Genomic DNA, 55583 nt, shown 5'->3' with positions numbered 1-55583 from the left:
CATTATATTTTCTGGTATGTGGTTGTCGCCATTCGAGAACTTTTCTGCACCAACGGTCATCGTTTTGTGCCCCGCGGGCGGGCCCACTTAAGTAAGTGGCAATTTTGCGGATTATGCCGGTGACTTTGCTACTCCTACGGATCTTATTTCTGATTCGATCACGTTTCCTAAGCTGCTCCAAGCATAGCACATTAGGCAGGGTACTCACCTGCCATGTAGCACGTAACGTAGCATGTAACGTAACCAACCTTCAAGTGAGTACGGCTCGTCCACGGTCATCGCGTATCTGGCTACGAGCTCCTGAATCCTAATGGCGAGCTGCCTTTGTGCTCGCAGTGATACCGCCACTCGGCGAGTCGCTACAATCTCCCTGCGAACCACGCGCGAGCAGCTCGCAGCGGGCTCGTGCCTATGTACTCACTTGACACATTATCTGATACATTACACGCTACACGGCTAGATGAGTATGATGAGTAGATGTAAGCCCTGCTTTACATCGTCCTGTAGGTGACCTTATAAATCCATAGTAAGACCACGTCTTCCTCTTAAAAGTAGTTTTAAAACTGTCCTTATTCCCAGGTCGCACGGTGTGGAGTTCCTCGAAGCCGTGGCGGCCCTCGACATCAACGCTGTCGAACGTTCCCGCCGTGCCTTTTGGCGCCGCCTGCCTGTGCCGTCTCCGCGCAAGCTCATGACACGCCGTGACGTAGCAGCCTGGTTACACTCGGCTGATCTAAAGCTGTATCAACAATGCGTCGAGTTCTTGCTGCCTGATGTACTGCGCCCTATCCCGCCGCAGCTTACTCAGGTATTATAGTACCTATGACGTAGCTCATGGCGCGTCGTGACGTAGCAGCCTGGCTGCACTCGGCCGATCTGAAGCTGTATTAACAGTGCGTGGAGTTCCTGCTGCCTGATGTACTGCGCCCTATCCCGCCGCAACTTACTCAGGTATGAATCGTAGCAGTGGAGAAAAACGCCGTATTGTTTCTACACTGAAATATGACGTAGCTCATGACGCGCCGTGACGTAGCCGCTTCGCTGCGCTCTGAAGCTGTATCAACAGTGCGTGGAGTTCTTGCTGCCTGATGTACTGCGCCCTATCCCGCCACAGCTTACTCAGGTATTATAGTACCTATGACGTAGCTCATGGCGCGTCGTGACGTAGCAGCCTGGCTGCACTCGGCCGGTCTGAAGCTGTATTAACAGTGCGTGAAGTTCTTGTTGCCTGATGTACTGCGCCCTATCCCGCCGCAGCTTACTCAGGTATGATTCGTAGCAGTGGAGAAAAAACCCTTATTGCGCTACACTGAACTATGGCGTAGCTCATGACACGCCGTGACGTAGCAGCCTGGCTGCACTCGGCTGATCTGAAGCTGTATCAACAATGCGTGGAGTTCTTGCTGCCTGATGTACTGCGCCCTATCCCGCCGCAGCTTACTTAGGTATGATTCGTAGCAGTAGAGAAAACATTCGTATTGCGTTAACTGAACTATGACGTAGCTCATGACGTGGCAGCTTGGTTGCACTCGGCCGATCTGAAGCTGTATCAGCAGTGCGTAGAGTTCCTGCTGCCTGATGTGCTGCGCCCTATCCCGCCGCAGCTTACTCAGGTATTATAGTGACTATGACGTAGCTCATGACGCGCCGTGACGTAGCCGCCTGGCTGCACTCGGCTGACCTGAAGCTGTTTCAACAAGGCGTGGAGTTCTTGCTGCCTGATGTACTGCGCCCTATCCCGCCGCAGCTTACTTAGGTATTATAGTAACTATGACGTAACATGACACGCCGTGACGTAGCCGCCTGGCTGCACTCGGCTGACCTGAAGCTGTTTCAACAAGGCGTGGAGTTCTTGCTGCCTGATGTACTGCGCCCTATCCCGCCGCAGCTTACTTAGGTATTATAGTAACTATGACGTAACATGACACGCCGTGACGTAGCCGCCTGGCTGCACTAGCTGATCTGAAGCTGTATCAACAGTGCGTGGAGTCTAGCGCCCTATCCCGCCGCAACTTACTCAGGTATGATTCGTAGCAGAGGAGAAACATCCCTTATTGCGCTACACTGAAATATGACGTAGCTCATGGCACGCCGTGACGTAGCCGCTTCGCTGCGCTCGGCTGATCTGAAGCTGTATCAACAATGCGTGGAGTTCTTACTGCCTGACGTGCTGCGCCCTATCCCGCCGCAGCTTACTCAGGTATGATGATTCGTAGTTTTTTTGTAGGAGTGAAGAGACAGTATTGCCCTACACCGAACTACGACGTAGCTCATGACATGTCGTGACGTAGCTGCGTAGCCGCTTGGCTGCACTCGGCTGATCTGAAGCTGTATCAACAGTGCGTGGAGTTCTTGCTGCCTGATGTACTGCGCCCTATCCCGCCGCAACTTTGAAGCCACGATAGCCGAACGGTGAAGGGGTCGGACTGGCCGACTCGTGATCCGGGGAACGCGGGTTCGGTCCCCGCCGCCGCTCGACTATTGTGGTGAGCTCACTCGTGACACAAGCATATTTAGCTTAGTACGAGGGGCTAAAAAAAAAAACTTACTCAGGTATGATTCGTAGCAGTGGAGAAAAAACCCTTATTGCGCTACATGAAGTATGGCGTAGCTCATGACATGCCGTGACGTAGCCGCTTGGTTGCACTTGGCAGATCTGAAGCTGTATCAACAATGCGTGGAGTTCCTGCTGCCTGATGTACTGCGCCCTATCCCGCCGCAACTTACTCAGGTATAATGATTCATCATCATCATCATCATTTCAGCCACAGGACGTCCACTGCTGAACATAGGCCTCCCCCAATGACTTCCACATCGCACGGTTGGTAGCGGCCTGCATCCAGCGCCTTCCCGCTACCTTTATCAGGTCATCGGTCCACCTTGTGGGTGGACGTCCCACGCTGCGTTTTCCGGTACGTGGCCTCCATTCCAGAACCTTGCTGCCCCATCGGCCGTCAGTTCTGCGTACTATGTGCCCAGCCCACTGCCACTACAGCTTGCTGATCCGTCGGGCTATGTCAGCGACTTTAGTTCGTTTACGGATCTCCTATAATGTATAATGATTCATGGCAGTGAAATTGCACTACACTGAACTACGACGTAGCTCATGACACGCCGTGACGTAGCAGCCTGGCTGCACTAGCTGATCTGAAGCTGTACCAACAGTGCGTGGAGTCTAGTGTACTGCGCCCTATCCCGCCGCAGCTTACTCAGGTATGATTCGTAGCAGAGGAGAAACATCCCTTATTGCGCTGCACTGAAATATGACGTAGCTCATTACACGCCGTGACGCAGCCGCTTCGCTGCGCTCGGCTGATCTGAAGCTGTATCAACAATGCGTGGAGTTCTTACTGCCTGACGTGCTGCGCCCTATTCCGCCACAGCTTACTCAGGTATGATTCGTAGCAGTGGAGAAACAAGCCATATTGTTTCTACACTGAAATATGACGTAGCTCATGACACGCCGTGACGTAGCCGCTTGGCTGCACTCGGCCGATCTGAAGCTGTATCAACAGTGCGTGGAGTTCTTGCTGCCTGATGTGCTGCGCCCTATCCCACCGCAGCTTACTCAGGTATAATGATTCATGGCAGTGAAATTGCACTACACTGAACTACGACGTATCAAATGTATCTCATGACACGCCGTGACGTAGCCGCCTGGCTGCACTCGGCTGATTTGAAGCTGTATCAACAGTGCGTGGAGTTCCTGCTGCCTGACGTACTGCGCCCTATCCCACCGCAGCTTACTCAGGTATTATTCGTAGCAGTGAAATTGCACTACACTGAACTACGACGTATCCCATGACACGCCGTGACGTAGCCGCTTCGCTGCGCTCGGCCGATCTGAAGCTGTATCAACAGTGCGTGGAGTTCCTGCTGCCTGATGTACTGCGCCCTATCCCGCCGCAGCTTACTCAGGTACTATAGTAACTATGACGTAGCTTATGACACGCCGAGATGTAGCAGCCTGGCTGCAAAATCAAAATCAAAAACCAAAATCAAAAATCTAAATCTGAAGCTACAGTGCGTAGAGTTCTTGCTGCCTGATGTACTGCGCCCAACTGACTCAGGTATATTTCGTAGCAGAGAATAATATGTAACCTTATTTTTGCTAGGCTGAGCTACGATGTGACTATTTACAATAACAACTCGTGCTAAAAAGGTTCGTAGCAGTGACTGTCCAGGTATTTGTTACGACGTAGCAGTGGCCGAAGTCGTAGCTATCGAAGTAAGTGTATTGCCGGGAGTTTTTGCCTGGCAAAATTTTAACTAAATGGATAAGCTAATAACAGAACAGTGTGGTTTCAAGTACTACGGGTGATATCGCTACGTTTTAAGTCCGTAGCTGCTATGTGCTACGTCGTAGCAGTGGCTTAAGTCGTAGCCTATGTCGTAGCACTGCCTTAAGAGTAGGCGCACACCGTTGATTTTTCATCGGCCAATAGTTTAGTCGGGCAGTTGATCAGTATGGGCATGTATGGGAGTGCGCACACTACGCCGATTCGATTTGGCCGATTCTTCATACAAATTAAAATCGGGCACAACTATCGGCCAACTAAAAATCAACGGTGTGCACCTACTCTAATACGTAACACTTTGTTTTTCAGTACTCTTGTATTATATTGTAGTGAGGCGGGTCGTTACATTCCCTCTAATATGGTCGAGTGAAGCGATGGCTGGTTCACTCGTCATGTCTGTGAACAGGCGCTGATTTCGGGGACTGGTCAATCCAAGTTATTCCAATTTATGTATGCGAGTCATTTCTACTAGTATTTAAGTATGTTATCTGTAAGTTTAGATATTAGCACGTCACTACCTTGTTTAATATACCACGCAATTTTGTATACCCATCATACACTATACAAGAATGCATGGTAAATTCAGTGAACTGCTCCTGAATCGAATTTACCTACTACTGCTATTACTATTTATTTATATTAACCGGCAGACAGTGGTGACTGAGTTTGTTGCGGCGCTTCTTCTCAGCACTTGCCAAATGTTGGTCTCGAAGCGCTGGTAGGGTAAAAAGATTATGAGACATGTAGAGGCTCCTTAAGAGCAAAATGACGATTTGTAAGAACTATTTATTAGTCTAAACAAATAAAGAAATTTTGACTTTGACTTTGACTTTATTAACCATCGTATTGCACACAGGCCATCCGCAACTTCGCCAAAGGCCTGGAAGCGGCGCTGGCAGCCGGCGGGTCAGACGCGCCGGCGCCGGCGGGCCGAGCGCACGCCGCCGCCGCCGCCGCGCTGGCCGCCGCGCTGCGCCGGTACACGTCGCTCAACCATCTGGCTCAGGCCGCGCGCGCCGTGCTCACTAACCACAACCAGATACAGCAGGTACGGTGATCGCAAATGTGCAGGCCATCCGCAACTTCGCCAAGGGCCTCGAAGCGGCGCTAGCCCGCTACACGTCGCTCAACCATCTGGCGCAGGCCGCGCGCGCCGTGCTCACCAACCACAACCAGATACAGCAGGTACGGTGATCGCAAGTGTGCAGGCCATCCGCAACTTCGCCAAGGGCCTCGAAGCGGCGCTAGCGGCCGGCGGGTCAGACGCGCTGCGCCGCTACACGTCGCTCAACCATCTGGCTCAGGCCGCGCGCGCCGTGCTCACCAACCACAACCAGATACAGCAGGTACGGTGATCGCAAATGTGCAGGCCATCCGCAACTTCGCCAAGGGCCTCGAAGCGGCGCTAGCGGCCGGCGGGTCAGACGCGCTGCGCCGCTACACGTCGCTCAACCATCTGGCTCAGGCCGCGCGCGCCGTGCTCACCAACCACAACCAGATACAGCAGGTACGGTGATCGCAAATGTGCAGGCCATCCGCAACTTCGCCAAGGGCCTCGAAGCGGCGCTAGCGGCCGGCGGGTCAGACGCGCTGCGCCGCTACACGTCGCTCAACCATCTGGCTCAGGCCGCGCGCGCCGTGCTCACCAACCACAACCAGATACAGCAGGTACGGTGATCGCAAATGTGCAGGCCATCCGCAACTTCGCCAAGGGCCTCGAAGCGGCGCTAGCGGCCGGCGGGTCAGACGCGCTGCGCCGCTACACGTCGCTCAACCATCTGGCTCAGGCCGCGCGCGCCGTGCTCACCAACCACAACCAGATACAGCAGGTACGGTGATCGCAAATGTGCGGGCCATCCGCAACTTCGCCAAGGGCCTCGAAGCGGCGCTACGCCGCTACACGTCGCTCAACCATCTGGCGCAGGCCGCGCGCGCCGTGCTCACCAACCACAACCAGATACAACAGGTACGGCTTAGGCTATGTTTAGGCAAAATTTTGTCTAGACATCGTAGTGCCCCGCTGAAAATCAGTTTCGAGACAAGTCCTGGCGCGGTCTTGATGTATGCTGAGCGGGTGCCTTTTTGTCAGAGGGGCACAAGTAGCTATCTGTCCATTTGTGTATCTCTTTCATTATGTATCTATGTATTTCCTGCTTATATGTCTTTCTTTCAAATAAAAACTATTCTATTCTATTAGTATTTACATACAACCGAGCGCGCGTTAACGTGCGTCAGCGAGCGTTGACAGCTATGTAACGTCTGTTGACTGTTCAGATGAGCGCACGCTTCCATCGCAATAGGCGAATAGCTTCTTCCACGTCCATTTTCTATGAATAGGTTTTAGGACCCTGTGCGTCCACATGCACTGTGAGACTTCATAGTGATATTTGTGAATATGTACCTACAGTAAGTAGGCGACTTTATTTCAAAGAATCATGATTAATAAGGCGACTTTATTTCAAAAGAATCATGTCATCGATTTGTACTTTTTATGAGTTTCGATAATATGTCGAAGCCGAAGACTCGTCGGCGGGTTGATGGATTAATTGTGTAGACTGCATTAATTACTTACATAAAGAACTTAAAAAACGACGATTGACAGTCAATAAGGCTGTTTTTAGTGTCATACGGATTTGCTATAATAGAATTGTTTTTAGGCCTTCGGTCTAGTTAAAATTGCATGCTATTAAGAACTCACTGAATGTTCCTTTGTTAATATTGTTCGTTTGTTGGCAGATGCTGGCGGACCTGAACCGTGTGGACTTCCGCGTGGTGCGCGAGCAGGCGGCCTGGGCCTGCTCCCGCGCCAGCGCCGCCGCCGCGCACCGCCTCGAGCAGGACTTCAAGGTACGACACATGTAGTACACTGCCGCGTGGTGCGCGAGCAGGCGGCCTGGGCCTGCTCCCGCGCCAGCGCCGCCGCCGCGCACCGCCTCGAGCAGGACTTCAAGGTACGACACATGTAGTACACTGCCGCGTGGTGCGCGAGCAGGCGGCCTGGGCCTGCTCCCGCGCCAGCGCCGCCGCCGCGCACCGCCTCGAGCAGGACTTCAAGGTACGACACATGTAGTACACTGCCGCGTGGTGCGCGAGCAGGCGGCCTGGGCCTGCTCCCGCGCCAGCGCCGCCGCCGCGCACCGCCTCGAGCAGGACTTCAAGGTACGACACATGTAGTACACTGCCGCGTGGTGCGCGAGCAGGCGGCCTGGGCCTGCTCCCGCGCCAGCGCCGCCGCCGCGCACCGCCTCGAGCAGGACTTCAAGGTACGACACATGTAGTACACTGCCGCGTGGTGCGCGAGCAGGCGGCCTGGGCCTGCTCCCGCGCCAGCGCCGCCGCCGCGCACCGCCTCGAGCAGGACTTCAAGGTACGACACATGTAGTACACTGCCGCGTGGTGCGCGAGCAGGCGGCCTGGGCCTGCTCCCGCGCCAGCGCCGCCGCCGCGCACCGCCTCGAGCAGGACTTCAAGGTACGACACATGTAGTACACTGCCGCGTGGTGCGCGAGCAGGCGGCCTGGGCCTGCTCCCGCGCCAGCGCCGCCGCCGCGCACCGCCTCGAGCAGGACTTCAAGGTACGACACATGTAGTACACTGCCGCGTGGTGCGCGAGCAGGCGGCCTGGGCCTGCTCCCGCGCCAGCGCCGCCGCCGCGCACCGCCTCGAGCAGGACTTCAAGGTACGACACATGTAGTACACTGCCGCGTGGTGCGCGAGCAGGCGGCCTGGGCCTGCTCCCGCGCCAGCGCCGCCGCCGCGCACCGCCTCGAGCAGGACTTCAAGGTACGACACATGTAGTACACTGCCGCGTGGTGCGCGAGCAGGCGGCCTGGGCCTGCTCCCGCGCCAGCGCCGCCGCCGCGCACCGCCTCGAGCAGGACTTCAAGGTACGACACATGTAGTACACTGCCGCGTGGTGCGCGAGCAGGCGGCCTGGGCCTGCTCCCGCGCCAGCGCCGCCGCCGCGCACCGCCTCGAGCAGGACTTCAAGGTACGACACATGTAGTACACTGCCGCGTGGTGCGCGAGCAGGCGGCCTGGGCCTGCTCCCGCGCCAGCGCCGCCGCCGCGCACCGCCTCGAGCAGGACTTCAAGGTACGACACATGTAGTACACTGCCGCGTGGTGCGCGAGCAGGCGGCCTGGGCCTGCTCCCGCGCCAGCGCCGCCGCCGCGCACCGCCTCGAGCAGGACTTCAAGGTACGACACATGTAGTACACTGCCGCGTGGTGCGCGAGCAGGCGGCCTGGGCCTGCTCCCGCGCCAGCGCCGCCGCCGCGCACCGCCTCGAGCAGGACTTCAAGGTACGACACATGTAGTACACTGCCGCGTGGTGCGCGAGCAGGCGGCCTGGGCCTGCTCCCGCGCCAGCGCCGCCGCCGCGCACCGCCTCGAGCAGGACTTCAAGGTACGACACATGTAGTACACTGCCGCGTGGTGCGCGAGCAGGCGGCCTGGGCCTGCTCCCGCGCCAGCGCCGCCGCCGCGCACCGCCTCGAGCAGGACTTCAAGGTACGACACATGTAGTACACTGCCGCGTGGTGCGCGAGCAGGCGGCCTGGGCCTGCTCCCGCGCCAGCGCCGCCGCCGCGCACCGCCTCGAGCAGGACTTCAAGGTACGACACATGTAGTACACTGCCGCGTGGTGCGCGAGCAGGCGGCCTGGGCCTGCTCCCGCGCCAGCGCCGCCGCCGCGCACCGCCTCGAGCAGGACTTCAAGGTACGACACATGTACAGGGTGTTAGGTAAATGGGTATACGAGCCGACACTAGCCCATGTTAACATCTACTATATAAAAATAAGTCGGGTTTTCCTCCCTGACGCTATAACTCCAGAGCGCACGAACCGATTTCCACGGTTTTGCATTCGTTGGAAAGGTCTCGGGCTCCGTGAGGTTTATAGCAAAGAAAATTCGGGAAAAGGGGGTAAAACAGGATCCACGCGTACGAAGTCGCGGGCGGCCGCTATGGTCATATAAATGGTATGGTGAAGTCAGAAATTTGATATCATCATTTTAATTTTTGTAATTTTCATACAAAATAAAATTTATAAAATTCGATTTGTGACTTCACCATACCATTTATATGGCCATGTTAACATGGGCTAGTGTCGGCTCATATACCCATTTACCTAACACCCTGTATACTTCAAAGTACGATACTACTATGTATACTACAGCTCAGGGAGCTACGGAAATCAAGTTTCTGATCCTAAAAAGCCTACAGTGCTCTACGCTACGCGTCCAAAAACGCCTTCAGGGATAGGATGTTGTCGTTCAGGAATATTCGCCGCTTGAATTCGCTTTCGCTACTATTTTGTGCAAGCGAGGGATTTCTCGGAGCAGCATTAACACTGCTGAAGGTGAGGTCAATCAAATCAGAAATGAGAAGATCGCAGGAGAACCAAAGTAACTGACATAGCCCGCAGAATTGCTAAAATCAAGTGGCAGTGGGCGGTGCATATTAGCTCGCAGAGCCGATGGCCGGTGGGGCAGAAAAGTTCTTCCATTGCGACCACGGGCCGAAAGAAATAGTGTGGGCAGGCCCCCCACTAGGTGGACCGAAGATTTGGTTTAGGTCGCGGGGAGTGCTTGCTAGAATGCGGACGGCGCAGGATCAGCACTTGCCAAATGTTTGTCTCGAAGCGCTGGTAGGGTAAAAAGATTATGAGACATGTAAAGGCTCCTTAAGAGCAAAATACTTGACGATTTGTAAGTACTATTTAGGGGAGAGTTCGGTATATTGTACCGCCGGGTAAATTGTACCACCCTCATATTTCGTAAAGTATTTATTGAATGTCTGTAATTGCAACACTCAGCGATACACAACTAAATTCAATTAATATCGGCCATGTGGTTTTTGCTGTGACAACGAACACGTGTGTTTTATTTTGAAAAGTATTTTTTCATTGTTTTCAAGTAACTTTTGACAATGCATGTTTAGTATGTAATTTTGTTAAATTTAATCACAGGGTGTTTCTAATATATTATTTAAAAGCGTAAATTAGCGTGGATTACAATTATTTGAAACATTTTTCTNTCCGGCAGCAGGCTGGAGTGAACTGGATGCGTGTGGCCAGGGACAGAAAACGGTGGAGGGTTGAAGAGGAGGCCTATGTTCGAAGGCGAACCCAAAGGCTGACATAGATAGATAGATAGAAATATCCTTGGACATTTTACACTGCGCTTCTAGTCCCAAACTAAGCAAAGCTTGTACTATGGGTACTAGACAACGGATATAAACATACTTAAATACTTTTTTTTTGTAAATACATAGATATTATACATAGAAACACGCCCAGTCCAATACAAACAAATATGTTCATGCACACAAATGTTTGTACTGTGCGGGAATCGAACCCGCAGCCTCCGGAATAGTAGTCCGCTTCGAACCACTACACCAAACGGCCGATATGTACAAATTAAACTTTTAAATTTTGCTCTGTACCTATAATGAAAATTACAGAAGAGCTATCAATGAGGCATCAAATGGGCACCTAAATGGGCATGGATACATACAGAATACCGCTACATTTCTTACTTTATAGTAAACAAAGTTTTCATGCTGCTGTGTTACTACAGTTTGTTCCGACTGAGTTGGCTGTTCTCTTCGCTCGGGATTCAGGCGAGATTGATCGCGCACTAGCGCTACCGGCTGGCTGATTGACGGCTAAACCCTCCACTACTCACTCCAGGGTCTAGGAAACCGCGTGTCTGTGTACCTGTCATGTGGTCTTAGGCATACGTCTGTTAGCATTCTACATTCTACGTCATGGCTACGCTACAAACAAATACAAACATACAGTGTTTTTTGAATGCGAAATTATTCTAGTTAACTTCTAAGTAAATTCATGTTTTATTTTTTATGAGAATATTATTAATTTATATTGCACAAATTACTTATAGGTAGTCTTGTAAGCTCTAAAAGTTAATATTACGCTTGTGTTAGGAGGGTTCACAACAATTTTTCAGCGAACGACGGGGCTCAAACTAGGTACTCTGGAGGACTCTGTCACCGATAGATAAATAGATAGATTCGTTTATTTGCAAACACTTTAACACACATTATGTATAGTTGCAAAAAGACAAAACAGCAGGAGACAAAGATAATAAGCACGTTTAATGAAACAAAATTAGCATTTAAAATAGTTCCCTGCGTCAGAGTGATGTGTGTCGCAGCGATGCAAAAAGCAAAGAGCTCAGTGTAAATACTGCCATCAAAGGGGCAGAACACCGATTTGACACAGTTCACAGTTGGGCTATTGTCGGCTCAAGTAAATTAGTTAATAATGTGATTAGTTTAACCGATAAAGTACTGGCACCTTCTCTTTTCGGATGTTCAAAATTAAAAACAAAAAACAACTATAACATAAGAATCCATCTGATTAAGGAAGTTTTGGCGGTAAGGCATAATTAGGTCATTGTGTTCTCCTGTCGAAACGAAATAATTGCGGTCCCCAAGCGCTTATTAGGGACTGGTGGAATCATGACACTTTTGCTGACGAAATAGAAAAAGATTCAGTAAGAGCAACACCTTACGAATTACGAAAATCGTCATGTCAAGTTAAATACAGCATCCCAAATAAAGGGGTCAATTTGTGTCAAAAATGTATACAGGGTGGAAACGATAAAGTGATCTCACTCGATTATTTTTAACTAAACTATACAAGATATAAAAAATTGGTTAATGATCCTGAAAGTGCTTCACGATTAGGGTATGCAAAACCGAAAGTTTATCAAAAACCGATTTTTTTTTCGGTTTCCAAGAAAAAAAAACCGGTTTTCGGTTTTTAATCGGTTATTATCGTTCTATTTTTTTTTCAATCAACTAGAAGTTACATACAGCGATTTGTTACGTCCTGTCCGTTTTGTGTTAAATTACATTATTTAAGAGAGGGTTATAACAGTTTTGATAAATTTAGCTTATTCATTAGGCATTATTGGCACATAATGAATAAGCTAAATTTAACTCAAGGGATGGTAGTTTATCTCCATTGTACGTAATAATTCAACGAATACGTTTTTAAAATTCATTACCTACTCTGTCGGTTTAGTATTTTGTTAATTACCACCATGTACGTAATGTACCTACATCAAAAACGTATTTGTTTACTATTACGATTGATATAAGCAATATCTTAAATTAAAAAGTAGAATAAAATGTAAAAAGCTTTATTTGTGAACGTTAGGGGGTATTTCTGTCAAATTTTAATACACAAGTATTACAGTAATAAGCTTCTGCAGATATCGCAAATAAATGAGATTCAATGTTCAAAACAATTCAGAAATAAAAACTGTTCTATTCACTCACACATAGGTTAATTATTCACTGCAATAATCATCAACTATCTGAATCGCGGGGTGGGTCATGTCAGGTGGCGCGCGCGGGCGGTACGAGTCTTAAATAATTATCGGGGATTCCCCGTTCAAAGGTAAACGGCGGAGTAACCAAGTGACAATGTTGCCAAGTTATTGTAAAATAACCAAATATTCGTCAAATATCAAAATACCCAGGTTATATTATAATAAAATGATATTGCTTATTTATGGAATTTGTTAAGTGTATACAGATAGAAAAACCGATTTAAATCCGGGTTTCGATTTTTAAAACCGGTTTTAGAATTCGTCGAAAAAGGGCGGTTTTTCCGATTTTTCGGTTTCCGATTAACCGGTTTTGCATTCCCTATTCACGATCCCTATCAAACAGTATATTAAAGGTTAGAGAATAAACTGGATCTGTCCGAAAATTCAATGTTTCTAGCTTCCATATCTTAATGAACTGTTTTTTTTTTAAATCAACTTATTTATTATTACCTCAGAATATACGTAAGTAACTAACCACTGGTATAACGGTATAGTGAGCCTACTGCACACATTTGTAGCTCTATAATGTTTCAGCCACTGTTATAAAAAGGACGGGAGTTAATTATATTTGCAAATTGTATAATAACGTTGATTAATGTTCACTCTACTTTATATTTGTTTAACACGTCAGCCCTGTACAAACTCGTCTGAAATTCGGGGTCTTTGTTTGTGAAGTAAACAATCAAGAATTTGCACTGAAATTATTTATTTATATTTTCAAGTAATCATTTAATTAATAATATACAAATTACGTGGTTTGCACATAAGAAAGAGGTATTTTTTATATAGGAATTATTTTAAATTGTAGTATTAGTAAATCAATTATTAATTCGGTGTCGGAAAAGGGTTCGAATAGAAGAACACCCTATATTGCTAAAATAAAGTTGGCTTTTATATCTTAACAACGGGACCCTAAAAATGATAAATCAATCAGTCACAGGTAGTCAGGTACTCGTATTAGATCGATTGTATCGGAATCGCGTGCCGATACGCGTGGACGTACAAACATTTGGATTGTTGTGTCCACTAACCTCCGTTGAATTGAAATACAGGTGAAAAAACTCGGTGAAAAGACTTACAACTTTATTGCAACACCTTACACTCCAATATCATGCGTTGACTTTTCAAGAGGTTTAGCTAGGTTTATAAATAACTATTTGGACATTCTGGCAAGAGATCCTAGCCTTAGAAGATTTGGAAGAAAGAAAATATAAATCTTAAGTAAAAATTGACCTTGAAAATATTGGTGAGTGTGAAAATATGTAGGTACGAGTTTAAGCGACTTTACCTTATTCTAAATTGGGAAAAAAGATCTAAAGACATAAAAAACGACATAAAGACTACAATAAAATAGGCACGTTAAGTATTTTATGGCATTTATTATTCCAAGAGTTCCATAACCCATGGCATGTATGGTGGTTTTCACGAAGAGTTGAAGGTCGTTACTCCGCAAGGCCAAGTGGACGTTTAATCCAATATTACGAGAATATTAACTAAATTCAATTACCAACTCGTTGCCATTGTTGTACCACTGCACGACATCGTCTTGGGTATTTGTAAGTATTCTTAAACCCATTCGATTGACACTTTTCAATTAAAGAAACGAGTATTCTATATAGACCTTGAAACTAATACGGAATGGAGTGATGTTCACTTAATGCTGTTATAAATAAAGCTCTAAACAATATAACACGTTACGTAGTACAATGTTACCGGCAATCTATATAATCCGGCATTCTATACAATACGCTCAGGTAATGTATGAAATATTATTCATTTTATACTTTGTCCAGGTTATGTAATACAATACCCAAATGCGCAGTCGGTATACTAAGTATACTTTTCGAAATCTATTTCTAGTTACTCTCTATGATAGTAGAATAGAGCTAATATTGTGTGAGTATGGTTATTTAAGTTACACTATAGGAGGATTGAGGAACTAACTTTTCCGCGCGACGCTACCACCAAGATCTCGGATTATCACAGAAATCTCAAAAACTTCTATTTTACTTGTACACCCTGTATACACAGATTTTTTAGTAGGCACTTGTTTAACAAGTCATAAATACAGATACACGTAGAACTTGTAATGTGGACCGAAGCCAAAGTGGAATCCATTCAAAGATATGCGCATTTTTATGATCTACAAAGGTATTACGACTTACGAATCGCATTCCCATTCTATTTCATAGAATATTTAAAGAATACGATAAACGTGTAGTTTCATAATAATGTTTGACATTATTTTATAACAATAATGAATCTTATTACAACAATGTCGACCGTTTGGTGTAATGGTTCGAAACGGACTACTATTCCGGAGGTAGCGGGTTCGATTCCCGCACAGTACAAACATTTGTGTGCATGAACATATTTGTTTGTATTGGACTGGGTGTTTTCTATGTATAATAAGTATGTATTTACAAAAAAAAAGTATTTAAGTATGTTTATATCCGTTGTCTAGTACCCATAGTAAAAGCTTTGCTTAGTTTGGGACTAGATAAGCGCAGTGTAAAATGTCCAAGGATATTTAATATTTATTATTATTATTATTATTCATGCTAATCTACGAGTATAAGACATGAGCGTAGAGATTGCAATCCGGATTATTCGAAATTCGAAAATATCTGAAAAATCCGGATTTTGAGGCTATAAAAAAATCCGGATTTTGACTTTGAAATCCGGTTTTTTCGAATATTTTTACCCCAAAAATTGTATCATAAAATCATAAACCAAAATATCTATTGAATGCAACATGGATGCAAAACAAGCGAAGTTTTGATTGAACGCACCCGCACTTCGTCGCACAACACTCACACCTGCACTGTGCCTGCACAATGACGCGTCATGCCGCATGCGTAAGTAAATTCGCTAGTCGGCCACAGTGCCGTAACTAGGGCGGTGCCAGCGGTGCCCAGGCACAGGGCGCAGACCCTGGAGGGGCGCAGAAATGACCAGACCAGTATCTAGTTTTGTTTCATGCACGCTCCGCACCCCCCCCCCCGCACCCCGTAGAAGGTTACTTTTTATTCAAAAAGGTTACATTTTTTTATATTTCTCGCACCGGGCGCATAAAAGGCTAGTTACGGCACTGGTCGGCCAGTAAGTTTTATACGAGACGCTGATTCTGAAACACCATATCGCCGAGTTTTAAAGAGCAGCTAAATCGGCAAATATCCCTTGCAAGTGTAAGTCATCATCATCATCATCTCAGCCATAGGACGTCCACTGCTGAACATAGGCCCCCCCAATGCTTTCCATGTTGCCTGGTTGGTCCACCTTGTGGGTGGACGTCACACGCTGCGTTTTCCGGTACGCGGCCGGAGTTTTGGAGTGGCCAAATTCAAATTCAAATTATTTATTGCATGTCACTCCAGAACCTTGCTGCCCCATCGGCCGTCAGTTCTGCGTACTATGTGCCTTGCCCATTGCCACTTCAGCTTGTATCCGTCGGGCTAGTATGTCAGCGACTTTAATTCGTTTACGGGCACCGAGCATAGCCCTCTCCATAGCACGCTGTGCAATTTGAGCTTCTGTATAAGGCCTACAGTGAGAGGCCACGTTTCCGAACCATAAGTCATCACCGGTAACACACATTGGTTGTAGACCTTAGTCTTCAGGCACTGAGGTATTTTGGACGAAAAGATGTTGCGTCGTTTCCCAAACGCTGCCCAGCCGAGTTGGATTCGACGATTGACCTCTTTCTCGAAATTGGACCTACCCAGCTGAATCGTTTGTCCGAGGTAGACATACTTGTCAACAATCTCGAGAATTGAGCTCCCAACCGAAACTGGGTAGGGCGCAACATGGACATTGGACATAAGCTTTGTTTTCTCCATATTCATCCGCAGGCCAAGTGTAAGTAGAGATATATTGAAGATATATCTTCAACCTCGCCCATCAAGTTCACCCAGCGGATCCGATTTGCTTACATTAATTCATCTCGAAATGTCATTGTATGAGAATGGGGGTAATTGTGGAGAAATCCTTAAAAGAGTTCTAAACAGGTTGTTGACTATACCGCCGACAATTTAGCTGGGTTGATGATGGAGTCAAGAGGTGACCATAGGAACTCTTAAACGAAACGGCGGAATCGCATCGAACTTGGGTACGTTGGATTTGTCTTTTCGAGCACTTTAGTGCCAGATGATGCCCAGGGTCCTGATGATGGATTCGGGAGGTGGCCATAGGAACTCCTAAACGAAACGGTGGAAACTCATCGAATTTGGGTTTGTTGGATTTGTCTTTTCAAGCACTTAAGTGCTAGATGATGTTCAGGGTCCTGATGATGAAGTCAGGAGTTGGCCATAGGAACTCCTAACCGAAACGGCAGAAACTTATAGAGTTTGAGTTCGTTGGATTCGTCTTTCCGAGCACTTTGGTCGTAAATAATGACCAGTGCCCTGAGATTGAAATACAACTTAAAAGTGTAAAATAAAATTATAATAAAAAAAATGAGCTCCCTGGCCTACCTGGAAATCTTTATAGACTTCGGACAGGTCTGCCGTAGTAAGGAAAAGGTGGGGATTCTTGGATGGATCAAACTTGGAGTGCAAGTGTGGTTTTGTTCCCCAGTCGACGAAGCACATGATGTCGTGCCCTGCGTGCCCAAACAACTGCAAGCAGGAAGATTTAATGAAGGCTACTGATAACGCCACTCTTGTGGTGGAGTTTTGGGCTGACGCTGTGTAGGTTTGTTGTCGACACGACAAGAAGAATAAAAAAAATATTTTATAGGTACAAGCAAGTTTTTATTCTGAAATGCAGTTGTACTAAAACGAAAAAAATAATGCAAGGTTCAAATAATTTCGAAAGCTTGTAGCGCAAACCGAAAAAAAGAGGAATAAATTTCATGCGCGATAATAAAATAAAACGCTTTTCTTCAAATACTTACATCTTTTTGAAAAAAACTACGTTTTATTTAAATTAAATTGATGGTTTAAAAAATTTACCCACTATTCGAAAAATCCGGATAATCCGGATTTGTACGTAACACAAATCTTGAAAACCGGATTTAAGAAAAATCCGGATTTTGCAATCTCTACATGAGCGCTCATTACCCTTGGGCTACACATATCGCGATAACATTCGGGCGACATTAATTTGACAGGCGCGTAGGCGGAGCGAAGTCTTGTGACTATGCAAAAAAGCATCGAAGTACATTAAATGCGAATACTTGACTACACTCATTGTGATAGTGCGAATCTTCGAGTTATCGCAATGTGTATGGCCTAGGGATTACAGATGCACTAAGGTTTTTAGATGAAAACGTCACTCTCGCGCAGTACTCACGTATAATTATTTCTGAGGCTTAAGTTCCATAAGGTACATCCTACCCTACATGTCGTTTACAAATAATTGCCGTTTTAAAGCATATACAATTTCGGTCATTCCTTATTCATTACAGTTTTATATTTTCACTTGTTATGCACCATTTCAAACTAAACGAAAACACCCTTCTGTCCGCCACACGTCGCTCAGGCGTGTAATTTGTTAGTCCTATGAATAAAGAGGCTAAAGAGCAGGGAACAAAAGGCCATAAATTCAAGAGCGGATTGTCATCGCTCGCTCACAATCGAGCGGTGTTGGCGAGCGACTCCAGGATAACGGCCAATCTCTTCCAGTAAAGTGGAAGTTTGAAATTCTGCAGCAAGAAGTTTGCCGATAATAGCGTATTTAATTATGATATTAAATAGTTCAAAACTTAAAATTGTTTAACTTTTGTACAGCGCAGTATTAAACAATGCGCGGACAAAGGCTTATTTATAAATATTTTGCAACAAAAATTTGTAGTCTGAGGTACAGGCGTCTCTATTTTATATGTTTATCTTATTACCTTTTTACAACTTGTTCGTTTAACCTACTAACAAACAAAGAAACAAATTAAATTTTGATGAAATTTAAATTAAACTTAATAGGGATCTAATATCTTGATATAAATACTGTAAAAAAAAAATCACCTGTGTAGAAGTGGGGCCAACTTAGTGGATAAAAACGTATCCCCCATAATAAACATTTATCCGGGTATATCCTTAATGTCCTTGTTTTCGTTATCCTTGGACGTAAGGGAAATCTAGACGCCGTCATAAATCACGGAGAAACATAAAGTGTACGCAACTGGCCCACTTTGCTTTGGATATAGTCATTTTAAGTTCTAAAAGCTTTTTGAGTGACAGACGTATGGCAGAATTGTACACCACTCAAAGTAGAGCTAGAGAAAATTAAAAATAAACAATACCTACGACTGAGATTAGCCTAGTGGTTGGTGGTTTGCAACAATGCCCATTGGATGCTGTTGTGGATTCGAATTCTGATACTTTATGTGACAGATTGAAATCTTCGCTGAAGAAGCCGCAAGCAGAAATTTGTTTAAAAATGTGGATGATACAATGCAAGCAGAAATTTGTTAAAAAGTTATTTTTGAACTTGAATATCACCAAGGAAAGCCTTCATTTTCAACCGACTTAAAAAAAAAGGAGGAGGTTCTCAATTCGACCCGTATGTTTTTTTTTCTATGTTTGTTACGCGATAACTCCGCCAATTATGAACCGATTTGAACAAATTTTTTTTTCGGCGTATAGGTAATACCTCAAGGGTGGTCCCATTTAAATTTAATAATAGAAAAAACAACCCCCAAGGGTGGAAAATTGGGGATGAACTTTTTTATACGCAATATTTTTAATTTTTAGTTTTTTTTTGTGTTCACGCATTTGAAGTCGGTTTTATTTTTTAAAAAAGTTAATTATTCTTTATATAGCTGCATAATTTGCTCTTCCTTTCTTAAAATTATCCACAAAAACCGTAGTTAAGTTTAAAATATAAAAGCACGTAAAAGCTAGTTACCTTAATAAATTGCGCAGTATAATTAGACTAGAAAAAATAATGAGCTTAGGAAGAAGTAACTTCATATTATTAAAAGTTGGGAATAGTTTAAAAACCTAATCTAAAACTTCCCTGTGTTAAAATAGGTCACTCTTGTTAGCGCCACTGTGACATGGGGCATGAATGAGTTTATTATTTTACCTCACAACGAGTAGTTTTATACTTGAACTAGCTTTCCGCCCGCGGCTTCGCCCGCGTGGAATTTTGTCTGTCACAGAAAAACTTTATCGCGCGCGTCCCTGTTTCAAAAACCGGGATAAAAACTATCCTATGTTCTTTCCCGGGACTCAAACTATCTCTATGCCAAATTTCATCAAAATCGGTTGCGAGGTTTAAGCGGGAAAGCGTAACAGACAGACAGACAGACAGACAGACAGACAGACAGACAGACAGACAAACAGACAGACAGACAGACAGAGTTACTTTCGCATTTATAATATTAGTTGGGATGTTGTTTCAAAATACGGGCTGCATTTTAAAATTGTATATGTTCTCATCTTCCTTTCAAAGATCTTGCTGTATTCCATATTTAAGCAAACATTGTTACGACAACAACCCATTCAGCTGATGGGATGAAATGGGTACAACAAAATAAAAACGTACTGGCGTTTTTATCTTAATTTTTATGAAGAAAGAATTTCCGAATTGTTAGTTTTTTAAAGAACTAATATTGTATTTATAATTCAACGTGTTGGGTTGTTCGCAAAAGTGCCCGTAGCTTGAATGTATCTTGCCGATGCGGTACGGTGCAGGTCTAATGCGTAACTTTTAGCACAACCAGTGTCAATTGAACTGTGTTCCGGGGTCAACTCGCTGTTAACAATGAATAAATGAATGGGGATAAAACTAGTTTAAGAATTGCTGCTAAAACGATTGCTGGGTTTTGGCTTTAATTGTGGGTAGGTACGTAAACAAATTCGTGGCGAAAAGTTGCAATAAAAGTAGTCTTAACTTGTGATAATAATAAAATATTTAATTCTTACTATTTGTATAAATAATGTAGGTATTTAATCTATTTACGATACCTGTTAGAATGTAAAACGGTTCAAGAATAAATAATGTCACTTTACTTACATACTTTGAAGTCCTAGCCTGTAGTTAAAAATCAATTGACGACTGGATTTTTTTCCTATTTGATTGATAAAAACTTAAAAGCTTTACCGAATCATATTTTGAAGTGATTTGTGCTGTTTATCTTTAAAATCTGAAAGAAACATTGCGCCAGTTCAACCGCTTTCCACTTCCGCGTTGAATTTGCTGCATTTTCCATCTCCGTAAAGTTTAACTGAGTGCATTTATTATGCAGATAGGTCGCCCGTCTCGTCCTTTGTAAATCTAGGTGATTCGGCAAACTAAATGTATTTGTTATTCCGACCTTTTTTGTGGACCGAAACTTTTTCACGTCAATGAAAAAAGGAATAAAAATTAAAAAGGGAACTGCTGTCAAGTTTGGTTTTCTATTTTCAAAGTTCGCGGGTGATTTGAATTTGGAACTCACCGACGAGCGCGGCGAGCAGTGCGAGCGCGGCGGCGAGCACGGCGGCCGGAGCGGGCGCGCGAGGCATGACTGCCGGTGCCCGCCGCACCGCCCGCCCCGCGCCCCCGAATGCGGCACTGCGCTCAAGATGCTTTTCCATGTGCTACGACACTGGCCCGCTACTTATCCTAGGGCCTACTGGACGACGGTGCTACGGGTTACTGTCCGTAGCGTTCGAAGCGCATTGCGTAGCAGATAAGTGATTTATTTTTTTGATCAGAGAGAAGTTATCTGTTTCAGATAAACTTCTCATTATTACTTAGGATGAGTTGCACCATCTTACTTTAACAACAAACGTCAAAAACCTGTCAAACTCCATACAAAAATCACAGGTTCTTGTTATAATTACGGTTGAAGTAAATTGGTGCAACTCAGCCTTATACATTAGATATGTTTTTAATATTCATTAAATAAAAGTTAATTACTAAAATTTGTCATTATAGTTACACCAAATTTTTTTTTTTTTTTATGTGACAGACAGGAGGCAAACGAGCAGACGGATCACCTGATGTTAGCTTAGAATCCTAAGAATTTTGTAGAGGAAACAATTTTGGCCCATGGGAGACAGTGTAAGATGCGAAAAAAAGATCGCAGCAATGTCAACCTGTTTAGTGCATGTGTATAGAATAATTTTATTATGGAAAGAACCTCATGAAAACAAATGAATCAAACAGGGACGTAATGGACGTTTCGTCCTTTGATTGTTTTATGTCGATTGGCAGCATTGGACAAAGACATTGTTGTACCGCACGCTCCCGCATTCAATTTGCACGCGTGCCCGCTCAGGTGTGCATCGCAGGACGTCTGCGACAGTCTGCGTCCGCTCCTGTCGCCGAAGGGTTAACAGGCGCCGGCGGGTTAACGGATGATAGAGTCATGGCCAGTTCCTGAGGTAGGTCTAATACAATTTTGTCTATTGGTAGATGCTGTCATTGGTTGATGCAATCTAAACGAAGCATTGGGTGTTTACTGATTTTAATTTATTTATTTATTTAATTAATTATAATGCAAGCGAGCTCACAGACTTTTTTCGCTTACAGACACTTGGCCATGTTTTGTTAAGATGAAATGTTTTGAAACTCAACCTGAAAAATATACTTTTTAGAAACCTTTTATTCATATTCGAGATATAGACAAACATTATTTAAACGCTTAAAAAAAGCAGTAGGAAACTGATCACTTCTCGTTCATGCCGTCAGTCGTCCCGAGTTTAATTTAACTGAGATACATTACAAAAATCACAAATTTTCACTAAGCTAGGATTCAAATCCGTCGCCGTTGACTGAATGCAGGACTAATAGACTTTCTAGTTAAATTAAAATAAGATCGTATTTTCTAGAAACTATTTAACCTTGCTTAGAAATGAAATTAGTTCAATTCAACGTTTAAAGTGAAACCCGATAAAGTTAATGAGCCATTCCGAACAGCGAAGCGTTTTTCTCTAGCGATTTTTAATAACGTGGAGTGACTTCATAGATTGCTAACTTTGTAGTGGAGTAGATAGTTGAATCATATTTTTTTAAATTATTATAACATAATTTCACATAATAACAGAGTTCAAAAGGCGAACTTAATGCCATATTGCGTTCTCTTCCAGTCATCCTTTGGGCCATGCAGAAAATAATAATATTAAATGTAATTAACCCTAACCTTTTAATAACAATTCTGCCATTATTTTTAGCAAATAAACAAGTGGAAATAATCCTACTAATATTATAAATGCGAAAGTTTGTATGGATGTCAGGATGTTTGTTACTCTTTCACGCAAAAACTACTGAACGGATATTGATGAAACTTTACAGTATTATTGCTTATAACTCAGAATAACATATAGGCTATTTATGACGATCGATTGTGACAAACTAAATTTCACGCGGGTGAAGCCGCGGGCATAAGCTAGTATTTAAGGTATGGTTTTTGTTTATGTTCTAATTCATATGCGCGTTCGTCGTGAGCTTATCTTAATCTTTGCCTCCCTTCTCATCCCTCGGGATATTTAATATTCTTGTGATAAAGCCATCTGGATATACTCGTACAGCAGTGGCAGGCATTTGTTTCATTTTGAGGTAGTCAGTAAGTACTTACTCATAAATAAAGTCAATAAAGTACTATGTAGGTTGGTACTTTATTAAAGTAGCTTAATTTTCGTTAGCCAACTAAACGCTGCCTAATCACTATGCTATACTCCGCTTGCCCTTGATATTATAGCTTTACTATTGGTGAAATAATCTTCTTTATCTGAAATATGTGGAAAAACTTCTCCCACAAATAAAATTTGGCAAATTTTACCCTATTGTGAGTATTAATACCATTTGAGCTCTGTTGTTTCCGTGTTCCACCAAAATAGCGACACAAATACCGCAAATAACACCTAGTGAAATATGAGTGTAAAATATTTCTCACTGTAACCGTCTACAATGTTAGGCGAGTGTTTGAACAGCAAATACCTGCCACCTCTGCCACTGTTGAGAATCCATAAATAACTTTTGTATCCCTGATATCTTTCAGGACTACTCTACTACCAATAAAACTGTAATTTTTATTCATAAAAGTTTAGTACAGTCCCAAAACAAAGGACAATAACTACAATTATCAAGTGAAACATTTTATAAAACCGATGGTTCTTAACTTCAGAAAGTTAATTTTTAATTTAGTAGCTAACTACACATATTATTTTTTTATGCTTGGTACACTTATGCGTTTGGTTCGAATATGCTCCCAGATTTGGGAACAAGTCATAAATAAAGCAAAAAGTCTCATTTTACGCGACTGATTTCCCCCAAGAAAACCCAATACAACAGGAGGGCCATTTTATATCGGCTAAGTTTACAGGCAGTCTTATTATTTAGGTATAATTCCTTCAGGACCTAAGCAGTGTCCCTGGGCAGCCGTAAAGCGTGGGTATCGTGACTCCCGACAACGTTGTATTTGTTATCTCCAGCCTCTCCAGGTCGTCATATCTATGAGAAGGGGCTAGTAGTGCAGGAGACCGTGTCACATTATTACAAAGCCATGCAAGCAAAATTGCTATTACATCTGAGAATAGGTAGGTACATACGCAAACTATTGGAATGACAGCGATAAGGCAAAACAGTACTAATTTCAGATTTAAGACAAGATTAATATTTTTTAAACGCCATAAAATACCTATACATATTAAACATTTAAAGATGACAAATGAATTTAGATTTTCTATTTAATTTTGTTGCAGGGCTCTACACTGTATCACACGGCATTAGGCTCTTGGACTATGCGGTTCGTCACTGGAATCCGCTGTCTACCAAACAGAAATGGAAGTTTAATAAGCATTTTAAGTGGGTAAGTTTGTTTATTCCCATATATGAATTTACGCTATATGCATTTGATTTTAGTATGCTGACATTTTGACAAAACCTGTATTAAAACTGGCCACAACTTTATTGTGATTTACGTTAAGATGCAAAGTTTTATTTGTATAATCTTCTCCTCCTTATTATGTTTTATCTAGATATGTTGGTAAGAAAGTTATTGAGTTTACCTAAGTTACTCATTACGTAGTAACTATTATCTTTAACTTACAACTCCTTGTCAAAGTGAACTAGCACATTGATTCGCACATATCTTAACTCCAACTTAGACTAAACTTTGTCTCAATGCCATCGAGTTAGGAAGTTGGAGCTTGAGATATGTTACAACTGAAAATATATCTGCAGTCAGGTTCCATATTGTACGTCTAATGCCGTGTTAAGCCTCACCCACACTAGAGATCTTTGAACGAATGGCAGCGACAGAGACTGTGTGTGTCTCTGCTTACTTAGGTACATAGCTACTAACAGAGAGTTAGCAATAAGTTTCCTGACAATAGTAAATTAGATCCTGCGTATCAGCATCGGCTAGTTTTAACGTTAATTCGTGTACAAGGCGCTTAAATACAAGTTTATCTGAAACTATTTTCATTAAAAACTACGTGAGCCTTTATAATAGTGAGAGGCAGGGATTGGTATATCTCACTTTATTACGGTTTCAAAACAAACCCAGGTTTTGCGAATCGAAAGTGGTCGTAAAACCCTTCTTTTATAGTCGAATGTTTATCTTGTGGTCGCAGCCTTATGTAAGACGCAGTGCAGACGAAACTTAAGTGTTTTACTTAACGAGTTAGCGATTGGAAACAATTATTTATAAAATGGCGATATTTTCTACTTATTCAAGCACCAATTCATATAACGGTACTTACCTAAAGATCACTATAGAAAACTATGACAAAACAAAGGTGCACTTTACTACCCGCATCTGTCTTCTTGTACGCTTATAATTCTGCCTAACTACACTTTTAATATAATAAAACATATAAATGTATTCAAAAATTTCAAGCGAAACCGTGTTGAATGCTAGTTTCAAAATAATCAGGTTTGTGAAAAAATAAACGAAAAAGAGAAACGTGAGCCGGCCTCTTCCACACAAGTAACTGTCACTCATTGTCAAATGGCCCTCGCAGCCCTTTCATTACACATAGAGGCAGCTCTCCTGAATTTCAGGCCTCCCAGCACACCCACGCCCTCTCTCTTTAATGAAAAAGCTTTAAATTGTACTGAGATACGGCTCGAGTCTTATAATTGCTGATTGCGCGAATTAAACATCTTACAAATTGAGAAATGTAGAGCGGAGTTGATTAAAAGATATTTTGAGGAAGTTTGAATGAAGAGCCATGCTAAATATTAAGAATGATTTTCAAAGTAACTGTGAAACTTGCTAGCGAATTCGTATGTTCTAAGAATCTACTTTGTAAACTTGAATATTATCTTTACCTTCTCAGAAAAAATATGGGATAATATGAAACTTGTAACAAGGTGTAGAATATAAATATTAATGTAACCGGANTCTTTCATTATATACCATGAACATTAGCAAAAACAAAAGAAAACTATGTGTAAAATGAGATTGAAAAAAACTGGTCCAAATTAGCGGACTCTCCCTTATTAGTCTAAAAACAAATAAAGAAATTTTGACTTTGACTTTGGTCGTGGAAATCCTTGTGGGAGGCCTTTGTCCAGCAGTGGACTTCATTTGGCTGAAACGAACGATTTAAAATGCTTGTCTTTCTCATCAGGCAACCTTAGGCCGCGGGGCAACCCTGGAACAATGGGCAACCTGGCTGGAGAACTGCGTGAAGAACGCTTTAGCACCGCACGAGCGCCGCGCCGACTATACGGCGCGCGCGCGCCGGCTCCTGTTAGATTGGTCCTTCTACTCCTCGCTCGTCATCCGCGAGCTCACGCTGCGGTGAGTTTTTATTTTATTTTTATTTATTTATTTAATGAGCAACATAATAAGCTTACAGAAAACCCAAAGCGCTTACATGTTTAGTCACCACATCGATTACAATAAAATTANTTTTTGGGAATAATGTATTTTTTTCATCCAAGCTGGAGCAGCTGGTTTTGTAATTTTGATAACAATTTAGAGAAGCATTATTCAGGGTTACGTAACAAAAAAAAAATTTGGAAAAAGTGAAGATTTGTGGCAACACGAGTAAAAGGACCGTCACCTGGAGTAGAATTTTTTGATTTTTTTTAAATGCCTATTATTTTTAAAATATGCCACATACATTTTTTTTTATATTTTTCTGATAACCAGCACAACTTGCCTCAAGACCCAGTTCCGGCTTGACGTTACATTACGGGACACCTTGTATAGTCAAAAAATTACACAAATTATTAAATTAAATTAAAATTAAATTCTGTTTAAACAGAATACCAGACTTTACAGCCTAGCTTCGACACCCCATCTAGTTGATACACTTATGCCCGTTTTCACCATCAATCCCAAATTTTTTAGTGACCTCTATACAAAATTCCTGTTATGTGTTACTATAGAGGGGTCACTCAAAAATTAGGGATTGATGGTGAAAACGGGCATTAGTCCCAGTTTTTTGATTCGTAGTTGAAATAACCAATAGTCAAATGACAAGTGGTTAAATATCAGAAAAAAATGTTTTTCGAACAATGGTTGGCTTGACTTTTAGTACATTTTTTAACTATTAGTTTACATTTTATTAATATTTAACCATTAGTAGCAAAATTTAACAATTTGTTATTTTGACTACGAATAAAAAAACTGGGCCTTAATCATATCTATGTAGTTAGTGAGGACATTACGTGAGGCCGCATGGCTGCAGTCAGCTATTCGGCAAAACAAAAATTTTGTATATGATGCATGTCGAGTACAATCTTATCAAAGCATCGCTGGTTCCGATTTTTGCCATGTTGGAAACCATATAGTTGAATGATGGTAGCGCCCCCCTGTCATTGAGTTTGGTGGGACAGTTCAGTGTGGGTCATCTATATGCCCTGTCACATTATAATATGTCAATGTCAAAGTTGAAAGTCTCGCATGTAATCAATATTATTTAAGGACTCCCGAACTAGCGTATTTCGAGTGTCGTCCAATTGTAAATCCGGTAGATATATGCGCAAGCTCTGGCGAGACAACGACGTTCGAAAGACGTTAGTTTGGGGGAGATCTTATACAGCGCATTATCAGCCCACGTTACATCACCGCTGTACGTTCAGCAGTGAACTAACGTTGTTGTTCAATGAGGGTTTTCGCGTATGAAAAATCCGCCAGATGGCAATACGTAGACGCGAGGTTCAAATGCTGCATGATTGGTTATTTTTGACATGACATTGACAGATATGTCAAAATCCACCAACCACGCAGCAGTCAGACCCCACATCCACGTCATCTAGCGGATCTTTCATACGCGAAAACCCTTATTGAACTCTGCCTAACAGAGCGTATGCGCCTTTAGGGCCTTGTCACGTTGGCGGATTGAAGGCGGAGCGCCGCTGCTCCGCCCAGAAAACGCTTGCAATCCGCCAGTGTGGCAAAGCCTTTAGTGCTTGTTCACGTAGGGACGCGCGGGCGCGGGCGCGGGAAACGTCGCGAGCTCGTGTTCACATTGACGACCAGGCGTTCGCGCGAGTGTGACGTACTATCGTTTCTAGCGACAAGTGAAACGCGCGCGCCGCCGCTAGTTTGACATGAACACACACAAACATCTTCACGCGTTGAAATTACCGCGAGCGCTCCGCGCGCGCTAGTCGCTAGCTTGCCCGCTAGTTAGGGGAGCATACAAGTATTACGTAACGCAATTTGGGGGGGAGGGGGGTCTCTTAAAACGTTACGATGCGTTACAGGGGCGGGAGGGGGACTTTCTTACAAGAGGTTACGTAACATAAAAATAAACAAAATACGCAAGTGTTGCGGATTACAAATCTCTTGTTTTAGTTAGTATGATTACCGCAAAAGCAATTAAAACTATACCAAGGACAAAAACTATAACATAACTTTTAGCGTCGTTAGAGTAAAAAAAAATGGTCACTTGAGTGTTACGTAACGTTTAGAAAGGGGGAGGGGGGGTACAGAAAAACGTTACGGTGCGTTACAAGGGGGGGAGGGGGAGTCTAAAATCTTCAAAAATTGCGTTACGTAATACTTGAATGCTCCCTAGACCGCACGTGCGTTTCGTACGTGAACACTTGGAATCACTACATATGTTTGATATTTCGTCACCGCGCCCGCCACCGCGCCCGCGAGTCAACGTGAACAAGCACTCAGCGCTATAATTCGCGCGCTCGGAACGCGTTCTGTGGCCGCGGGCTGGTGTTCGTTATTGACTCGGACAGCGATCTCCACGGCAGGTCGGCGGCGTCGTTCGGCTCCTTCCACCTGCTGCGGCTGCTCTACGACGAGTACGTGTCCTACCTCATCGAGCGCCGCGTGGCCGCGCACCAGCGCGCGCCGCCCATCTCCGTCATGCAGCGGCCCATGGTGAGCCACCCTCGACCTTATGTGTAGGACGGTAGGGTGCACCCGCTGCGGCCTGTACAAGTGCGTGTCCTTTATTCCCAGTAGTCCCTTTTAGCAATTCCTTTGAAGGGACTACTGGGAATAAAAGGTGCGTGTCCTGCCTCATGGAGCGCCGCGGACGGAAATCATGAAGATATTTTACAGTGAAATGAAACTAATGTAACGTCATTTCTCCGATGAAAGGTTTTTCGAGATTTTATTGCAAGTCAACAGTAGAAACTAACCAATTTAACAATTCTTAAATACTCCCACCTAAAGTTTTTAGTACTTTTCAGTTCATTTCAAACGATACTTTGAATTTACATGATTTGCTTTTACTTAAATGTTTAACAAACCTTTACCTACTTTTCTGTCGTACTCTCGCCACTGACATTGCACCTAATACATAGTGCGTTAATAATATTCCATCCCGCTCCCCAGGACGAAGAGGAAGAGATCGTGGAGGAAGCCCCGGAGCCCGAGGCCGAGGACGAGCAGGACTGGGACTGGGAGGACGACGACGACGACGACGACGAGCCCGACGCCAAGAAGCTCAAGCTGCCCGGCGAGCTCTAAGCTGCAGTAGGCTGCGGTGTGACGATGCGGTATGTTGTGGAAGGTAGTTTTAGCAAAAGTAATCGAGCGTTTTGGGGTTAAAATTTTTGGTATCATTTGATTAACATTTGGTAAATGGGCTTGTTTAAAAAATTAATTTAATTTTTTTCATCCAGTTAAAAATATTTAAAAAAACATCAGAAATCTGCCTTGGAAAAAGTTAAATGACCATATTATTGATTTGTCTTTGTCTAACTCGCCACAAAAATCATATATGGTTCTATGGTATGAAAACGGAAGTCTGTTCTATTTACATTTCTTAACGCGGAGGGTAGTTGTGTTAAAAATGGCTTCTAAAGCATACTGCAAGAAACACGTGCAATGTTGCACTGGCGTTGCGTGGAGCGCTAAAGTATTTACTGGAGCAGTTGCAAAATTAATAACATAATAGATTTCGAGCAACAATCTACAATAATGTTGATCAGCAACGTTGCGTTATTAGTCCCTATTCACACTAGGGCGGTCACAGTTGGCATTTAACACTTGTGCTCCAAATGGCATAATTTAGTTTGAGAGCACCAATCATGGCAACTCGCTCTGGTAAACACTTTTAAGGTTGTAAAATATTGTAGTTGAAGTATATTTATATCGATTATGTAATCTTTGGTGTATTGTTTAAACGCCTTACTTAGATCACGTGACCTACGGAGCACTAATTCTAATAGAAAAAGCTAAATGATATTTTCCACGGCTCCTATTTGGTCAATGACTTTGTGCTCCTGAAAACCACAGGTCAAATGATCTTAGCAAGACGATAGCATATTCAATATGTGTGTGTAGTAAGTGACAGCTCGTCTGTCCGTTTCTAGATTTATAGGTTAAACGGGACGGGTTCCCGATGTAGAAACCATTAGTTCATACGCCTGTCTCTCGTCTTTAACTCGGAACAGTTGACGAATCAGGGTATACATATAAGACTTCTTATATACACGAGCGGCTCATAGCTGACGGCAGTGGCAAAGGCAGCTGTCGCCACCTTACGCTCATGTATAAGAAGCCTTACATCTTTTTAGGGTTAACCAACTATAGAAAATGACTTGACGCGAGTCACAAATGAGGCAGAGGCCCACTTTTAAGTCACTGAATACGAGTATATTAATATTATGTCAATTGAAACTAATGTTATACGTTAGTTTTGCTCAGAGATGGTTTATGAAAGTGGGCCCTAAATAGGTAGTCTACTATACCTTACAATAAGTACACTACGTTTCAAATCGAAATAACGATATTGTAAACGTATATTATAGTCTTCACTTATCCGTAGATTTGTAGTGATGAAAGTAGTTGTTAATTTTAGTCTATAATATTGTAAAAACCATCTTCATCATCTTATATCATCATTAGATTAGGCTAGGTACCTAAGTACACTGCTTGTAAAATAGCTTTGCTCACTGTGTGTCATTATTAAGGTTTGTTTGCCACCAAAAGCTACAAATATTCAATGCCTCATTTTCTTTGTACGCACACTCAAGGAATAGGAAGTCTTTCTTTACGTAAAGACGTTTAGTTTCGCAATTATTTTTCTAGTCATGCCCACAAAACAGGAATTCGTTAATTTTTGTAGGCTTGGTACGATTATGTAGGCTATAAATAATAAGAATTAATATATAAATAAATGTATCGTAGATGTAGTTAATACCTTAGAACATGTAGTCCCGTTACATATCCCACAATTAGGCAGCTTATACAATCTTAAATTCTCTTAAAACTGTTGCGAAAGAGATTTAAATAAGAGGATATTTTCATATAATTGTTTTTGAGTATACAAAATCTATGATTTTTAGGTGTTAAAATAAAATATTATGCATACATATATAATTCTGTAGTTCTAACTGAATATTCGTCTATTTATGACTTGTGTAAGTGACAAGTCAATAAATGTGTGTATAATTTTAAACATTTACGGATGATTCCCAGGTTAAGTATGCCTTATGTATTATGTCCATATTGATAGGGAGGATTGACCATTCCTATTTTTTGTAAATGTTTCTAGAACGTAAGATTTGGTCATAAAGTTGAATTCGGGAAGAATGACGTCGTTTCTCTATTTGATAAATAAACGAACGTCGCAAATTAACTACACAAACAACTGCAGTATCGAAAAGATTCTGAATTGACCTAGTGTAAATAAAACTTCAAACATTTGTTGTTATTGAATTTGGAAAATAATGACCATGTACGTTTGTACGTAATTTATAGATGAACGAAATTGGATGTTATGCTGTAATAAGATAAAGGGGAATGTTGAGGAAACTAAAAAAAAACATCAATATTTCTAAGATCATTCATTAAACAATACATGGACTTCTAGAATGACAGTTACATCGCAAAAGTAGCCCTTACTTACTGGTATGTGCTAGGGCCCATATTATTACAATATTGTATACAGGCAGAACATCGTTTTCGGCACTCGACGCTAGCTTACTAGTGTTGTGTAAACCAAAGAACGTTCGAACTCTGTTCTAACGTACCAAAATTTGCTCAGAATATTTCTAAGTAGACTTCATGGATGGTTTTCGTCGCTCGGTAACACCCAATGTACAAGTAGCGTACATTCTGTAGGCATGAGGTCCAGTATCTAAAGAGTACTTTAACTCGAACGCTTATTTTGTACATAATTTGGCGTATTTGAAACCATAGTCCTGGTTTTCTGTTTGAGTATGCGATCGTTAATACTTTAGTTGATTTTTGTTTTCGCTTGTGTTATTGCTTGCTGTTCGCACAAATTCTTCTAAGTGGTTATATATTTACTTAAATATTCCATCAAATATATTTTGTTGCATTTTTAACTCATTATTATGTGTAACTTATCTAATAAGGCCTAAATCAGTGTTTAAATGTTTATGTATTAGGTGGTAAATTTCGTAGTTATTATGTATACTTATTATGTATCTATCCGTATATTTAATGTCTTATAGAGGGCTCATATTTGACGGTTTTCCCGAAACGTTTTTAATTGAGGCGCTCCCTCACCGGGGCATTCGCGTGTAATGTAGCGTTTCAGATTCGAGTCTATAATGTTACATTACACGTGAATGCTCCCGGTGAGGCAGCACCTGTGTGTACAGTCAGCGTCAAATAGTTCGTGACACCCAAGTAGCCAAAAAGTTCGCGACACGACTTAGTTACAATTGGAATAAGGTTTTGTTGTCAACTTACGGCCACTTAGGGTGTAACGAACGACGTATGCGCACGTTGTCAGTTTTTTTAAATCTATGCGGTAGTCTTAGCTCTTGTATTTTGCGGACAAACCGTATTTTTTCAACGTAAACAAAACGAAGAACGTTTCACAAAAACCGCTATGGTATGGTCTCGTTATCACTCGATACCAAAGTACATATGTTGCAATTTGGAATTACAATAGTGAATAATTTTAATATTGATGTAGTAGCTTCAGACAGGTGCCATAGATAGCTATTTATTTGTCATGGGTATTAAACACGCTTAAACCGGGTGGGTTTTCAAACATTTGCATTGTTTCTTGTACATATAGTTTGCAAAATTTTTCGTTTTAAACGAATAACTTTAGCTATGCTTTTGATTCTGCATAATATTTCGTATTAGAAGAGAGCAAATAAAACCATATTTTTCTTCGGTTGACGGAAAAGTGACGTTTTATTCTTTTATTTTAAATTACTTTTTTCTGTCCTTGACATGCTGCCACCACAGGCATTATTAATACAGAACTACAAAACCTTATCCAGTAAAATCTAGGTCTCTGGTAATAATAAGTTTAATCAATTGAAATAAATTTAAGTTTGTTAATCCATGAAAAAAGGTTCCAGACACCCAGGTTTCACACATACCTACTAATCCTAAGTGGGTAATTGAAACAACAATAGGAAATTTGACTCTAAATTAATACAAACAATATACATACATATTAACTTAAGATAATATTGAAACTTAGTAGGTAATAAACTTAAATAATTAATCAATTCCATTTATAGGTAGTGGACAAATGTTGTTGAACGCGCGTTTGATGACTCCCCCTGAAGTGTGGATCTCCGCAACCCTCGTGACTCCGTCCTTCCCCTTGCAGCAGTTAACGATGCGTCCTAGTTTCCATTGGTTCGGGGGCAGCCGGTCATCCTTCACGAGTACGATGGTGCCATCACGTAGACTGATGCCCTTTGAGCTCCTCCACTTGGTACGGGTCTGCAGAAGTCCAATATAGTCCCTCGACCAACGCTGCCAAAAGCTTTGGTACAGCTGTTGCAACTGCTGATAGTGTGTCAATCTGCTCATTGGCACGTCTGTATAATTATAGTCAGGTATCGAAATGGGTGTTCTGCCTATCAAGAAGTGGGCTGGCGTCAAACAAAATATTTCATCATTAGCTGAATTAGGCAACGGACACAAGGGCCGAGAATTAAGAATGGATTCTACTTGAGTGAGAACGGTTGCGAACTCCTCAAAAGTCAACAAAGAATTACCTAATACTCGTTTCAGATGGTATTTACAAGACTTTACAGCCCCCTCATGCAACCCCCCCATATGCGGGGTGTAACCAGGCAGATATTTCCAGATAATCCCCTCACTAGCGCATGAGGTTGTAAACTCATCCAAGCTATCCCTTAGAAAATTATACAATTCCTTAAGCTCATTGTTAGCTCCATGAAATGTTGTGCCATTATCACTCAACATTTCTTTTGGTTTTCCCCTACGGGATATGAATCGTTTAAAAGCCGCGAGAAAGTTATTGGTTTCCAAGCTAGATACCAGCTCTATGTGAACAGCCTTGGTTGTTAAGCACACAAATACAGCGATATAGCATTTACTTGCCTTGAATCCTCGTCCTCTCCTGTCCCTAATATGAAATGGGCCCGCGTAATCAACGCTTGTCAATACAAAGGGAAGTGCAGGGTTAACTCGCGATGGGGGTAGGTTACCCATAATCGGTGTAGTTACCTTAGGCTTAGCTCTGAAACACGTCACACATTTATGTACTATTTTATTTACTAGTTGCTTGCCGTGCACAGGCCAATATTGCTCACGTATGGATGACAATAATAATTGCGGGCCTGCATGCAACAATCGCTTATGAAAGTCAACAACTATCAACTCTGTAAGTGGGTGGTGACGTGGTAGTATTATGGGGTGTTTCTTATCGTAGTTGTAGTTAGACTGGCCTAAACGACCCCCCACACGCATAACCCCCTCGTCAATAAAGGGATTCAAGGACAATAAGTTCGATGACCTCGGTAATTGTTTATTTTTACTAAGTAAATTATATTCGGTAGCATACGACTGAATCTGTGCAAATTGTATTAATTTGATTAAAGCATCGTTCAACTCTAGGGCTGACAATGAAGTAGTTAATTTGTTTTTTGGATCTCTACAATTGTGAATAAATCTTAACACAAATGCAAANGTGTTGGGTCAATAAATATGTTCCTATACATTTTTTTTATATCTGCACTAATAACATATTTGTGTTTTCGAAATCGTATCAAAATATTATCCAAACTATCTTGGTCCATTGTACCCTTGTGTTGTATGTCATTCAAAGACTTTCCACTACTGGTTTTACAGGATGCATCAATAACTACTCGCAAAGGTGTTGTTGTTTTTTGAGGGTTCAAGACTGCGTGGTGAGGTAAGTAATTACAAGGCTCAGAGGTTGTTTTCTCAATCATATGCCCTGCATTTATAAAATCGTCCATGAACTCTACATATTTATCTTTAAACTCTGGATTTTTCTCAAATTTAGATTCTAGTGATCGAAATCGTTTGTATGCAATTGGTAGAGATGACCCGAGACTTGTGACAGGCTCCTGAAGGGGCATTTTGACAGTGAAATTACCATCAGCTGTTCTTGTGTGTGTCGCAAAGACATTTTCACAATATGTGGTATCATCATTTGGAGATTTCAATATCTGGTCACAGTCTCTCAAAAAATTATTTGAATTAAGAGTAAAATTGCATCTTACTTGTAAGGGTTTGTTTACTACAGAGACGCAGCCTGAAACCACCCAACCTAATCGAGTTCTTTGTAAAATTGGTAAACCGTCTCCGAGACAGTGTTGGCCAATGCATAGTAGTTGGTAGAATAGTTCAGCACCGATGATGATATCGATTTCACCCCCTTTATAGAATGAGGCGTCTGCAAGATTAATTCGTTTAGGTATATTTAGACCCTGCGCACTTGGTAAGTACGAAGGCAAACTACAAATGTTAGGTACAATAAAGCAAGACAAATTGGTAGAGAATGTATTGTCCATTGAGTTTACTTTTAGGTTGCACAATTGGTTAATTTTGGTTACATTTTCATTAAACCCAATGACCTCCATATCTAATTTTTGTGCCTTTAAATTTAATTTATTAAATGCACTTTGAGTAATATAGTTTGACTGTGAACCTGAGTCCAACAAGGCTCGCATTGTATGTAATTGGTTATTGATATCTACAACAGTTATTTGCGCAGTAGAAAGCAAAATCGCTTTGTGTTGAATTGGTAAATTGTTATCAACCGTGCCTAAAGTGGTGTTGGTTATTTGTTGGTTTGTAAATAAGTTTACTGATTGAGATTCAGCATTGGTACGAATAGGTTCTGGGTTATACATAGTTGATAACTGTGGCTGTGGTAACGTACTCGGTTGTGGAGTGTCATTTTGAGTAATATGTAATAAAGTGTGGTGCTTTCGTTTACAGGTTCGACAGTTCGAAGATTTGCAATTTGGTAAGATATGGTTTGAACCTAAGCAGTTAAGACAAAGGCCTAATTTCTTAATCAATTGGATGCGTGACGGTACTTTCAGAGCCAAGAACTTTGAGCATTGGTTGATGTAGTGACTCTCTTTGCAATTAGGACATTGATTACGACGGGTATTGGTATTGTTGTTAGGTGGTACCTTACTCTGAGAGCCAGGAGAGGACGTGGCCAGCATGACCTTCCGCGCCGAGGTGGAAGGCTGTTCACTGGAACCGGTACCTGCCTGGTCCAGTGTCTCTTGAAGGTCAGCTTGAGCACGCAAAAACGACTTAAATTCCTGTAACGTAGGTAAATCACGTGAAACACTTCATAAGGGTCACCAAATGATTATCTGCATAATATTTCGTATTAGAAGAGAGCAAATGAAACCATATTTTTCTTCGGTTGACGGAAAAGTGACGTTTTATTCTTTTATTTTAAATTACTTTTTTCTGTCCTTGACATAAAGATACTTTCTTGAGTTTAGTAGAAGGAAATGTACTTTTGCCTTAAATCTTACCATGTAAAATTGTAATGAGATTCAAGTGCTGCAGTTAATTTACACTATACAGGGTGATTTCGTAAAAAGTATCAACATTTTTTTAATAAGCTCTAAAGAACAATTTAACATACTAATTTATCTTAATTATTTTTAATCGTGGTATTTTTTAAATGGTGGACAGCTGGACAGGTAATAGATCCAATCTACACGACAATTTCAGTGAAGGAATCTAGCAAGTTTGAACCTAAGTTGCTGTTCAAAAGTATTAAAATTCACTGAACCAAATTTAAAGCTGTAGTAGCTACTGCTGTACCAGTTATAGTTCAAATTCAAACAACAAACTGAAAGCGTTTGTTTACTCGCGATTGGCTCAGCAAAGTTTGCGAAAGCTTAACTATTGGGCACACACATAAAACCCAAATGACTGCTACAATATTTGTTACATAGTAAACCCGAACATAGAGCAAGCAAATAAGTTAGAAGTTAGAACTAACCCTACTTCTATTTGATTTTGTGTAGTAGGTACCTAAGGAATGAGTTGGAAATATTATTTTGGAACAAACATAGGAAAGTTCTTGTATTTTACTTGTAGACAAAGATGGTCATTATTAGGATTTATGTTATTATTTGGTTATGCTATGGTGACACCAAATAACAATCGAACCTATTTGTAAGCAACTTTTCGTACCTATGCTCCAATCTCCTATTTTACACCAGGTATTGAGTAGACAACAGTGCAACAGTGTGTTTAAAATCAGTGTTAAAGCTTGGTGTATGTCAAATAAACATTGTGCAATCTTCTGTATTTGTAATACGAGATACTTAGCAACAAAATTGTACTCTGTGCTGTCAAGTGAAACATGAATTCGCCAAAAACAATGATACCTTTCTGCTCCCTAGAGCCGACCACTTAAAATGTAAAAGAAACTAATTAAGACAGGTGTATCAATTTTACAGGTAACTCAATGAGGGCTCAGGAATCGTGGGGGAGGGCAATCGAGGCTCATTAGCATAATGAGGTCGGACGCAGTGAAACCTCGATCGTTTGCTTTCGGGGAAGAGGAATGTCAAAAGCTAAAGATAATGCTAAAATAGATTAAAAATAAAAGAAATGCGAAACAATTGACGTGCGAGTTGTTCGGGAACGTTGCACAAGTGCCCGACAACTAGGGTTGCCAACTATACTGTTTTGAACAGTATTATACTGTTTTTCACTAAATTATACTTTTTACTGTTGAACAAAAATAAAGTATACAAAATACTGTTTTCAGCTAGCATCACTAGTATCCATAGATATTTTTAAAAGTAAATGCCCAACACCACATTTAAGTANAGAAGAGAGCAAATAAAACCATATTTTTCTTCGGTTGACGGAAAAGTGACGTTTTATTCTTTTATTTTAAATTACTTTTTTCTGTCCTTGACAGCTTTTTTAGACTTTTTTTTGAGATCAGACATTAACTTAGTGCCCACTCGAGAATAATGCAACTTCTTTTTTATAGGCTTTTATTTATAGATTCTTATCTACAGTTCTTACTGAACGTACGGAACCTATACTATTAAATTATATATTTTTATAATTCTGGTATTAAATAGCAGATAAAAACTGCCTTTGTCGTTGCCTTAAAACACGAAACATACCTCTTATTCATGTTATTTGATGAAAACATCTGGTTGTGTTTCAGAGCAAATAAGTACCTACTCACGGACGTTGTGATTAATTTGGGATAACTAAAGGTAACTTGATGTCCATTGTTATTTAAATAAATTAGTGTAACTTAGTGAAACACGAGTATTTTATCAATTTGACAATAGTTTCGTGCTCATTGACAAAAGCCTTAAAGTTAGTTAACTTCCAAATACATAAATGTAAATTCATACTTTATGGAAATATGAAATCCAATGTTGGCTTTTTAGTCCGTGCCTACAAATTAAATAGTTTATTTTTTAAATGTAAAGTACGTAAGATCATCCATCAAATTGCCTTTATTGAGTAGTAATATTATTAAACTTATATTATTTTTGTCAGTTATATTGAAAAGGTTTATTTATATTTTTGCATTGTGTATATTTTTGCGGAATTGCACTAGATGATAAGGTATAAATGTTGTGTAAATTGCGATTGTTGCTCGAGATATTATATAATAAAAAACCGTTTTATGACTGTCATCAAGTCAACTCGATATAATGATGGCAAGCGAACTTCTGGCCAATAGAAACTGAGTTCTTCACAATGTCTACTGCCATCGACTTCAGTCCTTTCACACCGCGTCCCTGGTCCTCTAGGCAGGACTTATTGCAGCAGTGTTGAATGCGACTCGAGCAACATTCGCATGTGGATGTTGGTGTCACAAGACCACAATATATAAATGTAACCACTAGGTGTTAAGTAAGGTATTTATAATGAGTGTCTCCATGTTTACTGGCAAACTGTAGCTCAGGTTGGTCCCCCATCCGTTTTGTTGTTGTAGGAATGTGAACACAGGCAAGGACAATTATCTCTGAACGATCAGATAGTCGTGTATTCTAATCCATCTTGTGAATAACAAAAAATGCCTAGATTGGCTTTTATGCAGTTGTCTTAATGCACTAATTCTCGGAGATGAATTGCACCTTAAGAGTAGGCGCACACCGTAATTTTTCGTCGGCCGATAGTTTAGTCGGGCAGTTGATCAGTATGGGCATGTATGGGAGTGCGCACACTAAGCCGATTCGATTTGGCCGATTCTTCATACAATTTTAAATCGGGCCCAACTATCGGCCAACTAAAAATCAACGGTGTGCGCCTACTCTAAAAGACCAACTGTACACAGTGCTCGTAACAGTCCGAGCACGTCACACTATCCTATGATTTAAGAGAAATAAGTTACATTTATTTAGTACACTCATTTATTTTCTGTAACAACTAATTTTTTAAGACCTATCTTCTAGGGTCTGATTCACGATGAAAGCGCGGGTGAGATCGTGTGCAATGGTACTAGGTTCAAGTGCGGCTCTCATATGGATGCACATTTCCAAAGTACCTACCTATCTACAAACGCTTGTTTACCTCACATTCACCCGAGATTTCAATGTGGAATACGCGGTAGAAGATACGTCATGAAAAATTCAAAATTTTGTAGCTACAGTAGTTTTGGTCTGACACATGAGCTTATATACTTTTATACCAATCTAGGTAAGTCTACGATTTGTTCCATTATCAGATGTTTAAATGTAGCAATGAAATGTGTGGACTTCATTCCTGTGTAATGTATGTGTCAGCTACACCCCGGCTACAGTTCCCTAGTCAGCCCTCGCCGGAGTGCAGTCCACACACTGGGGCGGTGTTAGCGCGTAAGGAACGAATGACTGTTGTATAATGGTTCGACCACGACTCTATGTAAGATTTGTATGCAGGGATCGATAGGAAACGATTTAAATGTCTGAAAATAAAGCTAGTCATGTGTTTACATTGTTGTTTTTATTAAAAAACCTACTTATGTTAAAATTTTAAAAGATTAACTACAGATTTAACAAGGGTCTAACAGGGAAAATTCAAATGAAACTACCGAATGTCTCGTTATAAATATTATTTCAACGTTCCGTATGTCTAAGACTAATTAATGTACATTCTCGAGGTGTCCGCAACAGGAATACGAATTAAAATAATATTTACAAAGAAGTTTATGCGCGACGGCTGCATAGAGACGCCGCGTTGTTATATATCAACCATTAAAATAAATGTCCCTTACTCCACAACTTGATTATTTACTGAATTAACACAAATCTAATACAACAAAAGTTCAAACATCACAATTGTGGTAATATAGGGGAATCATGCGACAATAAACTGTAATCAATTAGCAACATATCAAAACCCCTCCGACTTACCGTCCTTTTGATATAAAAATATCAATAATATAACAAAGTATAATTAATTAGATTAGAATAATTCGCTAAAAATCGTAATAAAAGTAATGGCAGTAGTCGCGCAACAATTAAAATAAGTTACTATTCGGGATAACCTTAGCCCAAATCACCAAGATATGGAGTAAGCAAAGATGCGTTATTAATACAAAATGGTATGAAAACATCAATCGTATAATATAAACTATTTTGAAATACATCGACGTCGTAAACGAATGACGTACAAACACCGCATTCGATACATCCGTTTTTGTAGTTCATCGATATGACGTAACGTTTAGTGGTGCGCAACTAATGAATATCGTAAACTAATTCAGTCGACACGGCGGGGCCGATTCCGACGTTTTGTAGTTTTCAAAACGTCTCTTTGGTTCGATAACTAGCCTACCAAGCTAACACTAGCTCGTTCGAACCGCTAGCGTTCACTAAGCTTCGTCCTAATACTAGTAACGGCCAAACATTTTTTTCGTCGTCGGAACCGGCCGTCCAAGTCGTTAGAGGACGGATTCAGGACGGAAGAGATTCTGAAATACATAGTTCATATAAAATCGATACATTCGATTCTCGATTGGAATCTCATCCTTTCGACCTTTCCCAATTTTGGATTTCCTCAAAATAAAGTTTCCATCCTTAATCCGTCCTCGCGAAATATAACTAGAGCTTTCTACACACTATGCTGTTACTATTTCTCTTAGATGATCAGATAGGAGTGTCGAGAAGGTTGTGGTCTATTCAGCGACAAACCTACGTGTTAGTAGATAATAAATATGCAATCGAGTTGATAAATAGGAGTTCAATTGTAGCATGTGCAAACAGACCACAACCTGTATAAGAATAAATGCATAATGAGTAGAAATCTTGTAACATAGGGGAGGGCTCGACGGTCTGACACTCGTATCCAGGGATGGGCAGTATAAATGATCTAAAGACAAGTCAACTTACATGGGGTGAGTATTGTATGTGATATTGTCGATAGATCAATCTACAGTAAACTACTGAACTAAAATTCAAGTTTTATACGAAACAATTTTTTTTCACAGGTAGAGATGGGTAAGTAACGACCTGTGTGAATTTTATAAGTAAGGGCGCTTGCATACAGAAATAGGTATCCAGTACCAGCTGATTCAACTTCGTGGCTAAAGTAGCCGGCACCGATTCGATGCAGTCGCGTTCGTACTGGGGAGCTGTTTCTTTATGCAAGCGCCTTCATGCTTGGCCTTTTGGCAAATCGCGTGTATACATTTGCAATAGAGATGTTGCACGAGTATACGGTCACAAATAGTTTGCCACGAGTCGTCTACGGTCCGAGCGGTCGAGTGTGAGGCGTTTAGTGTTTGTGTACTAACAATCTGTAGTGAGTGAGCTCAGACCACGAGCGCGGCGGTGCGCTTGTCACGGGTCTTGTTGCGGGCAAGCGTACGCGCCTTCGATGCTGCGCTGTTTTGGAGATGCTGCAATGAAAAAAATATAATTATAATGTGTTGTGTTGTAATGTGTTGTGTGGGTTGTGTTGTCGAGATATTTGTTTTTATTCGCGAACGAAATGTCTGAACAACGGCGACAATTTTATTTCGATTCAAATTTATTCCTTACGCTCGATTTATTGTGGGCAAAAGAAGGAGTGCGCTGCCCGCTCGTTGCCCGCTCCCTCGCCGCTGCCCGCTCGTTGCCCGCTGCCACCCCGCTGCCGCGCCGCTGTTTTCGAGAACCGGTCTATTTGATTTTACGCATAAGATCCTGCCGCTCCCGCGCCGCCGCCTCCGCCGCCCCGCTGCCCGCTAAGTTCGAGGCTGAGGCCTTAGTGTCGGCTCATATATTCATTTACCTAACACCTTGTATACATACCCGCTGCAGCTTGTTCAGCTTCTGCGTCGGCGCGGCGGTGACGGGCGCGTCTGCGAGCCCGAGCGCGTGGCGCAGCGGCGGCGAGTGCGGTGCCAGCGCGGCCAGCCCGCCGCCCAGCGCGCCCGCCAGCGCGCCGTTAGTGTCGGCTCATATATTCATTTACCTTGTGATGTATGTACTAATAACCCTTGTATTCATGTGTATGCTCATTTACCCTATAGATATTTAAGTCGCTTCATTGTATTTTATCGTGCATTCAATAAACGGGATTGACTCAGTTCGGGTGTTTGATTATGAACTCCTCATATGGCGACCCATGCCATTCGAGCTGACCGCGCGTGTGTCTAAAGTCCGACTTACATTTATGGAGCGTGATCTAGAATCTAGAACAATGTGACTGAAGTGCCTAAAAAGTGATCAAAATGAAACCAATCACATCTTTACCTGCGTCCAATACGCTTGACTTTTTTCGTCGTGGTGAACGTTTAATCAGTGGAAAACAATGGAAAAAGGTTCCAGTAAAGTACAACCTCAAGAGGTCGTAATTGCCCAAAATGCTGTGGGGGGCATGAATTCTGCCGCAACTGACCAGCTTTTGTTCCACATGTCGACCACCAATTTTATTCTGGCTATGCTGTCAGTCATCGCAGTCATCATCTTGGTGTATCTGTCATACCGCGGGTATAAACGCTGCCACGGAAAATGGAAAAAACACCTTGTATACATACCACGACGCGCACCACCCTATCCGTCCCCCGGACACGGCCTGAGCCCAGGTCCGAGCCTACCGTGGCGCCCTCAGGCCGCGTCCGTAGTCCCCTCGATCGGGCCCACTAGAGTGAGCCCGCCGTAGGCTGGACTTTGGTCCAACACCGCGGTGGGCAACCCTCTAGTTGGGTTCGCCACTGATCGGGCGCCTTATGCGCTCGATACGGCCCGATCGCGAACGTCGGTCTGCGACCGACGCGGACGAGCCCACACTCGGCCTCGTCGGCACGCGCACCGACGATCGCCAAACGGCTAGAGTACCTTTTGTACTCGCCACTCTGCCCGGTGAAGCTGGAAAAGCTCCTCAAGCTACAGCGCGCGTCCCTTCAAAAAAAAAAAAAAAAAAACAAAAAAAAAAAAAAAAAAAAGGCGCGCACCAGATGCACTCGGTGCCTACGCGCACGGCCAGTTCGGGGACCTCGTCCTCCTGGAACGGGGAAATATCCACATACCCGCTGCAGCTTGTTGAGCTTCTGCGTTGGCGCAGCGGTGACGGGCGCGTCTGCGAGCCCGAGCGCGTGGCGCAGCGGCGGCGAGTGTGGTGCCAGCGCGGCCAGCCCGCCGCCCAGCGCGCCCGCCAGCGCGCCGTAGCACGCGCGTGCGCCCCACGACGTGCACCAGATGCACTCGGTGCCTACGCGCACGGCCAGCTCGGGGACCTCGTCCTCCTGCAACGGGGAAATCTACTATATAAAAATAAGTCGGGTTTTCCTCCCTGACGCTATAACTCCAGAGCGCACGAAAGGTCTCGGGCTCCGTGAGGTTTATAGCAAAGAAAATTCGGGAAAAGGGGGTAAAACAGGATCCACGCGTACGAAGTCGCGGGCGGCCGCTAGTAATTCATAAAAAGACGCGCACCAGATGCACTCGGTGCCTACGCGCACGGCTAGTTCGGGGACCTCGTCCTCCTGCAACGGGGAAACAAACCATTTTGTATTTTCAAAATTTATTGAACTTTATGCCTCTTTATGTCTCTTTTTCGACAGACAATATCATCATTTATTGAAACATCAGACAATTCAATGGATGGTAGCGTTGTTGTATCAAGGCGCCAAAAGTATAATTCCAAAATACTGAACTGTCCTATCCATGACATTGACAGTGAAGCGCCACCGTCAATACCGAATCGCTGGTTCCGATTTTTGACATGTTGGAAACCATATAGTTGAACGATGGTAGCGCCCCCCTGTCATTGAGTTTGGTGGGACAGTTCAGCGTGGGTCATCTATACCACTGCTTCGGGGCAATAAATGGGCCAGTGCTGAGAAGAAGCATTCATTTACATTTGTTTTGGCCGGTATCGCGTTGTGCTTCTGGAATGCGAGATTGCCGCGATGTAGAAACGGGACAGCGCCATCTATAAGTGACTGTCCAAACTAAAGTTAGGATACTGAACCGATACTCAGTACAATTATCACGACAAATATTTTTGAAAATGAAATACGTTAGACATATCTGTTGTAATGTGAGCTGCAGAATTCTTTGACGAAATGCTTCCCGCACATTTCCTTCAGGGCGTTATTAGCCAGCTAATATATTCCAAATAACAGCACGTCAAGAAAACATTATGACTTCTTATGAAGTAGTCATAAAAATGCCATATTGCAATAAAAATGATAGATCGACTGCGTAATTAAATGCTGATTTAGTGCAAGACATGGTCATATCCAATACAGCGTCCACAGCCCAGTTCACCAACCACTAGACCATCGGTTCCCAAACTAATTTAAGACGCGCATATTTCGACCATACAAAAAAATTCCGCGCCCCCTCTCCTCCAGTCAAGATTATTTATTGGTCGTATCGAGCAGTCTGGAATGCATTCTCTCAGCGATCGCAGGTTTTTTATACTTGAGTACACAGATGGTCCGCGCCCCCCTTTAAAGGTTTTTGCGCCCCCCATTTGGGAACCAATGCACTAGACTGTCACGTTTATTTTACTTATATCTGGCTAAAAATCAAATAAACCGCTCTCACCTCCATATACTTCAGAATATCCCTGAAGGTAGCCCGCTGCACCTTGCGGTCCCGCTTAGCGCGGAACTTGTGCGAGTCTTTGGCCAGCTCTCCTAATCGGGCCAGCACCTCCTCGCACGCTTCGACTCCGGTACACTCGTGGGCGATGGCCACAGCGGAACCGGCTGCTAGGCGCACCTGTTTGGAAATGTGGACTTTAAGGATGTGTTGATAAGGTGTATTTTTGTTTGTTGAAGCAAATAAAAAACTATATGTCGCCTGCGTCGGCACCGGTACACTCTTGCGCTAAGCCGGCCGCTAGGCGCACTTGTTGGGATTGTGGACTTTAGTGGAGTGTTGATAAAGTGTATTTTTGTTTGTTAAGGTTATTTTATAATCTACGCCTGTGCCGGTACACTCGTGCGCGATGGCTACTGCCGAGCCGGCGGCTAGGCGCACCTGTTGGGAATTTGGACTTTAGGGATGTGTTGATAAACTATGTTTTTGTTTGTTGAGGTTTAGTTACAATAAGTATGCAAAAATATAATATTTTATGTCGCCTGCGTCCGCGCCCGTATACTAGTGGGCGATGGAACGCTACAGCGGAACCGGCTGCTAGTCACACCTATGGTAGGATTGTGGAATTTAGTGGGGTGTTGATAAGGTGTATTTTTGTTTGTTGGGTTGTTTTATAATTAGTACAGGTCACAGGTGCAAATGAAACACTGTATATCGCCCGCGTAGACGCCTGTACACTCGTGGGCGATGGCCACGTTGGGATTGTGAATTTTAGTGGAGTGTTGATAAAGTGTATTTTTGTTTGTTAAGGTTATTTTATAATCTACGCATGTGCCGGTACACTCGTGCGCGATGGCCACGGCGGAACCGGCTGCTAGGCGCACCTGTTGGGATTGTGAGTTTAGTGGGGTGTTGATAAGGTGTATTTTTGTTTGTTGAAGCAAATAAAAAACTATATGTCGCCTGTATTGACGCCGGTACACTCTTCCGCTATGGCTACAGGTGAGTCGGCGGCTAGGCGCACCTGTTAGGATTGTGGAGTTTAGTAGTGTGTTGATAAAGTATGTCTTTGTTAGTTAAGGGTAAGAAATAATATAATACGAGTGTAAGTTAAAACATTGCCAAGTTATGTAGTAATCAAATTCGTTTATAATGAGTCATTAGTCTGACACCTTAATTTTTGGGTATATTTGCCACATTGTACATGTTGTTTGTAGCCGTGTAGTTTTGGCAGAATAGAATAGGACTACCTTTTCCCTACTACTACTTTTCCCGTGGATTTCGTAAGGGGCAACTAAGAGATCCACGTGTGACATCCACCCACAAGGTGGACCGACGACATCATAAAGGTAGTAGGAAAGCGCTGGACGCAGGCCGCTACCAACCGGGTAACATGGAAAGCATTGGGGGAGGCCTATGTTCAGCAGTGGACGTCCTATGGCTGAGATGATGATAATGATGAACTAAGAGATCCCAAGACGTTCGGCCAGAGCATACGGAGTGGAGGCCAAATCCTTCATTTGCATATCAATAAAATTAGAGGGAGTCGTGCGCCGGCAGTAGAGATAAGGACGTCGCGCTACGGCTGTCGTTGACACAGGACACCATCGCATTGTGTCGAATCCTGCTAGACCGCAAGGAAAGAGTGTCATTGATTTGATCGCGCTCATCACAGTACACTCGTCGTTGACCTAAAACACCTTATAAATAAACCGATGATGACGTAACACTGACCTCAAGGCTACACGCCGCCATAAGCTCAGCAAAGCGCGCCATAGCGGGCGCGGTGGCTTGTAACAACGACGCGGCGTGCGGCGCGCTCAGCAAGCTCAGTAGCAGCGCCCACGCGTCCAACGCCGCCGCGTGCCACGCGCCTTCTTCGAGCACTGGCCCTGACACTTTGACGCTGCCGTCGCCCTGCGGAACAAGAGTGGAACTTAGTTATGAAGATGAGCAATAGATGGCGCTGTCCTGCTGCTGTGCAACACCGCGTGACAAACAAACGGAGTGCTGTGGGTCTAGTAGACGCATATTGTAATCGCAATACCTACAGCATTTGCTGCACAAATGCCACACCACTCAAATGCATTACCAACACTCTATAGCTTTGTCGGCCGTTTGGTGTAGTGGTTCGAAACGGACTACTATTCCGGAGGTAGCGGGTTCGATTCCCGCACAGTACAAACATTTGTGTGCATGAACATTTGAACATATTTGTTTGTATTGGACTGGGTTTTTTCTACGTATAATAAGTATGTATTTACAAAAAAAAGTATTTAAGTATGTTTATATCCGTTGTCTAGTACCCATAGTACAAGCTTTGCTTAGTTTGGGACTAGAAGCGCAGTGTAAAATGTCTAAGGATATTTTATTTAAAAAAAAATACTGACGGCGACCAATAGATCGCACTGTCCCGTGTTTACGTCATGGTATCATGCAAATCTAGATTTAGGCAGCACTATTAAAATATAAATTATAGAACGTGGTTTCATTTACATTACGAGTGCTCATTCGCGTCAAATAGCTAATTATGACTTAAAATATTTTCTCCTATAATTGTGCATGCAGAAAGTTATGCGGAAAGGAAATAAATACTAATTTAGAAAGTACATTTAATGTTTTACGTCGCTCGCGTTCGATTAGGCGAAATTATACAACAGTTAATATTTAGAAAATTCTTACCTTCAGATAACTTCTGCTGAAGATGGTCTCGTACATTTTCATAATCTCGACGATCTCATTGACGTCTTCCTCCATCAAGTAGCACAGCACGGCGAGCGACGAGCAGCACTAGACAAAAATTATGTGAATTAATTTACATTGATTGCACCAAACACGTCTGGAATAGTTTAGTGTGTACCATAGATCCCTGATGTTTTATTCAGCAGTGAATAGTGAATTTATTAACTCAAGATACCAAGGGTAACATTTTGTATATTTAAATATTTGTGAACGGTGTCACCAGTAGTAGACTAAGGTAATTTTCTTAGAAAACCATAAAATGCTGACAAACATCTGACACGGATCTTTCTATAGCACTCCACAAAGTGAATAATGAAATCAAAAAGAGTTATGTGTATAAAAATATCGTTGAGGGCGCATTATAATAAGCAAGTGGCGCAATAGCTCAAAATCCAAAACTACCAAATTGACCCCGTCAGGGTTAGGACGTGTACCGCGATAAGACCTTATCAATTTAAGACGATAATCCCATACACTAAAATTGTCGAACCACGATAAGATTATCGCGGCGCGCATCCTAGTCTAGCTGGTCAAGAAACAATTTTACGAAACAAGGAACACATTTTAAATGGCTAGTCTAGTTGGTCAATGGATTATACGAAACAAGGAACATTTAGAGCATTGGTTCCCAAACTTAATTGAGACGCGCCCCATTTCGACCATACAAAGTTCCGCATCAAGATTGGTCGTATCGAGCAGTCTGGAATGCATTCACTCAGCGGTCGCAGGTTTCTTAAAAATGGCCCGCGCCCCCCTTTAAGGGTCTTTGCGCCCCCCACTTTGGGAACCAATGATTTAGAGGTTGAGTTTACCTCTGTGCGGGTTTCGAGCGAGGCCGAGCGGTCGACACAGGTGGCGGTGAGCGCCGGCCGCACTTCTGCGACAAACTCCTCGATGCCTTCCTCGCCGATCTATAAACAAAAGAACAGTTTAAAAAGAGGTCTAGTAGTTATATACCTCAATAAAACTTCTATTGCAAGCTCTGTTTTGAAAGTAATTATTTGTGTATCACAAATGATTGATCTCAAAAAAACTGTAGCGCGCTGAGCTGAATGTGAGTAGCGCAATAGCGCGGGTAGCTACCGAGCGCGAAGTGAGATAGTCGATCATCTCCAGAACTATTTATCACATTGCGAAGTGAATAAATAAATATGAACTCTTTTTTTTAATGTAATTATATTGAATAACTCGTGTGATTGTAATGTTTGTGATGAGAAAATAAAGATTATTTTATAATTATTTATATTAACTTACTTGTAAAGATAGCAGGGGTGCAATAGCGGCAGCCGCCTTGCGTTCAGCATCGCGGCCCTTCCTGATAGCGCGCGAGATGAGGTCGGCTAGCGTAGCGCGCTGGTTCTCTAGAAGCGAACCGAGGTAGCGCCGCTGTAGCGCGCTGCGCAGCGAGCCTAGCGCCGTAGCGCGGGCGGCTGCCGAGCGCGCGGTGAGATTGTCGATAAGCTCCAGAACTTTTTCGTCTAGCTTCTCTGCTTCGCTTTCTGTAGCTGTTGAGTTAAAAGATAACGTTTGTAAAGCCTAATCCGTGAGCACGTAGAATTTTGTCCAATGACCCCAACTACCCATCCTTATCGCTCGCGCGTAATTATATTGCTGTCGCGACTGTGCGACGGGCGCCCGCAGTGAGTGTGCGAGCGCGACAGCAACAGTCTTTAGTAATATGTATTTCTTGCTTTTTAGTGGATCTTGTTGTTACCAAAAAGGTTGGCAGTTCATTGGATATTCTAGCGACCATAATCGCCACTGAAAATCATGGAAAAGCAAAAATGAGCCAGTACACTAATTAGTTACGTATAAACGTCAATTCAAGGTCTTTTTTAAAAAAGGTAAACTATACATGGAACTGAAGTCCTTGGATAAAGCTTATTAGCAATTTGAAACTGAAAGCAAATATGACCTCTAGTAATATCGATTTTAATAAAAAGATAATTAAATTTCAGTTTTTGTTGTTACAAATTAATATTTTAAGGTAAAAAATATTCTTGGATATTGTTCTCACTTTCAATAGGTAGTTAAATACATTCATTACGATAAAAAGCGATAGTATGACTGAGATGACAGACTGTCGGCCATTTGGTGTAGTGGTTCAGAACGGACTACTATGCCGAGAGGTCCCGGGTTCGATTCCCGGCCGGGCAGAAATTGAAATGATGAATTTTAATTTCTGTGACGGGTCTGGGTGTGACTATGTATAATATTATGTATTTAAAAAAAAAAGTATATAAGTAGTATATCCGTTAAGTTAGCACCCATAACACAAGCATTAAGTTGCTTACTTTGGGGCTAGCTGGCGCTGTGTGAAATTGTCCAAAGATTTATTATTATTATTTATTATAGATTTAGTATGTGAATAGAGACTGTTATAAAACTGCTATTATTACGCGGTGCAGCAATTGACGTTGCATAACATTGCCTAGAGAGCAGCAGTGACGTATTCCACGAGTAATAAATTGGATCGTTCCACGATTGCGTCACGATACGTGGGAAAATTGCCGTAGGGTCCAGCAAGTGACGAATCCTATGCGTCATCGATAGCAGTGTTTCCCCAGTGCGCCTTATCTAATCAAAACATTGTGAAATACTTTCATCCATGGCGAATGACGTATTTGCTACGGCACGTGGGACGTATTGTGACGTCTTTGACTTGACGTTTTATTAATAGACAGAGGTTGCGTATTCTCCAGACAACACGCAGATAGCATCGGCTATCATAACAAGTTGCCTTATAAAATCAATAATCAACACAATGCATGATGCAGTGTTGTTTTGTTAAAGTGCCTTGACATTACATTTATTAATTTTTCCCTCTGAAATAGGTATGCGACCAATGAAATAAATTGATTTTATTGAAACTTTCCTCATCAGAATATTAATTAACTCTGGTTATTCCATTACTATTTTAGGCAACATTGTAAGCAAAAATTCCAAACTTTGTATAACATTAACATTTGATGAATCACGCACACGTACCTACGCGTTATCACCATTATCACTAAAGTTTTTATAGACTGATAACCCTGAAATTACAAATTATGTAAAGTAATTATTTCACCTCGCATAGAAACACCATTAGGCAATGTTTGTGGCATTACGAAAGTGAGTCAAACAGCTTTTGAATTCAAACTAAATACTTAAAGATAATGTCTACACTGCATATTAGGGGCTTGTTTCATCACTTGCTGATAAACATGTAATAAAGATTAGAAACTGACCCTAAGAACTAATTAAGAAATTATGGTCATTTACTAATTGCTTCTGGCAAATAAATTGTTATTAAATATGCACTTGGGGACTTGCTCTATGACAACAGTCAATGTGCGTGCACGAAGGCCTTCAATACATGTAAAGGCCATCGACTTTCACTGTCTCACACTTGATCAAACATTCGTTGATGGATCGTATGACGGTAGTTGGCCAAAACATCTGATTCATTCTCTAAACTAAATTATTATTATTATTATTTTGTCGGCCGTTTGGTGTGGTGGTTCAGAACGGACTACTATGCCGAGAGGTCCCGGGTTCGATTCCCGGCAAGGCAGAAATTGAAGTGATGAATTTTAATTTCTGTGACGGGTCTGGGTGTTACTATGTATAATATGTATGTATTAAAAAAAATATGTAAGTAATAATATCCGTTAAGCTAGCACCCATAACACAAGCATTAAGTTGCTTACTTTGGGGCTAGCTGGCGCTGTGTGAAATTGTCCAAAGATTTATTTATTTATATTTATTTATTTATTATTCATAATGGAAATTACAGAGTAATTTGTTGAGATAATAAGCCCTCGTGACTGTCATTATTTGTCAATAAACAACAAACAACTCCAATGTCCATTTTAAGCATTAAATGAATGACTGCAAGATATAAATGGTTTAATACCAATAAATATTTTTTAGTGTAAATTATTAATATCTTTCTATCAAATACTGACATTTTAGACAATGTACCTGAGACATATAATTGTTTTATGTATATTATTTTATTATAACTATCTAGTTCAAATCTCAATTGACAGTTTAATGTGTAATTGATTTTGTAAATCAAAATGTGACTGTAAGTAAATTATTACAGATATTATGGTATGCTAAATAAAATACTTTTCAGGAAAACATCACATAAATGCATGCTATAGGTTTTTGTTTTAGCTTCTTCTTTGACTTCTCAAAGTTTAGGAAATAGTAGATAAGAAGGTTCTGGAATAAAAAATTCCGATAACGGTTACACAGTTGAGGTTAAGTTATGAAACTGACCTGCTTCGTCATGGTTGCTCCTGGAGTCGGACTGTGCGGATATTTCTGAACAGTTGTCGATGGTCATGTCAATGCCAGCATCTTCGTCTGACGAACTGGGCTGCTCCGTACTCCTGTACTTGTCTGTGGGGAAAGAGACACATTTTTGATTGAGATCATTAAGTCTTATTCAGAAGCTTAGCATTACTAGTATTATTTAGTTTACTATTGCAACATATTAAAAAAGTAATTAATATTGGTTTTATTGCTGCAAAAACATCAGTATCTGCTTCAAATTTTGAGTAGTCAATAAATTGTTTTAGGCATTTTTTGTAAGGCTTTATTAATATTTATTATTTTATTGTAACATTTTTATAAATCAAGTAATGGATTGAAGTATACAAAAATAACATTATGACCTAACTAGCTTTCCGCCCGCGGCTTCGCCCGCGTTGAATTTTGTCTGTCACAGAAAAACTTTATCACGCGCGTCCCTGTTTAAAAAACCGGGATAAAAACTATCCTATGTTCTTTCCCGGGACTCAAACTATCTCTATGCCAAATTTCATCAAAATCGGTTGCGAGGTTTAAGCGGGAAAGCGTAACAGACAGACAGACAGAGTTACTTTCGCATTTATAATATTAGTTGGGATGTTGAGTAATCAATTTTGTGGTAGAAGCCTACTCACATCTTCCTTCATAAAAAAAGGTGGCTGCCATTGTTATGTGTGAGTCACAAAATAAACCCAAACAATGTTTGTACATGGTAACAGATATAAATAAAAATTGGCTCTACGTACAGGTAGGTAAGCCATATGTTGGCACTTGAGCTTATTGTATAGCTTGTAAACAAACTATTGAACAAAAGATGACAAGACCTTTTTTTTGCACCAGCCATATTTAAAAATAGTTATTGACAAAATGAAGGCAACATCACTTCTCAGGTTGGAGATTTTGATGAAAGCAAAACATTGATGCACAAAGTAAGGAGTTTTAGAAGGTGTAGCTTATAAAAATTTCATTATTTACTAGTAAAAGGAAAACTTCTCAATAGGATGTTTTTATAGGTTCTTAGTAGTGATATTATGATCATTGTGTAAGAATGGGATGGAAAATGTTATCAGGTTTTAGTGTTAAATAGACTTGACATTTTGAATGTGATCAAGAATGATAGCAAAAATTAGCACATTACTAAAATTGTAACATCTGTAATCAAGGCCATACTCCTATTACGATATAAACCAGTTCTCCCTCAGCTTTATGAGCTGTATTTATGTTAATTAATACGGTTGTTTTAGGTCGTTATAGAATTGGATAATTTGTACATCTAAGAACAATAATCAACAAAGGAAAATAACACCATGTGGGAAGAACGCGCAAGTTATGAAATCGCGAAAGTAATCGTTGCATCTAGAACGGCAGTAATTAAGGAAATGGGGACGAACGATACGGGGATTTGAAGATAGAAGTATTTATTGCAATTGAAACAACATTATGAGGCTAAATACGAGCAACGTGATTATGGGACGGCAAGAAAAATCCAGTACACAATAATATACGTGGACATGTCATTACGGCGCGGAAAAGTCGACGACCACAAGGTCGCCGCGTGATCTCATTCTTGGCAAATTCCAGGTGTATGCGCGTCACAAACCACATGAAACAAAAAAAAAATAGAACTCACCGTGTTTAGATCCTTTTTTCCTTCCTTTAGGCATGGTGATTTTTGTATAATACAGCTGTCTTAACGATAAGTAAGGTTAAAATCAAATTTATTTTATATTCACTATTTATTTTTAACTATGTTTGTCACTTAATCAAGAAGGAGAAAAGTTCAATATATCGGTTCTTATAGAATGATTTGGGCACCGAATGTAACATAAAACTAAAATTTCAGAAAAGCTTTTTAACATGTTTAACCGTGTAACATGCACACTCAACTTCGTTTTTTTGCGCAATGCGCTGTCACTTTGTTTGAATCGGCGGGAGGGGAGGAACGATTGCACGCCATTTTGTAATCTGGTGTTGCTATATAAAAAATATGGAATATTAACGAAATAACGGTATTTTATCGGTACGGGTTGGTATTCTCGGCCATTTTATACAAATTTTAAAGACAGATTGCACCACAGGGGAAAGTAATTGCACCACAATATTTTATTATGATGAAAATTAAGGATGCATCATCATATTTTTGTAGGTGTTTCATTAAATTGAATAAGATGGCGACAGAACCATTTAGTTTAGTAATGTGGAAAACCATAGGTACTCATTTCATAATAACATAAATTATTGATTAAATAAACGCATAAAACTCTAGTATCAGACTCTCGTATTCGATTCTCAGTGGCGGCAAAATTTTGGTATATTCCACTTTGATCACTTGGCTTTAATCACCCAGGTGATCAAAGTGGACTCCATGCGACAATGAGGATCAGTACTGTTGTAGAAAATTCAATAAAACTAGTATCTACGTTAATCTTTAAGACATAAGAAAGATATATCTTTTTGAATTATCCAAATCGGACCATTACTTACGAAGATATTAATAATAAACATAGGCTGTTTTTGCCGCTAAAAGTCAACGTACGCAAGGCCGCGTGACGTCATTATATCCGAATCGAGCGCAGCCGGCGTACTAATGGGATGGAAAATATTTTTTTCCGGCTAAACTATCAGTTTTAGAAAAAAACTTTTAATAACATTTATTCTTCAAAATAAAGTAACCTATCGACCAGTAATTTTTAAAAATAAAAATTGTGAAAAAAAAGTATTGCTATGTCCAAAAACCACATTTTCATAGGATTCGATGCAATGCGGAGACGCGGTTGGGGTGAGTGTAGTAACTTAATGATTGTTTGTATTGAACATAATAATACTTAATATGATGCTAATACCCAGTTTCTGGCCTGGGGGGGGGGGATAAGTCATACCCAGCTTATAGCCTGGGGGGAGGGGCAAGCCTTACCCAGCTTCTGGCTTATTGTTAGAAGTAAATAAATTAATACTTATACATTTTTATATTTTACTTGGAAGAAGATATGACTCTAACAACACTTATGTACACTTTATTTGAATAAATCGTCAAATATACCACCGCGGAGACCCCAATCGCGTCTCTGCGTACCATTTAATCGTATGAGCGTATGGATTTTTTGCGTTATTTTTCACAATTTCCATTTTTAAAAATTACCTATCGAAAGCTTACTTTATTCTGATGAATAAATGTCATCACAAGTTTTTCTCTAAAACTGATAATTTGGCTAGAAAAAAATATTTTCTATCCACGCAGTACGCCGGCAGCGTTCGGATCGGATATAATGACGTCATCGTCCCCGCGCCGGGCGGTCAGTGAACTTTTTTAGTAATTTGGCCATAACTTCG

At 41.8% G+C, this 55583-nt stretch overlaps 4 protein-coding genes across 4 annotated transcripts; 2 read left to right on the top strand and 2 right to left on the bottom strand.

Moving 5' to 3' along the window:
- Positions 1-579: 579 nt before the first annotated feature.
- LOC114365052 (transcription factor RFX3-like) lies at positions 580-7166 on the top strand (the record flags this gene model as incomplete). Its single annotated transcript, XM_028321503.1, has 3 exons — positions 580-808; positions 5155-5346; positions 7035-7166. Coding segments are annotated over 3 exons (547 nt in total), but the record flags the coding sequence as incomplete, so codon positions are not given.
- A 92-nt stretch (positions 7167-7258) lies between these two features.
- Positions 7259-29548, top strand: LOC114365051 (uncharacterized). The gene is made up of 16 exons (XM_028321502.1): positions 7259-7263; positions 7369-7561; positions 7603-7665; positions 7707-7769; positions 7811-7873; positions 7915-7977; positions 8019-8081; positions 8123-8185; positions 8227-8289; positions 8331-8393; positions 8435-8497; positions 8539-8601; positions 8721-9017; positions 26165-26337; positions 28758-28887; positions 29347-29548. The coding sequence occupies exons 1-16, from the start codon at positions 7259-7261 to the stop codon at positions 29479-29481; spliced, it is 1563 nt and encodes a 520-aa protein (XP_028177303.1). The 3' UTR covers positions 29482-29548.
- A 5329-nt stretch (positions 29549-34877) lies between these two features.
- Positions 34878-36533, bottom strand: LOC114365050 (uncharacterized). The gene has a single exon (XM_028321501.1). The coding sequence runs from the start codon at positions 36408-36410 to the stop codon at positions 34878-34880; it is 1533 nt and encodes a 510-aa protein (XP_028177302.1). The 5' UTR covers positions 36411-36533.
- Positions 36534-39771: 3238 nt separating this feature from the next.
- On the bottom strand, positions 39772-54185 carry Ifrd1 (Interferon-related developmental regulator 1). Its single transcript, XM_028321508.1, has 9 exons — positions 53884-54185; positions 52221-52343; positions 49206-49456; positions 48764-48862; positions 47892-47999; positions 46944-47126; positions 45213-45389; positions 43688-43903; positions 39772-42073 (listed from the first exon to the last, which is right to left on the bottom strand). The coding sequence occupies exons 1-9, from the start codon at positions 53915-53917 to the stop codon at positions 41987-41989; spliced, it is 1278 nt and encodes a 425-aa protein (XP_028177309.1). The 5' UTR covers positions 53918-54185; the 3' UTR covers positions 39772-41986.
- Positions 54186-55583: the final 1398 nt, after the last annotated feature.

Source organism: Ostrinia furnacalis, unplaced genomic scaffold, assembly GCF_004193835.3.
Source record: "Ostrinia furnacalis isolate ACB-3 unplaced genomic scaffold, ASM419383v2 OfSCF7542, whole genome shotgun sequence".
Classification (NCBI taxonomy): Eukaryota; Metazoa; Arthropoda; class Insecta; order Lepidoptera; family Crambidae; genus Ostrinia; species Ostrinia furnacalis.
Note: the sequence above shows the minus strand (reverse complement) of the source record. Positions and strands in the feature narration are given on the sequence as shown.

Bases quoted from the DNA above. Each gene is read 5' to 3' on its own strand.
- LOC114365051 (XM_028321502.1), top strand. The intron at 7,666-7,706 runs GTACGACACATG...GTGCGCGAGCAG, and splicing joins GCCTCGAGCAGGACTTCAAG to GCGGCCTGGGCCTGCTCCCG. The intron at 7,978-8,018 runs GTACGACACATG...GTGCGCGAGCAG, and splicing joins GCCTCGAGCAGGACTTCAAG to GCGGCCTGGGCCTGCTCCCG.
- Ifrd1 (XM_028321508.1), bottom strand. From the start codon at position 53,917: ATGCCTAAAGGAAGGAAAAAAGGATCTAAACACG. The intron at 49,457-52,220 runs GTCAGTTTCATA...TTAACTCAACAG, and splicing joins GAGCAACCATGACGAAGCAG to CTACAGAAAGCGAAGCAGAG. The intron at 47,127-47,891 runs GTAAGAATTTTC...CTTGTTCCGCAG, and splicing joins TCAGCAGAAGTTATCTGAAG to GGCGACGGCAGCGTCAAAGT.